This window comes from Hibiscus syriacus, unplaced genomic scaffold (genome assembly GCF_006381635.1).
Source record: "Hibiscus syriacus cultivar Baekdansim isolate YM2019G1 unplaced genomic scaffold, ASM638163v2 tig00002799_pilon, whole genome shotgun sequence".
In the NCBI taxonomy this organism is placed as follows: Eukaryota; Viridiplantae; Streptophyta; class Magnoliopsida; order Malvales; family Malvaceae; genus Hibiscus; species Hibiscus syriacus.
Window position 1 is genome coordinate 1217693 of NW_024061945.1, and position 72089 is coordinate 1289781.

General features: G+C 35.6%; 2 protein-coding genes and 1 pseudogene across 2 annotated transcripts; 2 read left to right on the plus strand and 1 right to left on the minus strand.

Annotated features, from left to right (window-relative positions):
• Positions 1–386: 386 nt before the first annotated feature.
• LOC120151510 (acylamino-acid-releasing enzyme-like) lies at positions 387–13145 on the plus strand. The gene is made up of 18 exons (XM_039163936.1): positions 387–495; positions 1462–1635; positions 1736–2045; positions 2203–2424; positions 2529–2747; positions 2866–2934; positions 3213–3351; positions 3704–3855; positions 3942–4024; positions 4114–4235; positions 4326–4404; positions 4533–4704; positions 4847–4907; positions 4996–5118; positions 5204–5401; positions 12434–12502; positions 12666–12742; positions 12872–13145. The coding sequence occupies exons 2-18, from the start codon at positions 1485–1487 to the stop codon at positions 12933–12935; spliced, it is 2310 nt and encodes a 769-aa protein (XP_039019867.1). The 5' UTR covers positions 387–495; positions 1462–1484; the 3' UTR covers positions 12936–13145.
• A 13547-nt stretch (positions 13146–26692) lies between these two features.
• Positions 26693–55429, plus strand: LOC120151217 (annotated as a pseudogene).
• Positions 55430–62067: 6638 nt separating this feature from the next.
• LOC120151227 (secreted RxLR effector protein 161-like) lies at positions 62068–62656 on the minus strand. Its single transcript, XM_039163747.1, has 2 exons — positions 62291–62656; positions 62068–62190 (listed from the first exon to the last, which is right to left on the minus strand). The coding sequence occupies exons 1-2, from the start codon at positions 62654–62656 to the stop codon at positions 62068–62070; spliced, it is 489 nt and encodes a 162-aa protein (XP_039019678.1).
• Between the last annotated feature and the right edge of the window lie 9433 nt (positions 62657–72089).

Here is a 72089-nt window from a genome sequence, read left to right on the forward strand (position 1 = left end):
AGATAATTTTATTTAATTTTTAAATAAAATACATAATAAATATATAAAATTTACTTTTCGTAAAATATTAGATCTAACCTTTTTCACATAACATAAAATCATCTTGCGTGAAAAGTTTGGAGGTACTTTTTGCTTGGGGTTGTTTTTTAATAAAATAATAAATGGGAGTTTTCATTTAATAATGCTCTTTTTTTAATAAAAAATATTTTTTTAATAATTTAATAAAAATAAATGTCAAGTTGAGAAATAAGGTTTTAAGATATTATTTAAATGTGAAAAGTCAGTCATCCATTTGCTTTTATTTAAAAATGGTAAAACCATAATAGTTACAGGTAGAATAATTAAAAAAAACCTGGGAATCTTGAAATGAATAGAACATTAGCAATTGCAGTTGCATCCTTTTCAATTTTAGCAGCTTCTCCTCGATTCCCTCTTTTGTTTTTCTCTTCTCAACGTCGCCCTCACTTTTAAGCTCAACTCCCATTTCTCATACATGTAAGCTCTCGCTTTCTCTACCCTTTTCATTTCCCCCCTAAAGAGATGGTTTTGTTCTTGTTTTGAGGTAAACTGCTTGATGGGTATTTTTTTTTCAGTCTCCTTTGTACCTGTTTGATATCGGTTGGATTCAAAAATCAAGTTTAAATTTTTAGTTTTGAGTAATCATCTGTTACTGACTCTGTTCGATAAAAACAAGTTGGATTTTTCATTTCTTGATTGATGGGATGATTATAATAAGTGAAAATATCTTAAAGTGATTGATTTTGGGTATTTGGATTTGGTTAAGAAATCTATTGTTTCTAGCCTGGAAGACCTGTGTTATTGAGAGTGTAGTTCAAATTTAATGCAAAGATGATTGCAAAAGGTGGAACTTGATCCATGTTCAGTGTGAGGAGCTTTATCAGCACCTTTTGAATTGAAATCATTTCAGTTTTGCTACCATATGCCTGTTTCTGGGATTTGTTTGGTATTTTTATCTGTAGTCAAGTAATAAAAGAAAATATGCATTTGTGGTAGTCTCTAGTTAATGTAAAGTAATAAGATGGCTCAAAATTGGAATTGAAATCATATCCGTTGTTCAAATGTTTCACATTCAATCTCTTGTGTCTTTTGATCACGATTCTTCATTGGATCTATTCTTCTGACTTAACGCTATCTTGGATATTATGTTGTATTACGTGCTTTTTGAAACCTGATTGATCAATTTCAAATTTAGTACCATATTCTATTTTTTCTCTTTGGATAAGAAGGTGTAGTCGAATAAAATGGGTGTTTCTTAATGTTATAACAGTGCCAGTTATTATTTACAGGTAATGGGTTTTTTTTTGTATAAAGGATTGTATTAATTGACAAATTTTTCTTTTTTTTACCTTTAATATGTAAAGCACATTACCATTGTCAACATTTCTGCTTAGTTTTCTGTAGGATGTTTCCTTATGATTTTCTTATCCATCCTACACGTAGAATATCTGCCACCTGTTTTGGCCATGGATTCTTCCAAAGCTGGTCTGTTGAAGGAATTGCCAATTGGGATAGATGAAACCACTGAAAAAGACTATGCTTCCCAGTCTAAATTACTAAAAGAGTTTACTAGTATCTCCAGCATTGACAAAGCATGGGTTTATAAGTCTGAAAGTGGTAGGAAAGCCAACGTTTCGTTATCTTTATCTTCTGTATCCTCTTTTCATTTGAAACGAAAAGGCTATCTTTGATCCATATGCTTATGAAATTATTGCAGGAATAGGGTCTCAGGCAATGTTTTCAATGAGCCAACCTAATCTTCTGGCAAACAAGAACCGAAAGTATATGCTGTCCTCTAGTATTTCGACAGATAGTAATAATAATGTCAACTTCCAGTGGGCCCCATTTCCTGTTGAGATGACAGGAGTGTCTATAACTGTTCCCTCACCATCAGGTTCGAAGCTTCTTGTTATTCGAAATCCTGAAAACGAATCTCCCACACAATTTGAAATATGGAGTTCATCTCAGTTGGAGAAGGAGTTCCAGGTTCCCCAGTCGACTCATGGCTCGGTGTATGCCGAGGGATGGTAAATGATTTAAGTACTGTCTCAAAAAAAATTTCTCGATAAGTTCTCGCTGATGGTGGTAGCATCTGAAGCAGCTGCAGTACTGTTATATGTAACTTTACTTGTAGTTATTATCCCTGCAAACTTAGCAAGGTTGAAATCTTTCTTAATGGTATAGGTTTGAGGGAATCTCTTGGAACTCCGATGAATCTCTGATCGCTTATGTTGCTGAGGTGCCATCTCCCTGCAAGCCTTCATTTGATTATCAAGGTTACAAGCAATGTGCTACAAAAGATAAGGACTGCACGAGCTGGAAAGGTCAAGGAGATTGGGAGGAAGAATGGGGAGAATGCTATGCAGGAAAAAGGCAGCCTGCTCTCTTCGTGATCAATCTTAGCAGGTTCCATTTTCATATATAGTTTTCTATTTTAATCAATGCTATGGCACAGTAAAGAGCTTATGTGCAGTGGAAGGACCCTCACTAAACTTCCCTGCATATCACAGTGGCAAGGTACATGCTGTTAAAGGAATTGAGAAGTCTTTGAGTGTAGGACAGGTGGTTTGGGCTCCACCAGTGGAAGGCATCGATCAACATTTAGTTTTTGTGGGGTGGTCAGCTGAACCGAGAAAGCTTGGTATAAAATACTGCTATAACAGGCCCTGCGCTTTGTATGCATTGAAGGTGCCACTTTATAAATCAGAAGCTGCTGAGACTAATCTCAAGTGGGTTACTCGCTTCATTAAATTGCTTTTGGTTATTCAAAGTTTATTTAGTCGTATTTTCTTGTTCGAACTTTTCCGTGCTACCTTTAATCACGACACATAATTTTTATGGGGACAGATCATTGGAGGAATTAACTGTAGTCAACTTAACACAAAGCATAAGTAGTGCATACTTTCCACGATTCAGGTATGAAGTTTAACTCTTACCCTTAATTTTTGGGCTTTTGCCTAAGGTGTAAGGGCTTTCTTAATCCTATTTGCCCCCTTTTTTAAATTTTGCATATGATACCTTGAGCCATCTACTAGGCCAATATTAATGTTCCATTACATCCATTTAAAACTGCTTAATTAATTAGAACCTTTATCTAGCAGCTGCCTAAATGTTTAAAAGGGGCCTCTCTTTACATGCAAGCTACATCTATGGAGTTTGCTGATTATATGTGAATTATGTTTCTTTTCTCTCAGCCCAGATGGAAAATTCCTCGTGTTTCTGTCTGCAAAAGCCTCAGTGGATTCCGGAGCGCACTCTGCAACTGATTCTCTTCACCGAATTGATTGGCCTACTGATGGCAAGCTGAACTCATCTACAAAGATCTTTGATGTGGTAAGCCTTCCAATTGTCTATGCTTAAGTTGAATGAGATGAGTTCGGTTTAGGGCATGTAGTTTATGAGAGTCTTTTGGATTATTTGTTTGGTTTTTTTGGGGTTGAGGGTGTGGGGGGTTGAGAAAAATCCCATCCAAAACCCCCAATTTCCATTCCCTCTAGTTGGTGCTTTCTTTCCTCTACGTTGACTCATTTACCATATTCCACTGATTTCTGTTTTAGAATATAACAAGCCAAAATTAGGTCACTGTGATGATTCTTTTTTGGGACTACTAGCATATCTTATTTATAGTCTCTGCATAGGTCCACATATGACAGGTTAATCTGTTCATTCTATCAAATCTTTGCAGATTCCTGTTGTTACCTGTGCTGAGGATGGTCAGTTTCCGGGGCTTTACTGTTCAAGCTTTCTTAGTAAGCCGTGGCTTTCTGATGGATGCACTATGATTTTATCATCCTATTGGCACAGCTGTCAAGTGGTACTTTCTGTTAATGTGTTAAGGTGACTGTTGATTAAGTCTGTTTCTCTTGCTCATAGACTTCTATTTTCTTGCTTCATTACTTGATGACATTATTGCCGTATTACAGTGGTGAAGTATCACGTATCAGCCCTGCTGACTCAGGATTTTCATGGAATATTCTTGAACTTGATGGGGACAATATCATTGCTGGTAAAATTCTTTTTCTTTCTTAACAAATACTCTCTTCTGCTTTTGAAACAAAGAGAAGTGAAATTCGTAGTTGTTTCCTCATTTCAAAGTGTGTAGCAGTCCGGTTGATGTTCCTCAAATCAAATATGGCTTCCTTGTGGACAAAGCGAATAATAAAGCTGGATGGCTTTGGTTAAATGTCTCAAGCCCCATTTTCAAATGTTCAGAGAAGGTTTATTTTTCTTGCTTTTGTTTTGTCTGATCTGCATTTCTTTTATATGAGTTTTTTTTTTTTGCTAAATGTTTACATCTGATGCTACAGGTTATGTCTCTCCTGTCTCATCTTCAGTTTGGTATTCTGCAAATTCTGGTGAAAGATGTTTCTGATAGCTCTACAAAAGGTACACAAATCAGTTTGGCTCGGTGCTTTTGATTTTTATGTTCGGTTGGCCAATAATTACAGTTGGAGGTACTGAAATTATGAAAAAGAAATAATGTTTTGATGATGGAATTTGTCCAATTCATTCAGGAGCTGCTAAGCCTTTTGAGGCAATATTTGTTTCTTCCAAAGTAAAGGATGTACCTGAACCTCTAATAGTGGTCCTTCATGGGGGGCCTCATTCCGTCTCCCTGTCGAGCTTCTCAAAGTCATTAGCATTTCTTTCTTCTATTGGTTTCAGCCTATTAATTATAAATTATAGGTAATATCTTTACTTCTTCGGAAAGTTTAACTTGAGATAGGAATCACACTCGAATTTTCTTCTATATTAGCTTTAATGATATATCAGCGTCGAATGGCTGGCATAACCTTTATCTAAACCCAACATTGCTAAATTATTTCAGAGGTTCATTGGGATTTGGCGAGGAAGCATTGCAATCTCTTCCTGGGAAAATCGGGACCCAGGTACTTATTCTTGACATGCATGTGTCCGTGTTATTAACATATTATCTCAGGTGTAACTCTTTGAATCATTGTATTGTAACATGGACAGGATGTCAATGATGTACTTACAGCCATAGATCATGTCATAGAGAAAGGACTCGTCGACCCGTCTAAAATAACTGTTCTTGGTGGTTCCCATGGTGGCTTTCTAACCACACACTTGATCGGTCAGGTTGGGGAAAATCTTCAGGTTTTTGATATTACCGTTATCTGTCTGTGATCAAGCAGTTGTGAAACATATTGCTTAATTTTTACAGGCACCGAATAAGTTTGTTGCAGCTGCCGCAAGGAATCCAGTTTGTAGTCTTTCATCCATGGTTGGCATAACAGATATCCCTGATTGGTGTTACGTGGAATCTTACGGAACCAATGGAAAAACTATCTTTACCGAAGCACCTTCAGCTGAACACTTGACTCACTTTTACAACAAGTCTCCTATATCGCATATCTCGAAGGTACATTAAATGAAAGACTAATTTTTTGGTATGATGCCAATAACCTTGATGCCAATTGAACTGATTAGCTTTGTGCACCGTGCTTCGGCTCTGGTGCAGGCCTAGCATTGAGGCAAAATCGATACATATAATCGTGGGAAAATGAAAGGGAGAGTATTTATGTGAGCTGCTAGTATAACATGCACGGTGTTCTATAACTTGCATTCCTTTCCCCTCGAAAGGGTCGTCATTTGTTGGATAAAAAAAGGGTTGTCATTTGAACAAACAGATGAGGTATAGAGACACAACTTTAACGCAAAAGTTGTTAAAATATGAGTGAGAGAGTCAAAAATTTAGAGAGAGAAGGAGCGAATGGTCAGTTTGCTGTGGGGGAGAAATGGACGATTTTCGTTGATAATCTTAGCAAGAGGGTTACAAGAGGTGAATTAAGGGAAATATTTCAGCATTACGATCAAGTTGTGAGGATTTTCATTCCAAATTTTACTCTGAAACCGAAATACAAGAACTACACTTTCGCGTTTGTTCAGTTTGCAAGTGAGGAAGGGAGGAGGAGGGCTATTCAGTGTGTTAACGGAACTTGGATCGACGGGAAAAGAGTTTCAGTCGGGTTAGAAAAATATCAGAACAACAGGAATAGAGAAGTTACTGAAGGCAGGTCTACGAGGGATGGGCCAATCCCAATAAGGGTGGAGAAAACAAATGGTGAGAAGCACGCTGGATCTTCGAGAAACCTGAGGGATAGTAGATCATACAAGGAGGTGGTGGAAACGACCAATAGAGAGGATTGCGGAAATGTCAATAAAGAGGATGGTCAAAGGTTAAGGAAGGCTGCTAATGGGATAAGGAATGTCTGGGAGATGCATATCTCCTCGGAGGATTCGACTTGGGTGAAAAGGTCTTTAACAGGGGTAATCAAGCATTCCTTCGAGCAAGAATTTGTTCAAAAAGCTTTGGCAAGTGAAGGAATTCAGGTAAAAATAGCGAGATGGGGCTACGCATGGAATGCCTGTGTTGTAACCTTTAAATCGATTAAAGACTACTCTGATATATGGGCAAGAAAACAGGAGGAGATCTGTTTTTGGTTTGATTGGCTGGAGCCATTGCTAAACGAGGAGGGAGTTCCATTGGCGTTTTGTCTCGTGGAATTAATGGGATTACCGTTATTATGCTGGAATGTAGAGTTCTTGGAGAAACTTGTTCAGAAATGGGGAAAGTTCATTGGCATCTTGGATTCTTCAAAGAACAGGTCAGATTTATCGTCGGCAAGAGTTTTGATCAGGGTCGCCAGTCCGTTTGATGTCCCTGAAATGGTCACAATAGGGTCTTACGGCAGATCATACAAGGTCAAAGCCATACTGGGATCGGTATTTTTAAAATCGGAGGAGTTTTCCAGGGGGATTGATGGTGAAAATTCAAATTACGGGTACAGTGAAAATCATTTTCCCGAGGAAGAGTGCGGCCGCCGTCTGACTTTGGAACAAGTTGAAAATTTTAAGTCTTCTGAAGACTCTATGCTGAAGAAAGACAACTGGCATGATCAGGAACAGAGGAGTAGGTTGCAAAAGGGGGATGGGGAGCAGCTTTTACCAAAAAAGTCAAATATGGATATTTTAGATGTCGGGTTGTCAGATTTGCGGGGAAAAGGAAAATATCCTGTTGGGGAGCATGCGGGACTTGGTTTCAGGGAAGAATTGGGCCTAGACTCTCAAGTCCAAGATTGTAACAGTTTGATTTCTGAATCAAGCATGAAGATTCTGTGTCCTCCAGGGCCTGCGTATAATCTGAAATGGATCGCCGAAGGGTCCAAAGGCAGATTTATTCCCCAATTAAACAGGGAATGGATCAAGTCCAATGATGAATCGATAAAGGACGTAGTGGTCTTGGACAACGAGGTTAGGAATGCAAAAGGAGTGGAGGAGGAAAAGGAAGATGTTTCAGTTAAAACTGTTGGAACTCAACCAATGGAATTACGTAAGGGAACGTTTTCTAATGGTCAGAGGAGCTGGAGTCCGTTGGTTCATTTGTCCAGAAGTTTGGCTTTGACGAGTGTTCCGGTGGGAAGATGGAATAGAGGAACTTGTAATAGAGTATATAGAAGATCAAAAGATAGAAATTCTGGTATGATCCGAAGATAGAAGAAAAGTTGTTGCGACCAGCTGAGGTACTGGACCAAAATAGAAAAGCTTCCAATCCTTTATTGACCACCCAACCGATCCCAATTTTAGAGGAAGATGGAATAATTAGCGACGATGAGGAAGGAGGTCCCTCTAAAATTGTAGTAGGAGACTTGGACCAACATTCAGGGAGTATAGAAGTGCCTCGATCAGATTGTCAGTCTCGAGCAGTTATAGGGAAAGAGAGTAGGCGACAGAGAAGGATTTTCACTAGGGAAGCTTTGGATGTGGCTAGTTTACACACAGTTTCTTCTCCCTCATTTTCGATGTTTTTGGAAGAAGCAGTGGCTACGTGGGAGGTTAGTACGATGCTGGGGATCTCATTTAAAGAAGGCAAGAAGGCATTTTTAGATAAAATTATTGATCTTGAGGAAGGATTGGGGGTTAGTAGGAATTGTTGAAATAAGGGGATTTGTTATTGTGCTTTTTTGATTTGAGGTGTTTGAGATATTTGTTATATTTATGAGTAACATTAATATTGTTTCGTGGAACATAAGGGGGTTGGGGAAGAAGGAAAAAACAAGAGCTGTAGCTAAGTTGGTCAGGAAGAATAAGCCGAGCATTCTACTTATTCAAGAAACAGAGCTAGAAAACTGTTCTATGGCTCTAAGGAGAAGGATAGGGGGTTGTCTTCTCGAGGGATGTATTTTTTCACCAGCTGTTGGGTCTGCAGGGGGTTTGCTGGTAATGTGGAATGATAATGAATTTAAAGTGTCCAGTAGTTACTTAAGTAGCAGGATTATTGCAATATTTGGGAAGTTTAAGAATGTTGTTGAAGAGTGTGTGATTATGAATATTTATGGTCCCTCCACTGAATCTGAAAAGGATGAATTCTACAGGGAATTATTGGAGTTTGTTTCAGCCCAATCGAATCTACTTTGTATTGGGGGGACTTTAATACGTATCTTGATCCGGCTGAGAAGATGGGAAGGTCTCAAAACTGGCATTCTGTTGATATCTTTAGGAATTTTCTGCAGCAAACAAATTTAATTGATTTTCTGTTGGTGGGAAGAACTTTTACTTGGTGTAACAACAGGGAAGAATCAACTTGGGTTAGACTCGACAGGTTCTTAATTTCTGGTAATTTTTTGACCCGTTTTCCGAACGTAGTTCAAAGGCTACTGCCTAGGTCCATATCAGATCATAATTCGGTGTCATTGGAGGATTCGTATGTAGACTGGGGTCCTAAACCATTTAGATTTTACAATTATTTATTAGAGGAAGAAGGCTTCGAGGAATTGGTTAAATCTTCAATGGTTGACTTAATGGAAAGGAATAATAGAAGGGGTATCTTCAGTATTTTACAGGGAACTAAAAAGTCAATCAGAAACTGGTCAAGGAGGAAATTTAATGGGATTTCAGACTCTATTGAAACTTTAGAAGGGCGAATTAATGAGTTAGAATTGAAGGCACAAGGTATTAATCTTTCTCCGCAGGAGAGGGACCAGGTGAAGCAGTTTAGATCGAATCTCTGGAGATTGTACAGGATTGAAGAAAGTGTTTGGTTTCAAAGAGCAAGAACGAGATGGATTAAAGGAGGGGACAGAAATACTAGATTTTTCCACTTGTGTGCTCTAAACAGAAACAGGAGAAATGCAATTACTAGTCTAAAGATTAATGGGACTGTAGTTTCAGACCCGTCTCTGATCAAGACCCACATTTCTGATTTTTTTAAGACAGCTTTTAATTCCATTTCTACAATGGAAGTGGAGAACTTATTTCTAGATTTCTCTAAACTGTCAAGAGAACAGTCTACAAAAATAAAGGAGAAGTTTTCAGAACAGGAAGTTTGGCAAGCTATAGCATCCTCGGACAGTTCTAAATCTCCTGGTCCGGATGGTTTCACAATGGGTTTCTTCAAGAAATGCTGGCCAGATTTAAAGGAGCAAGTATTGGAATTTTTTAACGATTTTTATTTCGGAAGGATGTGGGAGCATGGAGTAAATCACACCTTTATTACCCTAATTCCGAAAATTTTAAATCCGGAAAGTGTTGAAGACTATCGACCAATTAGCCTTGTAGGAAGTTTGTATAAGATCCTATCAAAAGTTCTATCCAAGAGACTTAGCAGCTGTGTTGGTGACATTATCAGCCCTTTCCAGTTTGTGTTTATACCAGGGAGACAATTGTTGGACTGTGCATTTGTTGCAAATGAAAGGACCGATTATTGGAGAAAACAAGGTCTACAAGGGGTTGTTTTCAAAGTTGACTTTCGCAGAGCATACGATTCTGTTGAATGGCCGATTTTGAACAAAGCAATGAAGGAGATGGGCTTTGGTATTAGATGGTGCTCGTGGATCTCACAGTGTCTCTCTTCTGCTTCAATTTCGGTTCTGGTGAACGGTTCCCCATCGGAAGAGTTTACTATGGCTAAAGGACTAAGACAAGGTTGTAGTCTCTCTCCGCTCCTATTCAATATTGTAGGTGAGTTGCTGCATTTGATGCTAGATAAAACAGTTGACAAAGGACTTTTCCAAGGTTTTGTGATTGGGAATTCTACAGATTCACTTCGGTTATCTCATCTTCAATTTGCCGACGATCTCATCATTTTTTGCCAAGCTTCACTTGCTCAGATTAAAAATGTCAAAAGGGTGTTGAGGATTTTTAGTATAATGGAGGGGTTGCATCTAAACTTAAAGAAGAGTAAACTTTTTGGTGTAAATGTTGATGAGGTTATTTTATCAGACTGGGCATTGGTAGTGGGCTGTTCTGTTGATCGTTTTCCCACAGATTATTTGGGTCTTCCAATCGGTGCTAAGAAGAATTCTGAAGCTTTATGGGATCCTGTCCTTAAAAATTTTAATTCAAAACTAGCTGGGTGGAAAGCTTCTTCTCTGTCCTTGGCTGGCAAGACAGTTCTATTAAAGTCAGTGTTGACTTCCCTGCCAATATTTTTCCTATCTTTCTTTAAAATGCCTTGCAAAGTTGGGAATAAATTAAATTCCTTAATGGCCAGATTTTTATGGGGTGACAGTGCGGATAAAAAGAAGATCCACTGGGTTAGTTGGGGTACAGTATGCAAACCAATGAACAGTGGTGGCCTTGGGGTTCTTGACTTGAATCTTTCTAATCGGGCATTATTGGGGAAATGGGTGTGGAAGTTCGCAAATGAAAAGGAATCCATATGGAAAAGAGTGTTATGTAGTAAGCAAAATATTAGTAGTAATACTATGTCTATTAGCAAGGTCATTTCTCCAAAATCTTCTTGGAATTTGAGAAGTATTGCTAATAATTTTTTGAAGAATGATTCGGCGGGTGAGTGTCTTAGATCATTTTCGAAGTTGCAAGTAGGCAATGGTAAGTCCATATCTTTTTGGATGATCCATGGGTGGATGAGGTTCCTTTAAAAATTCTTTTCCCTAGAATTTTTGCACTCTCTACTAACAAATGGGGTAAGGTTGCTGATTTTGGAAGCTTTGAGTTGAATGGTTGGCAGTGGAACATTATTACTAGGAGGAATTTGTCTGATTGGGAATTGGAACAATGGTTGGATTTGATGATGAAATTAAAGGAAATAAAACTCACTGATTCGATTGAAGATTTTCTCTCTTGGTCTGCAAGTGGTGATGGGTTATTCTCAGTAAAATCGTGAAGGAAAGCTGTTGATAAGGAAGTTGGGGGTATTGATTTGTGGTCAAAAGGGGTGTGGTTGGGTTTGTCTCCGCCTCGTGTAGAAGCTTTCCTATGGCAGTTAGCTCACCAAAAAGTTCCAGTTAAAATGGAGTTAGTGAAAAGAGGAATGTCCTTAGAAGAAGATATTCTCTGTCCTTTCTGCAAGGAACATGAGGAATCTGTGCAACACTTGTTCATTTCGTGTTTTGTAGTTTGGGAACTATGGAATAAACTGGCAAGCTTCTGGGACTTGTCTATTGTGCTACCACAGGACCCTCCTTCCTTACTTAATTCGTGGGGGGAGTTTGAGGTTGAATTCATTGATTTGGAAGTTTATCCCGAGAGTCGTTTTTTGGTCTATTTGGAAAGCAAGGAATGCGATTGTGTTTGAAGGTTTAAACCTTGATAGGCTGTCTCTCTTTTTCCTTGTGAGATTTAGGTTATCTAAATGGTTCCTAGCCAAGTATCCTAAATTCCCTATTCAGGAAGATCTGCTAATTGGGGATCCATCACTTGCTGATGGTATTTCTGTTCCTAAACCTAAGGATCATTCTGTTATTGGTTGGCTTCCTCCACCTGTTGATTTCTTAAAGATAAATGTTGATGGAGCTGTGAGGTTAAATGACTCGATTGGAGGTATTGGAGGCATTTTAAGGGACTGGAATTGCTGCACTCTTTTGACTTTTTCAGAGAATATTGGTCAAGGTCCCCCACCAGTTGCAGAGTTAAAGGGTATTAAAAGAGGCATCGAAATTTTTCTAGCTTCAAGTTGGTCTGCTGCCAGTAGATTGGTTGTTGAGAGTGATTGTAAGTCAGCAGTGGAGTGGATTCACACCCCGTCTATGGCACCAGTTTTCATGTTGCTTCTTGTTAAAGAAATTTTGTTGATCCTTTCTGAAAAGGTGGTTTTAATTAGGTTAATTTCAAGGTCTTGTAATGGGGAGGCATATAGTTTAGCAAAGCAGGGGATCGGTTGATTGTATGTTTTAGTTATAGTTTATTTTTCTATGGCTGTAGGTTTTTGAAGTAGCTAAAGTTGTTAAGTCTAATGTAAAATCATCTGTTGTATTGTTAAGTCTTATGTAATTCCGGTTTGGTAATAAAATGAGGCACTCTTTTCCTCCCTCCACTACTTGATCCTTTATGTTAGGAAAGGGTCAACTATGAGGGAGGTTTTTAATGAGGCTTCCTATTCCTATCAAAAAAACAAACAGATGAGGTAAAGTCATTTATTTTCTCTTCGCAGGTCAAAACTCCAACCATGTTTCTCTTAGGTGCTCAGGATCTTCGAGTCCCGGTCTCCAATGGATTGCAAGTACGATAAGTTTCCTTTCTATAGCATGAACTATGATGATTATGTGATGCATCTTTAATTACATTACTTGGAAACTTGTACACGAACACGTCTTTTTTCTGATCTGGAGTTCACATGATCCAAGTTCTGATAACATACGATAGTTTCTGTTTGAAATTCGTAGTATGCCCGAGCATTAAAGGAGAGAGGAGTTGAGACCAAGGTTATCCTGTTTCCCAATGACATCCATGGAATCGAGAGGTAATCACCTACACCGATGAAGAAACTTCTGGTTTTGCTTAATTTAAAGACGATGCCATACCCTTGATATCTATATATATATATATATATACACACACACACATATACACATATACTCGTATACTGCAGGCCGCAATCCGACTTCGAAAGCTATCTGAACATCGGTGTTTGGTTCAAGAAGTATTGCAAGTGAAATGAACTGGTAAGTTCTTGTTGTGTAGCATGGAATATGTTCTGGATTGTCTGAAACTGAAGTCCCAGATTGTTGGCTAATAGTATAGCAATCAAGAATTTATTGTCCCTTACAATGCATTCAATAATGTAATGATTTGTTGTTGAAACATGAGTTTGTAATATTTGATTTGGATCTATTAATTTTAAGAAGTACTTATTGTAGATTATAGATGCATGTATATTTGTTAGTTAGTAATTTAAATTCTTAGTGTTATTTACCTAAAGGATCAGATTCTAATATCTAAATTAGTTTTTTAAATGAAATTTACTTTGCTTAGGAAGAATTCTTCTTTTATATTCAAGTGAAATAAAAATCAGAGAAAACCCTTTTCTCTAAAATTCACATTTATAATTATTATTTGAAAAATTACATACATTTATTTCAAAATTAATTACTCATTATTAATTTATCATCACCTTTATTGAAATTAGGGTGGACTAAGGAAAAAAATTAATTTTTTCACTTAACGTAAAATAATTTAATTCGATTCAAAAAAAAAATTATACAGTTTAGATTAATAAGACATGAATAACTCAGGACTTAATTTTTTTTTATAATTAATGGATTGATTTTCAAGTTCAAGTTTGAGTCCCTCAATTCTGTATGATATACTCATTCTGTCCTATTAAATATGTCCATTATTGAATTTTGAAAAGTGAAAATTTTAAACTTTGAGATAAAATTTTATGAAATATATATTTGAAAACTACTTGATTTAAGGTTTTAAAAATATATATATATATTTTTCATATTTTTATCAATAATAAATATTAAATAATAATGAGTCAAAGTTAAAACGTTTGGCTAAAAAAGTCAACAGTTGACAGATTTAATGGCACAGAAGAAGTATGTATATTGTATATGGTTATAAAAAATTATTTAAATTAAAATCAATTAATATCATAACATTATGAATATTTACAATTAAATTTAAATATAAATTCAAAAAAATTAAGTAAAAAAAAATTTAAATAAATTTTGAGTTATAAAATAAGATTCGTCTACACGTTAACTCAATTTTTTTACCCAAAATCTCACCTCATTTGAAGCCACTAATGGAAAAACTAGAATTTAGGTATGGTTTACACACGTCAAACAGGAGTTGAGATGGCCGAGTTGGTCTAGGGGGCCAGATTAAGGTTCTGGTCCGAAAGGGCGTGGGTTCAAATCCCACACTCAACATAATAAGTTATAGTTATTGCTTTATTTTTGGATATTATGTTGTATTCTTAGCTTTCTAATATCTGATTGATGAATTCCAAGTTTATGTTTTTGGATAAGATGGTGGAGTGAAATAAAATGGGTGTTTTCTGTATGATGGGTTGTATCAAATAACATTTTTTTTTTTTGGATTTTACGTGTGAAGCATTGTCAATTTTCAGCACTTCCGTGTAGTTTTTTGTTGGATCTTAATGATTTTCCTTTCCATCCTACATATAGAAAAAGTCTTCCGGCTGTTTTGGCCTTGGATTCTTCTAAAGCCAGTCCAGTGAAGGATCTGCCAGTTGGATCAGATGAAGATACTGAAGAAGAACATGCTTCCCAGTCAATTACTTCAATAGTTTACTAGTATCTCCACTCCACCATTGAAAAAGCTTGGATTTTTAAGTCTGGAAGTGGTAGGAACCCCTCTAACGCTTCTTTCTCTTTCTCTTTCATATCCCACTTTTTATTTGAAACCGAAAAGCTATCGCTGATCCCGATGCCGTTTATGGAACCATGGCAGGAACAGGCTCTCAGGCAATGTGAATTTCCAATGGTCCCCATTTCCTGTTGAGACCACAGGAATGTCTATAGTTGTTCCCTCGCCGTCAGGTTCAATGCTTCTTGTGATTCGAAATCCCGAAAAACGAGTCCCCCATGCAATCTGAAATATGGGGTTCATCTCAGTTGGAGGAGTTCCAGATTCCCCAGTCGACTCATGGCTCAGTGTATGCCGACGGATGGTAAATGGTTTAAGTAGCATTTGCAACAGCTGCAGGATTGTTATATGTAAACTTGTAGTTATTATCCCTGAAAACTTGGCAAGGTTGAAATCTTTCTTAATGGTATAGGTTTGAGGGAATCTCTTGGAACTCTGATGAATCTCTGAATGCTTATACTGCTGAGGGACCATCTCCCTGCAAGCCTTCATTCAATTATCAGGGTTACAAGCGAGGTGCTACGAAAGATAAGGACTGCACGAGCTGGAAAGGTCGAGGAGATTGGGAGGAAGAATGGGGGGAATGCTGTGCAGGAAAAAGGCAGCCTGCCCTCTTTGTCATCAATCTTAACAGGTTCCATTTTCATATACAGTTTTCGATTTTAATCAATGCTATGGCACAGTAAAGGGCTTTCGTGCAGTGGAACAATCCTCACTAAACTGTCCTGCATATCACAGTTGCAAGGTACATGCTGTTGAAGGAATTGAGAAGTATTTGGAGTGTAGGACAGGTGATTTGGGCTCCACCGGTGCAAGGCATCGATCGCCATTTGGTTTTCTTAGGGTGGTAAGCTGATCCGAGTAAATACTGCTATAACAGGCCCTGTGCATTATATGTGGCGAAGGTTCCACTATATAAACCAGAAGCTACAGAGTCCGATCTCAAGTGGGTTACGTGCTTCATTAAGTTGCTTTTACTTTCTCCATTCATATATTTTCATGTTGGGAAATTGTTTGTCTGTGCTACCTTTAATCACAAAACATAATTTTCTGGATACAGATCATTTTTGAGGAATCGACTATAAATGGTGCATTCTTTCCACTATTCAGGTATGATATTTAACTCTTCCACCATCCGACAAAGCGTAAATTTTTGCCTTGTAGTCTTTGATGGCTGTCTGAAATCGCCTGCTTGTCATTGAAATGCCCAAACATTAATGTTCCATTACAGCTTTTTGACGCTGCCTAAGTGGAACCTTTATTCGGTAGTTGCATAACTTGTAAAAAAAAATGCATTGGTTAAATGTCTCAAGCCCCATTTTCAGATGTTCTGAGAAGGTTTATTTTGCTTGCTTTTTGTTTCACCTGATCTGCATTTCTTTTATACCAGGGTTGTTTTTCTTAGATGTTTACATCTGATACTGCAGGTTTTGTCTCTGCTTTCACGTCTTCAGTATGGTATTCTGCAAATCCCAGTGATTAGGGCCTAGGGGTAACACCACTAGACTTGACTCGAAAAGAAAATTCATCTTTTTTATTTTCAGTAATTCAAGTCAACTCGAGTTATTGAGTTTGAATTGAGTTGAAATTTGAAAATTTTGAGTTAATTGAAAAATTGAAATTTTAACCGATTCCTTCAAATTTTCCTTCATTTTAAGTACATTTTTTTACTAAATCTGAATCATATACTCCTAATCCATTGCAGAATACATATGCATCTTCAATTTCTTCTTTTGATATCAAATTATCTATTTTTTTTCAATTTAGTCTCTCAACTTTGCATGATATCTTCATTTCTTTAATTCATCTTTCATTTTAAGTCTATTTTGACCAAATTTGAATCACATGCTCCTTCGAATTGTAACTTCAGTTAGGGATGAACAAAACTTGACTCAAACTAACTTCAAATTGTAATTCATAAACTCAATTCGACTCGAAAATTTTCAAGTTCAAATTGAGTTGTAAAATACAACTCGAATAACTCAGAATTTTTAGTAATTAGTGGATTGATTTTCAAGTTTGAGTTGAGTCTCTCGACTCTATATGATATATGTATGTCACACACACATACATATATGGTTATAAAAAACCATTTAAATTGGAATCAAATAATATCGTAATATTATAAATATTTACAATTAAATTTAAACAGAAACTCAAAATTTCCTCTCGAAAAAATTTCAAGTCAATTTCGAGTTATAAAATAGGACTCTTCAACTCTAATAACTCGAATTTTTTTTGACTCGACTCGATAGAACGCTCACCCCTAACTTCAATTACAATTTTTAAAATACAAATTTACTCTTTTTTCAAATTTAGTTCCTTAACCTTGAATTTTATTCATTTTGGTATGTTTACTGCAGTTTTTTTTGTTGCAATTTATTTCTTTCAATCAATTCTTTGACTTATTTATACTTCCATCAATACTTTACTTTCAAAATATCTTCTTTGAAAAATAATTTTAGATTATATTTGATTTATTAAATAATATTTCAACGTGAAAAACATATATATATATATATATATCTTATATGGTTAGAAAAAGTCGATAAATTAGTACCATCATATTATAAATTATTACAATTAAATATGTTTTAGAAACTTGAATAACCCAACCTGACTTAACTCGATTAAAAATTATTCAAATAAAGTTTAAGTCATAAAACGTGATTCATCAACTCGAATCGACTCGATCGAATGCTCATCCCTATTAGTGATAATCAATGATGGGACTGCTGGAAAAGGTTCAATGAACACTTAAAAGTTAGGATTTTCCAACAAATCCAATAATTTGTTCTTTCTTTTTCAAGGATCAAGAGTAACCTTTACAACTCCCTAGTTTTTCACTTGGCTAAACTAGAACCAAAGTCCCTTTACAAAGGATAAGAAACGTGTAAACAGGAAGGCCTCTCTACGTTGGTGTTTACAAAGATTTAGCTCACAAAAACAAAACCCAAAGATATACAATTGAGCTCAAAACATAAAAATTTACAAGAGAAAGAAAATTAGGATTGAAAAACTTTTATCTTGTGCTTGAATGCTTGGATAAGTGTTAGTAACCTTCTTCAAGTGTCTTTAACTTAATTTTATATGTTGGGATGTGTTTTTGACCGTTACTAGCCGTTGGGATCAAAATAGCTTTTACCTACAACTTTTAAGGCACAAGGGATCGATCATTTTAGCAAAGGGATCGATCATTTTTCAAATATTTCGACCATTATACCAAAGGGATTGCTCTTTTTTGGGAAGGGATCGATCCTTTTTCTCGAGGGATCGATCCCAAACTCACTGTTGTCCAAGGGATCGATCCTTTTGCTAAGGGATCGATCCTTTGAGCCAGAGAATCTTGGAAACATGAATTTAAAGCGCGAAAACGATCGAGTAAGTTTTGAAAAGTTTCGACTAAATTTGAAAAACGTTTAAAAATATATTTTTAACTTTTATTTGGACTTTGAATTATTTTTGAAGACTTTGAATAAATTCAATTTAGTCCAAAAACATTTTGCCCTTATTTTTTTATATCAAAATATAAATTCTACAAAAAAAAATACTATTTATTTCATTTTAGTACCCCGTTCAAAATTTAACGTTAAGTTTTAAAAAAAAAAAATTGAAAGTTTAGGTACTAAAATGGACCAAAACTAATAGTTTAGGTACAAAACGCGTTAAGTTTTTTAACGGCGAAGTACTAAAATGAAATTAAAACTAAACATTAGGTATGATTTTGAAAAAATTTGAAAGTTTATGTATTAAAACAGACTAAAATTGATAACTTAAGTACTAAATGTGTAGTTTATCCTAAATTATGTTAGCAAATTATATTGGTCTAGTTGATATATTTTTCTAGATTCACTTTAAATATATATTTTAAATATTTTTAAATTAAAAAACATATATAAATTATGTTATATAAATTGTTAGGTATAATGTCAAAATTAATCCCTAACATTTGTCAAAATGATCATTTTGTTCTCTATTTTGGTTTTTTGAATATTTTAACTCCCAACGTTTCATTTAGGTCAAAAAAGCCTATAATGTTTGACTGAATAGTCATTTTGACTCTTATTTTTCCCTAAAGTATCTAGGCTTCTAATGTTTCATTTTAGGGTAAAAAGGAACCTTAGTTTAGAACGTTAATAATTTGTTAATTAACAGTTTCTATTTACGAAGGGATTTTTATCCTAAAATTAAAATTTTGAGGCTAATTTTAATATTATAGAAACTTTTTCTTATATTTATGTTGGCCCACCCAATAAAATTTTTCTCTATTTTCCATTGGATCCGGGTTCGTGTAGTTGCATCTGCAGAGCGTGTACACATTGTCAATAGACTAAAAAACTTTTAAATAAATACTACCTTATAATCAGCTCGGACTTTTTAGATCATTTGGGATGGCTAGCATAACTTCTGATATTTGCTTAATTTAATCACTCATCAAAGTGTAAAGCCGATATCATATGTTGATACATGCATGCATGCATACATTCTTGATACATAAATACATACATGATGCATACATTCATACATACTCGTTTTGCTGCAGACCGCAATCCGACTTGGAAAGCTTTCTTAGCGTTGGTGTTTGGTTCAAGAATTACTGCAAATGAACAGAACAGGTGAAGCTAATATTGTGTAGTGTCAAACATATAATTAGTTATAAAGTGCAATAAATTGTAGTTTCTAATGGACTTGGTGTCTATAAGAGATTTTAATATTAGTATTTATATTATATATAATTAAATTTTATCGTAAAAGAAAATATTTTATATAAATATATATTAAAAATTTGCTCAATAAATAATTTTATGAGATTATAATATAGTTAATTAAATATAAGTGATGCAAAGATAAAGAAAATATTAATAAAACATATTATTGTTAGAAAAAATGGTTAATCCGATATCAAAATAATAATAATAATATTATTATTATATAATCAAACGAAACAAAATAATTATAAAGAATTAAAATAGAATAATGAAACTTGTTACTCATGTGTAGACATGGAATCAGATTAGTAGAGTATGATAAACCGAAAAAGGATTTTTGTTGAGGTCTATATGAATAGTTTTCTTAAGACAGATTCGTCCTCTCCTAGGTGCTTTAAGTAACGTTGGACGTCAGTCTACTAGGATACAACAACAATCGGTCACAACAGTAAGCATAACAGTAATGACAGTCGAACACAATCTTGCCTTTCTCTATCATTGGAAAGAATGAATTTGGAAGGAATTTTCTAAGTGTTTTTCCTATTCCAAAGTTCTAAACTTGTGTAACGTATGTCTCATTGTGCCTAAACTAGTCTATATATAGGGAGAGGAAATTGATTGAAAGGTTAAGGCCTTCCGATGAAAGGACTTAACCTTTTGATTAAAAGACTTCTCCTTTTGATGAAAGGGCTTAACCTTTTCATGAAGAGAATTATTGAATATGCATGATTGAATGGATGCAACTTCAAACCAAAAATTAAGTTCATTCACTAAGTGACATGACTTATAATTAATTAGTTATAAATAGCATCAATTCATTCAATTTTTCTTACAATCCCCCACATGAATGAACTTGATGATTCAAACATTGACTCAATATGGTGATAGATTCTACGTTTGATAATTTTCATAGGATAGATATGCGTCCCCCTTTGAACCTTCCCTTGTGAAAATATATTTACCTTACTGGTTGTTAAGTAGACGTGATGACCTTGAACTATCACGCCGTTGGTGTAAGCGATGACATACCTCACATAAATATCTCACTCACAAGAATTTAGTTCTCATGGTCATGTCCATATAGCCGTGGACATCTCTTGGTTCTACAAGAGTTTAGAGAACTATACCCCAATAGTCTCTTTGAAGCTGCTCCACTTCACTCTCACATATGCTCCACTTCACTCTCACATAGGTGACTTATGTTGTTCGGCTCATCGAAACACATAGTGGTCATTAAAAGCGTTGCTTAACCTTTTCCACATTTTACCCACTGTTTTCATCATAGGAATGGACTTGGGATAAGGACCCCTACAGTGACCTCAAAAGGTCTATGCAAGTAGGTTGTCCCCTTGAACCTAGATCTTGGGATCTCCAGTAAACTAAGATGGGTTTTCCTTCACATAGCGCCTTAAATATAAATGGGCTTTAGTCACATTCCTTTAAATGTTTATCAACTTGATCTTGTTTAAACTCATTGTTTAGCGGATCCACGATGTTATCTTTTGATCTTACAAAATCAATATAGATAAATCTAGTTGAGATCAATTGTTTAATGATATTATGTCAATAGCGTATGTGTCTCGACTTACCATTATACTTATACAAGGCACCCCCACACTTTGATGTAGTTGTGCGAAAGTTTTTCTACATTTCCATAACTCATATGGTGTCTCGCCTATTTTCTTGTAAGTTACCTTATTTAAAGGTAATTTGTTGACAACTAGAACATGGCCAAATGTCATTCATAATTCTTTAACAATCTTATGGATACTACTTCATATGGTGTATCTGAAAATATATTCGAGATGTAATTTCGACATAGAAACTTAGAATGCTTTTAAGCTTTAATGACAACAATGTCTATCTCATCCTCTCTACGAATAGGAGGATCGTCCTATATTTGACCATATTAAGCATGCTTAAATATAATATATATGTCGCTATGTCTTGAAATTCTATTCATGAATTTCACATGCTTCTCGTTGTGACTCACAACCATTGACATCGTTGAATTTTATTCAAAGTCTAAATAGGAATCAACATTTCAAATCACGAGTTAGGTGAATCAGTGTGGTTACCATTGTTTCGTTTAAAACACGTAACCAAAATTTGTAAATATTCCAACAATAAATTGAAAGTTAATTCAATTTATTTTACCATTTGTTTCTGTTGAACAACAAAATTTAATTAGAAATTAAAATTCTAAAACAAAATTTGTAACAATTTTGTTACCTCCAAATGATTTATGTTATCAACAGTATATCAAATAAATTTTGTTGAACAACATGATTAAAATACTGAAATAGAATTATAGCCCGATTTTGTTCACAGACATATCATAATTTCGTTCGATACCTTATTTATCGTAACGAATTTTAGTCAAAACTAAAATCCAACAATTGATTAATTTCTGTTAAACGACTAGAATTTTGTAAAATTAAAATCCTGAAACAGAAATACACAATCAACAATATTTTTGTTGAATCTATTAAACCAGGATTTAGTAAAACTAAAATCCGAAAAAACCAACTTCTATTGGACAATAGGATTAAAACCCGAAACAGAACCAATTTCTGTTAAACGACGAGAATTTAATAAATTAAATCTCGAAACAAAACTAACTTCTGTTGAACGGTGAGAATTTAATAAAACTCAAAGCAATAGTATAATCTCAATGTATAAATACACATACCGTTTCGATTTCTTGATCGAAATTCACCATTTGTCAAACAAAAAAAATACGATCTTTATCACGTTACATCAAGGCTTGTAGACTGGATAAAAATAGAGATTCTTTTCTTTGAACTTTTGAAGTCATAACACAAAGTTAATTGGGCCTTACCCTATGCATCTATAATGCCTTCAACTTCTTTAAGGATTGAGCATGAAGATAACTATTTGTTAATATTCTAGGAGCCTTTTACACGTGCAATGTCCTTTCTATCCGGTCAATATGATTTCAACAACCACAATTATTAGCCATTAGAAATGACTCGTCAAGTTATTCATTTCCTCGTGTAATAACACCAAAAAGTAAATAAATCAATGAGTTTTAATATGACTTAAAACACAATAGATATGTAATCTTTTCCAAGGTTAAGATGATTTTACAAAAAAAAAATGTGTACTTGAAAAATCATTATAAATTTATGTGATAGAAATTTCTCACCATAAAAGCAATAAGTATTAAAGTGAAATTGCACCAAAATCAATGCTAAACGCATAATCAAATCTTTAATGCGCGAAAGGCAAGATGATTTTTAAGAACCTTTCTTTGGAGATAGAAATCTTTTTCAACGTCGATTCTTTCTTCACTCTAAATGAAAAATCAACATGCAACTTTGACTCACAAATTTCTTTGAATTTGCTTTGAACCACAAATTTTTTTACTTTGAATTTACAATCTGCATTGCAAGTCATCAGTAATCATCATTAGATAAGTTAAAGCAAGGTTACCTTATAGATAGACAATGCTTTTATCTTGCCCCATGTCATTTGAATATGTTTTCAATACCTCAATTTATTATTGAGGAATATGGACTTCATCGCATAAAGTACAATCTCCATATAAAAAGATAACTTTCGAATGCTCCTCCTATGACAATAATTCTTTTTGCTTCATTCGTACGACTAATATTAAACTTATAATCAAGTTCGTCTCGAATTTAAAATAAGAAAGAATATGTCTTAAGATTGTTAGACAAAATGATTAATCTGAGAAGATAATAATAATATATAATTGAACGAAACAAAATAATTATAAAGAATTAAAATAGAAGAATGAAACTTGTTACTCATGTGTAGACACAGAATCAGATGAGTAGAGTATGATAAACCGAGGAAGGATTTTTGTTGAGGCATGTATGAACAGTTTCCTCAAGACAAATTCGTCCTCTCCTATGTGATTTGAGTAACGTTAGACGTCAGTCTCCTATGATACAACAACAAACGATCACAATAGTAAGCACAACTGTAGTGATCATTCGAACACAATCTTGCCATTCTCTATCACCGGAAAGAACAAATTTGGAAGGAATTTTCTAAGTGTTTTTCCTATCCCAAAGTTCTAAACTTGTGTAACGTGTGTCTCATTGTGCCTAAACTAGTCTATATATAAGGAGAGGAAATTGTCTGAAAGGTTAAAACCTTTCAATGAAATGACTTAACATTTTGATTAAAAGACTTCTCCTTTTGATAAAAGGGCTTAACCTTTTCATAAAAGGATTTAATCTTTTCATTAAGAGAATTGTTCAATAGATATGATTGAATGGATGCAACTTTAAACCAAAAATTAAGTTCATTCACTAAGTGACATGACTTATAATTAATTAGTTATAAATAGCATCAATTCATTCAATTTTTCCAACAATTATAACACCAAATATAGTTAAGAGAATTTATGCAAATTAATTTAAGAATCGACTGAAACAATAATCTTTTTTAATATAAATAATTACGCTCTTTTATTTTAAAATTATAGTAAAACTTTTTACCTAATTTTGTTCAATGGTATGAGTATGATCAAAAATAGATGTTAATAAAACAATATATAATATATTGTTTGACCAATTAACAAAAGGTTTAGATGGCCTAGTTGGCCTAAGGCGCCAGATTAAGGTTCTGGTCCGAAAGGGAACTCTCAACAATTTTACCTTTTTATTATCAATTTTCATTTAAAATTATTCAATTTTTTGGTCTAATTCATAGTTTAGCCTTCCAACTATATATGTTTTCCCATTTTGCACCCATTATTTTCTGTCCATTTTGGCCCTCCAAATATGATTTATTTCTCCACATTGTCCCCCAAACTATGATTCTATTATATATGTTGGCCTATGAATGTAACAAACATTAAAAAAATGGATCAATTAATACATGCCACGCGACAACCTTCTTCTTTCATGGTGGTAGGGTCTTGTTGGAAAATTTCTAGCAATTGAAGGATTTTTAGATATGTTTTGACTAATTTGAACGACCAAATACATTTAAGTAAGTCATAATCAAAATTTCAAACTGATCTGACGGCTAAATTTAAAGATCGAAACATGTATATTCCAAACTTAAATCCTAATCTTATAGTTTCTGAAAAGTTTATTTAGAAGTATAATGATAAATTTAGGTGGAGAAATTGAGAACAAAAATTTTAAAGTAAGGATTGACTACGAAGAAACTGCGAACACGGTGAAATACAATAACTAGAAAATTAATTTTGTTTTGTTCTTGCCTTTTATCAAGTGACATGTTTTTCTTGGTCTAATTTGTAACGTATCTAAAAAAATAAACATCTTTTATGTCTAGAGCTCAAGGACCAAAAAAAGTAACAAAGCATACATTTAGGAACAAAATGGGAGAAAATTGTTTAGGGTCCAAAGTAGAAAAATGTTTATACTTAGTGGGCTAATTTATGAAGTAAGCCAAACCTTTTGGTGAATTAAAGAACTTGATATATATATATAAAGCATTTTTTCACATTTAAAGAAAAGGGTAAACTACATTTTGGCCACCCAACTATTTTTTCATTTCAAAATCATAACTAACATGACATTTTTGCCATCCACCATTAAAACATTGGGTAAACTATACCGGTGACTACCCAACTATAGCCTCTTTTTATTTTGACCACAATTTTTGAATTCTTATCAATCAGACCACCCAACTATTTGGCAGTTAATAAAATTGGTATAATTTACATTTAGTCCTTATTACTTCCACAATCTATCAAATTGATTACAATTATAAATTAATTTTAATATATTTAATCCTCTAATTATATGATGAAATGTGTCACGATATCATTGGAGGGCATTTATTAATTTAATTTATATTTAATTTAAATATTTTCCTCCAATCGGATGATGACACATTACACCATATGATGGAAGAAAAATAAATTTAAACAACATATTTTCCTAGAAGTGGGAGGATATTCGACCCTAAGCCTTCTTGGTTCATAAGAAATAGCCTCAACCACTACTCCAAGATAAGTTCTACTGCAATGCTTGCATAAACTAATATTTATCTTATAATATAATGAAGACAAGAACAATGAAAATAGAAGCAACACTAAAACACATGATTCAAATAAATTAATATTTTAAAATATATTGTTTATATTCAACCCGTCCCACTGAGAAAATATATTGTTTATATTCGACTCGCCCCGACTTGATTCGAATAAATTAATATTTTAATATAATATATTTATAATTATTTAGTATATTTTAAATGGTTAAAATAATATATTTTTACCTTAAAATTGATCCAATTTGAATATATAAAAAAGTAAACTAGTAATTTATACCGGTTTGGTCGATGATTTTTTACTTTAAACCCGATCCCACCCCGATTCATATATATTAATAATTTAAAATAGTTAAAATAATACATTTATAATTATGTATTATAATTTAAATATTAAAAATAATATACTTTTCCTTAAACCCGATCCTCAAATATGAATATAAAATAATAAACTAATAATATATATTGGGTTAGATCGAGTAGTTTTAGTGTTACTTTTATTTTTATTGCTATGGTCTTCATTATATTTTAAGATAAATATTAGTTGATGTATACATTATACCAAAAATTTATCTTGGAGCAGTGACTAAGGTTATTGTTTATGAACCATGGTGTCCCAGGTTCAAATTCACTCCCTACCCCTTAAGGAAAAATATTTAAATTAAATATAAATTAAATTAATAAAAGCCCTCTAATGATATCGTGACACGTGTCATCATATAATTAGAAGATTAAATATATTGATTTAATTAAAAATTATGAATAATATGATAGATTGTGTAAGTAATTAAGACTAAATGTAAATTATACCAATTTTATTAACTACCACATCATCACTTCCGTTAACTGTTAACGACTAGTGACTTGATTGAATGCATTAAAATATAGTTGGGTAGTCTGATTAACAAGAATTAAAAAATGGTGATCAAAATGAAAAGGGGCTAAAGTTTGGTGGTCATTGGCATAGTTTACCCAAAAATTAATAGTGATGATGGCGTGTCATCATAAGGTAATGCCACATTATCATTGAATTATTTTTTTAAAAATGTCATGTTATCAATTTTATTAACTTCTTAACGAAGAGCGACTAAAATGAAACCAAAACGTAATATTATATATGATTTTAAAATGACAAAAAAGCATCATAAGTCCCTACACTTTTTGAAAAAAATCAATGTGGCCCTCTAACTCAAAAATAAACCTAATGTGGCGCTTTGACCAATTTTTCTGTCGATGATAGTACTAATGTGGCTATCTACGATGTTGATGTAGCAGTCTATTTGCTATGATTTACTTATCAATTTAGTCCATCTACCATGTTGTCAGCCACGTTATCAACTACTATGGATTGCCACGTCAGCATAGTGTTCGACGAGACTTGTTTGACGAAATGGGCCTTTTACGGAGGTTGTATTCGAGCGATTTTGGGAGCTTTGGATAGCGTTAAGGATTTGGACGAGGCATTAAAGCCTTGGGCTGACAAGTTGAGTAATAAAGAAAGGCGTATAATTTTGAAGGAGCAATCAAGTAGGGAAAGGGCTTTAGAGATTTTTGAGTGGTTCAAGAGAAAACAATGTTATGAGTTGAATGTAATTCATTATAACATCATGTTCAGAATTCTTGGTAAAGCTCATAAATGGGCTATGTTGAGAGGTTATGGAATGAGATGAGCTTTAAAGGGATTGAGCCGATTAATTCTACTTACAGTACTCTTATTGATGTTTATAGTAAAGGTGGGATGAAGCAACAAGCTCTTTGTTGGCTTGGCAAGATGAATAAAAAAGAGATGGAGCCCGACGAGGTAACTATGGGGATCGTCGTACAGTTGTATAAGAAAGTCGGCGAGTTTCAAAAAGCAAATGAGTTTTTCAAGAAATGGTCATTCAATGGATCTTTGAGGTATGACGGAAGTCAAACATCCAGTGCTGTGGGAAGTGATTCGCATTTGAGCTCATATACCTATAATACTTTGATAGAAACATATGGTAAGGCAGGGCAGGTTCGAGAGGCTTCTGACACATTTGAACTCATGCTTAGAGAAGGGATTGTTCCGACTACTGTTAATTTTAATACCATGATTGACATTTGCGGTAACCATGGACGGTTAAACCAAGTGGCTTCACTGATGAAGAAGATGGAGGAGATAAAGTGTTTTCCCAACACGAGGACATATAATATTCTCATATCCCTTCATGTGAAGTACGATGATATAAAGATGGCAGCAGACTACTTTGCAAAGATGAAGGAGGCCAGCCTTGAACCGGATCCTGTGAGTTATCACACCCTCTTGTATGCATATTCGATAAGGCAAATGGATAGCGAATCGGAAGACTTCATACACGAGATGTTGCAGAATACGACTATTGGATAGAGTAAAATCGCAACTGATAATTTGAAAAAATAAAAATGAAAGAAGACACAAATTTTACGTGGATGTCGAAACGATTTTTAACCGGAGGGGGGAAGATTTAGAAAACCGCGTCATTTTTAATTATTCTCTTTCAATTGAATTTTAATTAAAATCAATGCAGATTTAGAAAATAAAAACATATGGTTTGAGGAGTCGCCACCAATATTTAATTAGGGTGTGATTGGGCACCCAAAAAAACGTTGTCATTTTAAATAAAATTTAATTTTAATTAAAACGAAAAATTTGCGGTAAACATTACCAAAATCTGGGTTCGGGAGTCGGTTACGTGTGAGGAAGGATTAGCACCCCCAAAACGCCCTAAAATCGGTACCTAGTCGATTAATTAATGTCTTTACAATGAATTTCACAAGTTCGAATTTAATTTGATTTATGATCCCTTTAAACAACAAAAATGAAAATTTGTAACATTGAAAAGAAACAAAATATGTTAATTTAAAAATTACCAAGTCATTAGAAAAATAAAGGATATTCGATTATTTAAAAATATCGAGACCAGATCTTTAGGTGAGTTCTAACGATCTTTTCTCAAATAATTTAAATAGCCGGAAATTTCTTTTTCTTTCATTCCCAAATTTTAAAATGATTAATCAATTCTTTTGGTGACACTGTTGGGATACACTTTTAATTTAAAATCGTCAAAACAACCCTCTAGTAAGTTAAGAGAAGTCATTTCAATAGTTTTAAATTAAAAGAGTATTACCCTTAATCCAATTATGTGATTAGGTTAGGTCAAGAAAATGAGGCTAACATGCTTTAAAAATTATCAGATATAATCATCCAATTAGCAAAAAATATATACAAAATATTCCAACAATGCAGCACTTTAATATAAAAATTATATACATATTTTATAACTAAAAATTACATACTATGTTCATAATAATATTTAAAGAACAAATATGACTATAACAAATAAAAACACAACAAATTATAAGTTTAAGATAATAATCATGCTTACTAAAACGAGGACTAAATAATATTAAATAAAACTTTACAAACTTAATTACAAATAGACTAAAAACTAAAACATCAATACTATACAAAAATAAACGACGCAGCAAAAATAAAACAAATCACCATCTTGAAGGATTAAAATTATAATAAACATTAAACATACATAGAACCAAAAGAAACATGCAAAGAATGTAAAGGTCGAACGTCTAAATAATAAAAGTTTAATAAGATAACATTTGGGACCAAAATAGGATGCACATAAACTTAAGAACCATATCAAAACACCACAGAAACTCGAAGCAATGACCAAAATAAAAACTTTTAAAAATACACGTCCAAAGTAAAAACAACGCTAAAATAGCCATAATATGATACTGGACCAAAATGAAACAAACTAAAAATTATGAGGCAAAATCAAAAGATAATAAAGTTCAGTACATGGACCAATACAGAATGGATCGAAGTTACAATGGCCTAAATAGCTATTACACCATTACTCCTAAAACGCGCAGTTTCCCCCAGCTGATCGATACGCTGCCGTTTTGGGGGGCATCCAACGACGCCGTTTTGGCGTCTTAATATATGTAATATTAGGGTAAAACTTTAAGCCCCAACTCATTTTCTAAACCTAACACTCCCCAGCGCCGTTCTCTCCCTCACTCTCAACTCTCCATCTCTCCTTTTATATCCCCCAACTAAACCAGAGCCTCCATGGCCGCCATTCACGACGCAACTTGCTCCAAAAAGCCGTGGCCAACGCTTGGCCAACCAACCATCAACAACGACGCAAGCAAAATCTAAACTTAAGCCCCTCGAATCCCCCTGTTTTACCTCCTAAAACCCAGAGACCGACTCCGAAACCTACATGCAAGCACTTGGTTGGCCTAAGGACACGACCCCCGACAGCCCTAGCCTTGACTAACGACTCCAACTCACGGTAATCAAACACTCCTCTTCCTGTTTCCTTAGTTTCTTTTTTAGATCAAAAAAATGCATGTAAAAAAAAAAACCAAAGGAAAAGTTGAGATACCTCAGATTTAAATTGTTTCTATTGCTTTCTCATTTTTTAATACAATCATCAAATGAGAGTGCTGTTACAAAGGCTATCTTTCCTTGAAGAGTTGAGGGAACCGTACAAAATGACCTCCGTCCCCTATTTTGCTTCGATTCTTCCTTTCTTTGATGGATTTTTGCTCAACTGCCCCCTCTGTTCTTGATTGCTAGCCGAGAACCCCCTCCTTCCTCTATGTTCGTTTCTTTTTTAGCTCTCTCGTGTCTGTCCCTTTTTTTTGGTCCCCCCCTGTTGTTGATGATTTATATTTCGAAGGACTACTTTGTTTTATGTATGTTGGTGAATTTTTGTGTTGGTTTTTGCTTCCTCAACCGAGAGCCCCTCCCCTTTGTTCGTTGTTGAAAAATGGTTATATCCCCTGCTTGGTTCAGTCCTCCTCTTTTCGTGTGTCTGCAGGGTGTCGTCTCAAGCACGGGCGAGCATGGAAAATAAGCTGGGGAGTTGAGCATGTCTCCTCGGGCATAGTGTTGTGGAGCAGTGTGTTTTCTCGGTTGGGGTGCTACATTGGAGCATGGGCACAGGGTCTTAACGTGGGCAGCATGGGGCTGCTGCAACGCATGGGTCTCCTGTTGTGGATTCACGGGTGGTCGACAGGGGCTGATGTTGGGCATGGTGCTCAAGACTGCTATTTGATCTGCACAACTGGTGACCGAGTGACGTGGAGGCAGAACAAAGCCTTCAAGTGGGAGCTAGCTGCCAAAACCGGGTCTTGTCTTGAAGCCTGGGTTTGAATGTAATTACTGTTGGGCTTTGTAATTGGATCTATTATTTTGTAATTTGGTTTGCGCTTGTGAGATGGACTCTAGATGATTAATTCGGGGTTGAATTTTAATTTGCCTCTCAATCTCCAAAATGAAACATATACGATCAATCCAATTAAGCACTTCAATCTTTCAAACGTAAATGCCCATGATTTATCACTTGAATTAATTCATCATCGAACACAAAACCTCCAAATTAATTCTCAAGCATCTTCAAATTAATTAAATTGCCCGGACAAAATTAGGGTATTATAGCTGCCCTTCTTTGCTCGTTGTTGTGAACACAAGAACGTAGCAAAGATAAAAAATGACCTAATTTTGTCTGATCGCAACGTCTTTTCCTTTCTTCAATCTTCTTCTTGACTTTCGCCTCCATATCACGTGCATAAACCCTTTTAATCGATTATTCCGCTTCTTCGTACTCGAGAATCTTTAGTTTCCGTCCACATCTGATGATCTGATGGTTTGCTCCGACATTCTTCTGAAAAGGCTAAAAACAGCTCGAATGACTTATTATCTTGGTGAAAAACATCCTGCCCGAAGGTCTTATGGATGACCCGAAGGATTTATTCATCACGCTCGAAAGACATACTGATGAATTTGCTTCACTACTCTTCTGTGAAGGCTTAAAAACTACCCGAAGGATTTAATCATCATGGTATGAAAACATTCTACCCGAAGGTCTTATGGATGACCCGAAAGATTTAAGCACCATGCTCGAAAGACTTACTGATGGCCCGAAGGACTTATAAATTGTGAAATTTTAAAAATCACATTCTTCGTTTTCAAAAATTCCATCTTCTTAAAACATCATTTTTCATTTTCAAATTCATGTGAAAACATCCTACCCGAAGATTTTATGGATGGCCCGAAGGACTTATCATCGTGCTCTAAAGGCTTACAGATGACCCGAAGGATTTAAGCATCATGCTCGAAAGACTTACTGATGGCCCGAAGGACTTATAAATCGTGAAATTTTGAAAATCGCATTCTTCGTTTTCAAAAATTCCATCTTCTTAAAACATCATTTTTCATTTTCAAATTCATATGAAAACATCCTACCCGAAGGTTTTATGGATGGCCCGAAGGACTTATCATCTTGCTCTAAAGGCTTATAGATGACCCAAAGGATTTAAGCATCATGCTCGAAAGACTTACTGATGGCCCGAAGGACTTATAAATCGTGAAATTTTAAAAATTGCATTCTTCGTTTTCAAAAATTTCATCTTCTTAAAACATCATTTTTTCATTCTCAAATTCATTTGAAAACATCCTACCCGAAGGTTTTATGGATGGCCCGAATGACTTATCATCTTGCTCTAAAGGCTTAAGATGACCCGAAGGATTTAAGCATCATCCTCGAAAGACTTACTGATGGCCCGAAGGACTTATAAATCGTGAAATTTTGAAAATCACATTCTTCGTTTCAAAAATTTCATCTTCTTAAAACATCATTTTTCACTTTCAAATTCATGAGAAAACATCCTACCCGAAGGTTTTATGGATGGCCCGAAGGACTTATCATCTTGCTCTAAAGGCTTACAGATGACCCAAATGATTTAAGCATCATGCTCGAAAGACTTACTGATGGCCCGAAAGACTTATAAATGGTGAAATTTTGAAAATCGCATTCTTCGTTTTCAAAAATTTAATCTTCTTAAAACATCATTTTGTTTTCATTTTCAAATTCATGTGAAAATATCATACCCGAAGGTTTTATTAATGGATTTGCTTCACTACTCTTCGGTGAAGGCTTAAGGTGGTGCTTCACTACTCTTTGGTGAAGGCTTAAGATTGATTTGCTTCACTACTATTTGGTGAAGGCTTAAGATGAATTGCTTCACTACTCTTCGGTGAAGGCTGAAGATTGTTTGCTTCACTATTCTCCGGTGAAGGCTTCAGATTGATCTACTTCACTCCTCTTTGGTGAAGGCTTAAGATTAACTTTGCTCCAATCTCATGTGTGCAAGTCTTTCTTCATACACGAAAATCTTTGTTTTTCTTCTACAGCTGATGGTCTTCACTTCAAAGCAATACTTATTCTGTGGATTAGACCTCTATGTTCTTCAGGGTATGTCTCTTAAAATGCAATTCTTGGCATTTGAGGTTTGAAATCTCCCTTTCAATCATCGGGATTTTAACATTCTGCATCTTCTCTTTTCGCCGGAAGATCTGTCAAAATCATGTATTTATGCAAGAAACACAAATGCAATTCAATGTATCACTGTTATGCATTTTCTTTTATGCAAATGATGTTAACATGAATGCATAAATGTTAAATCAATCTTCACTTGGCTCCAGAGTGGTGAGCTTGATCTTCTTCTATCTGATCATTCTTTCAAGGGTCCACTTCATATGCTCGTGTAGCAACTCATAGTTTCCAACTCGCATCTTTGACGAGCCCTCTGATCTTCTTCTATCTTCTTGTCGTTTTCGTTCTCTATCTTCATTTCGGAGAAAATGTTTTTCTCTCTCAAGTTCTTGCTATGGTTAGAAGTATAACTGTGTTACCCCATTCTCGGAGACCATGTATATGAATATGCGAAACTCCGCCAAGATCAAAGGGAGAGTTGCGACTATTCTGATTTGACTCTTGAAATATGATGCCAAGAGAACCTATCCCAATTTTCTTTTCACCACATTTAATCAAACATCAAATAAGGCTTGTTTATATCATTTCATACCGAGAGGTTAACAACAACCCATCATTCAACCTTAGTTGGTTCCTCTAGTCTCTAGCTGAAACAGGTCTTCACTAGTGCCCCAACATCATCTTGTACTGGTACGGATCTTCAAAATGCCCCAACACCTCAAATTGTAAGGCTCATTCTCCATGTCTTTTGGTCTGGATCTTGTCATCTCCACATTATGGGGGTTCAATCATGCCCCAACATTATCTTATACAGGTACGGGCCTTCAAAATGTCCCAACACCACAATTTGTAAGGCTCATTCTTCATGCCTCCTTGGTCTGAATATTGTCATATCAACATGATCTGGGCTCAGTCGTGCCCTGACATTATCTCATACTAGTACGGGCCTTCAAAATGCCCCATCACCTCAATTTGTAAGGCTCATTCTTCATGCCTCCTTGGTCTGAATCTCGTCATCTCAACATGATGTGGGTTCAGTCGTGTCCCAGAGTGGGTATTCATGGATCTCTTCGTGCCCAAAATATCCTAACTTGGATATTCTTATTTTGGTGTCACTACACAGTAGTGTTGTCAAATAGTATGAGGGCTTCTTTTCATTCTACCTAAGAAGTGATCAATTCTTCTCTTCATACAAGCTAGGGTATGTGCCCCTTTCAAATATGGCGATCATCTACTTCTTGATGGGTTACTGATAGCGTCACAAGGAAATCCTGCCAGTTCTATCCTTCATCCATTCTGATTTCTCGGACCATCTGCTTCAAGATTATGGAATGCTTCATGTTCTGACATTGTTTATTCTTCTTCTCCCATAGAGGCACAATGAGACTCACCAGCTTCAAGGGCCTTTCACATTTGAACTGTCCTGTTTGAAAATGTTTTCCCCTTTCTCTTATTTTAGGGATAAAAGAATGAAAGAATTTTATAAAATATTGCCCCTTAATTCAGGCTCACAATCGAATCAAATCATAAACATGAGTTCACAGAATATCAAAAGAATCAATAGCTCTTTAATATTTTCAGGGTTATAGCTCTTTGACAAGTGTCAAAATTGAGGGGTTGGCTTCAGGTTGGCTTCCTATTTTCTAAGGTTTCAACCACCAAAATATCACTTCTTTCTTGATCATTGTGAACATCGCAACATGCCCTTATTTCTTTGCTTGGTATTTTAATCGGATGCAGACAAAATGACGCAACTAGCACAATCAATTACTAGACTTTCTAGAACACTTCCATTTCACTTCTTTGAAATCTTCCGTTTGTTCAAGCTTCGTAGACTCCTCTAACCAAGGCAGTGCAGAAATATCGATCTAAAAATGAAATTTCTGAGTGCACGTATGAAATTGACTATAACAGATGTTCCTTAACTCCCTTAGTCCATTTTTGCCGCAACTCCTTATTTAGATAAACTTGATTTAATTTTCCATTGTCTGGCTAGCTGAAATCAACTTTATTGTAATTTGCCTTTATCGGGCTAGCTGAAGGATTCATCTCATCACAAAGTCTTTGACTTGAGAATCACAGTGGAGCATACACCGAATTGCCGAGTACCCGATCAAGGTCATGGTTTGAATATAATCTATTCATAAAGCCAGGGCTTTCGAGTTTCCTCTATAACCAATTTCCTTAGTGGAATAGCTCAGCTTTATTTTAATTTGCGTTTATCGGGCTAACTAAAGGATTCATCTCATCACAAAGTCTTTGACTTGACAATCACAGTGGAGCATACACCAAATTGCCAAGTACCCGATCAAGGTCATGGTTTGAATATAATCTATTCATAAAGCCAGGGCTTTCGAGTTTCCTCTATAACCAATTGCCTTAGTGGAATAGCTCAGCTTTATTGTATATACATATTATAAATTTATATATATTTATATTTGGGTATACGGATTCCGTTTCTTAAGCTTGTCAAGGAGAACCTGTTATAGTCTAGGTGTTGTTGAAAGTCAGAAAATCTCACCGTTAGAGTTTAGTTTCCAAGCAACTGACCTAAACTAGATTCACCTACTCGACTATTCCATCCGTAAAGATCATAGTCATCATCGAACGTCATTAACAAAAATGGTCTAGACAGTTTTGTAATGTCATACACAAAAGATGCCCCATGTTGTCCGCTCATATGCATACCTGAATACCAATCCTATGGTTCATTACATTATGATAGAAGAAGGCTATATCGGTCCCTGCAAATAAAAAAAGGTATGGTGTTCGATTGTATTTTCTGGGGATAAGGTCAAGGTCCTTGTTTTATCAGGTTTCAACCTTGCCATTTTGTCAAAGATTTATAACTCTAATCATTAAAGAGCTTTTAATTCAATTGATATTCAAAGAATTTCAAATCATGAATTTGATTCAATGCTCACCATTCTTAAAGTAACATGAATTCATTTAAATATCATTACAAAAAACTGATGAGAAAGCCCCAAAAAACATGTTCAAACAAGATGTTGCAAATGACAAAAAGTTTCATGATGAATAAAATGATTTATGTGCAGTCAGAACGTCCCATTACTCTTCTGATGCAGTGGTGTTTGATTCGATCGGGTACTACACATTGTGCTCTGGTACTCCACTCGAGCTCGTCATCCATTGTTTCACCAATTCCTGAGTCAATGTCCCCTTTTCCACAAGCATATCTATCTCCTTTAACAGTGACCTGCAATTTCCCGTAGAATGCCCCAATGCCCCCAAGTGAAAATCACAAACACTATCTTGATCATAGCTATGAGCAGAAGGGTCTGTTTGCACTTTCACTGGCCTTGGTGTGAGGTATTGACCTTTAACCAAATGGGGATACATATCTGAAATAGAAATTTGAAATACTTTCAAATTATTTTTCGATCTTGGGACTTTCTTCGGACGACTAGAGTACACTACTGCCCCTTTTCTTTTGCGGGTGTGGGAGCTCTGGATGTGACATTCATTCACCTCATCAGCTTTTCGCTCTTGATCAGTTGGACGTTTGGAAGTGACTTTCAAGTTTCCTTTGATGATTGCATCTTCAATTACCTCACCAGCCATCATAAGATCCTTGAAGTCATTCATCGAATTTACCATCATTAACTCAAAGAAAGGAGCTGGAAGAGAATCGTGAAACATATATGATATTTCTTCTTCTAACAAAGGAGGCTGAACTTGTGCTGCCATTCCTCTCCATCTTAGGGCATATTCTTTGAAGCTCTTGGTAGCTTTCATCCTTATCTTTTGAAGGTGATGACGTTTTGGGGACAAGCCTGTAACATATTGATATTGCCCTAGAAAAGCATCAGCTAGGTTGACCCATGTCTTGATCTGCTCTTTGTTTAGATGATTGTACCATACCACAACTGGCCCTGCAAGACTGTCATGGAAGTAATGAATCAAAATATTATCATCATCTAAGTACCCTTCCATCTTTCTGCAAAACATTTTCAGATGATTTAGGGGGCAACTGGTGCCATCATATTTTTCAAAGTTAGGCACCCTAAATTCATATGGGATGACCAAATCAGGGACCAAACTGAGTTCTCTAGCTTCTAACTCCTTGTTAGTGGCATTAACAATCTTCATATCTTTAATGGCTTCATTCAACCACTTGAACTCATTCTCAAACTGCCCATAATTGACGAGGCTCTTCCCTTGGTTTGAGTTAGATGCTCCGGGGCAAAGTATCACTCTTGATGCACTAATCTGATGAGACTGGTGTCCTTTATCAGTGATTTCCTTTCTACCAATAGCCTTGGTTGCCAGAACCTGGATCATTTGATTCGATGTGCCTTGCAGAGACCCTGATGTTTGATTCCTCGTATCTTATTGTAACCTGACCAACTGATCTTGTAATTTCTCATTAGATTGTTCCATTGCTTCTATTTGTTTGTTCATGATGATGATGAAGTGGTATGAATGAATGATCTGGTTATTACTGTCACATAACCTCTCATAAGTTATTTTCATGTTTTCATAATTAATGCATGTAAAAATGCTTAAATAAAAACATGCAATGCAAATGCAAATGCTAAATGCAAATACAAAAGGTGTCATTTTAGAGTGACCATCTTAAAACAACTTTCATTGAACACCAAGGTTTTGGTACATCAAACAAACTTTTACAGATAATGGACAGCTTTCGCTCCTAGCTTTTTTATCTCCTTCAAAAGCCAATTTAACTTCCACTCATGCTCGGGGGTCGATTTGTCTATCTATTTCAATTCTCTTGCAAAGCCAGCTAAACCAACCCATTTGTTAGCCACATTGCTTGCTTGGGTCATAACCTGTTTCATGACATTGTCCCTCTTCTCTATCTTGAGTGCCGATTCTCGAAACTGCAAACACTGCTGTTGATTTTTCCTTGTAAGAAAGTCGTTGTGGTTATGAAACTCTTGCATAAGATTACTACAATCATCCACCATCTTCATCAACTTCTTGTTCTTGGCTTTAGTGGCTTCTAGCTCAGCTTCACTCTCCTGCTTGTGGTGTTGATGTGAGATTTCCATGTTAGCTATGGCCAAATTCAATGTCTGATTTTCGGCTTGATATCTACCCAAATCATTGATAGTTGTATCGCGCCTTTTCTCTGTAATCTGTAATTCATAAGAAAACTTATCCGCTCAGCCTTCATGCACCTAGTAATTCTTTCTCCACTGCACAACATCATTCTTTAATTTAGCGACCCCTGCTATCCACTCCTCTAGGACATTTCTTATGCCGGCAAATTTAAAGGCGTGGCTGATCCTTTGAAAACTATCACACATAACGTCTATCTCTCTACTCAATCTATCATTCTCGCTTCTTAAATGAAGAATCTGGGCTTCATATCTTGGCAAACTATCTTCTTCTTGGATGTCCTCACTGATACCTTTACCTTTGAACACTTTTGGCTCCACTTTAATTAGATAATCAGTCACCAAACCCAGTCGACCTTTCATTTCGAATTCTAAAACTTCACGATTCAAAAGATGTTAGACTCGATGTTTGAAGACAGTGTAATTCTCAATAGAATGTCCTTGAACCCCGACATGATATTCACAACGAACATTAACGTCATACCATTTTGGATATGGAGGTTGCAAAGGCTTCACATAATGCGAAGCTACTTCTCGGGCTTCTAACAGTGCATCATACAACTCCTTATATGATATAGGGATAGAATCAAAATGAGAGCTACCTCTCCACTTGGGTTAGACTGGAATTTTAAGTTTTACTCCCACTGATGTCTGGAGTGGACTATCAAATACCACCGATTTCTGACTACATGGCTTCTTTTCATCCTTCTGAATTTATGTAGTTGCCACTATTTCTATGGCGTTTCCAAACAGCTCGTTGATACGAACAATGATTGTGTGTGGCCTTTCATACTGGCTAGAATCAGTAGGTTCTAAAGTAGTCTCTTGCATATTTGACACCTCAAGGTTGCTTCTGTCGAGCTCTGTTGTAGAAGTCTCTATTCTTTTGGACAAAGCATCTATCATATCCATCATCCTGTACATATGCTCTTTTATCTCTCTAATCTCCTTTTGCTCTTTCTCAGCCACGCGATCTTCAGGTGCATATCTTTCCACTATTCTCGAAGCTTTCTTAGGATGCCATTTCTCATCTGTGTTATAGTCTACTTGATCATGAAACCCCTTGTCCATCATAAAAACCTTTTACTATACTGACCACTCATAAATCGACACCTTTTGATTATGTCATGATCATGCAATACAGATAACGCAAAAACAAGTCAGTACAAATAAGGTAACAAAATGACAAAAAACAAACAATAGCAAAATAAATTAATGAGCAAGTACGAAAATAAGAATGCAAATGTAGATGCAAATGCACGAGGTGTTAATTCCGAAAGTGACCACTTATAGAACAATCGTTCACTTAGGCAACAAGAATTCAGTAAATACACCACGTAGTCAAAATACAACTGTGATTCTTCATCTCTTCATTTCCTTAAGTCGTACTCTTCATGTGATCTGGTATTGCACCCAAAGTTGTAGGAGTATTTCATCACCTTTGATGACGTCATATGTCCTTAAATTGAATCATGAAATCTTCTTTCTTTCCTCCAATGTGAAGTAGTCTTCATGTCATTATGAATGATCTTCTCGTCCTTGGTATGGCCGTCTCTATCCCTTGAGTCAACATCTTGGCCTTTGCACCTTCAAAGGAATTCTTCTATCAATTTCAGATCTCTTCATTCATCGAGTTCCCTTCTTAATGGATCATTTGAACATCTATGGATCTCCCGGTTTTGACTACATGGTAGAGAATTTCTTGCCTCAATATGGTCAGCCTTCTTGTTAGTCAATCACTTGTGAATTAACACCCCTCGATGACATGAGGATGTAAATGCAATAAAATCAAAATAAAAAGGATAAAGAATAAAAATGGGTTAGTACACAATAAGATAATAAGCATTATAAACATCAAATAAAACCTACCTTCACATGCTAGTTACCCGATCATGCTTTAGTAGATTCTACCCGACATGATATCTACCCTTATGCTTTGTAGTTCACAATAAATCCTAACCGTATGGTATATAATTCACATGCTTCGTACGGAAATATAAAACCTAACCGTATGCTTTTCTAGTTCTCATACTTATTGCAAAAATAAATTCGAGGAACAGGTTAGAATGAGTTTCCCCTTTGTGTCTGCGTACAAAGATTCAACATAAAATGGGTAGAGTTTTGATATCACTAAAGGGTCCTCGAATCGTCCTTTGCTGGTGCCCCCTTGGGCTTGCCAAACCCTCGATCCTCACCCATTATAGGTTTAAAACGGATCAAGTTCATTTCGAGAGGATACATTTCCCTATGTCCATGCGAGGAAACTCAATGTTTCACTCGTAAACATAAGGTATGTACCCCAGAGGTTACTTGCTAAAGCCCATGCGGAGAAAAATAATTTTTCTCACGTAAGCGTAGCGTTCACCTCTACCTAACGGGACAGAGCACAGTAAGAATGCTCTAATTATCAAAAGGTTATAGCGACAGTGAAGGGAAATTCATAATCCTTTGCCTCGATCCAAGGAAATCAACAAACTAAAGTCAGAAAACTGAAACACGCAAATCACACGTTAGTACAACTATTTATTCGTTAACCAAATAACCAATTAAATGTAAACAAGAAATTTAAAACAAACAAGGGATCAAAAACCAAATTAAAATGAACTTATAAATTTCGTTTGCAAAGACAATTAATTAATCGACTATCGGCCTGACTCTCTAAAAAGTACCCAGCGGAGTCGCCAAGCTGTCGAAACGATTTTTAACGGAGGGGGGCGAGTTTTAAAAACCCGCGTCATTTTTAATTATTCTCTTTTCAATTGAATTTTAATTAAAAACAATGCAAATTTAGAAAACCTATCATTTCGAAAATTTGGAAATCCTTTTACGATAAAAATATATGGTTCGAGGAGTCGCCACCAATCTTTGATTAGGGTGTGATTGGGCACCCAAAAAAACGTTGTCATTTTAAATAAAAATTAATTTTAATTAAAACGACAAATTTGCGGTCAGCATTACCAAAATCCGGGTTCGGGAGTCGGTTACGTGTGGGGAAGGATTAGCACCCCCACAACGCCCTAAAATCGGTACCTAGTCGATTAATTAATGTCTTTGCAATGAATTTCACATGTTCGAATTTAATTTGATTTATGATCCCTTTAAACAACAAAAAATGAAAATTTGTAACATTGAAAAGCAACAAAATATGTTAATTTAAAAATTACCAAGTCATTAGAAAGATAAAGGATATTCGATTATTTAAAAATATCGAGACCAGATCTTTAGGTGAGTTCTAACGATCTTTTCTCAAATAATTTAAATAGCCGAAATTTTTTTTTCTTTCATTCCCAAATTTTAAAATGATTAATCAATTCTTTTGGTGACACTGTTGGGATACACTTTTAATTTAAAATCGTCAAAACAACCCTCTAGTAAGTTAAGAGAAGTCGTTTCAATAGTTTTAAATTAAAAGAGTATTACCCTTAATCCAATTATGTGATTAGGTTAGGTCAAGAAAATGAGGCTAACATGCTTTAAAAATTATCATATATAATCATCCAATTAGAAAAAAATATATACAAAATATTCCAACAATGCAGCACTTTAATATAAAAATTATATACATATTTTATAACTAAAAATTACATACTATGTTCATAATAATATTTAAAGAACAAATATGACTATAACAAATAAAAACACAACAAATTATAAGTTTAAGATAATAATCATGTTTACTAAAACGAGGACTAAATAATATTAAATAAAACTTTACAAACTTAATTACAAGTAGACTAAAAACTAAAACATCAATACTATACAAAAATAAACGACGCAGCTAAAATAAAACAAATCACCATCTTGAAGGATTAAAATTCTAATAAACATTAAACATACATAGAACCAAAAGAAACATGCAAAGAATGTAAAGGTCGAACGTCTAAACAGTAAAAGTTTAATAAGATAACATTTGGGACCAAAATAGGATGCGCATAAACTTAAGAACCATATCAAATAGACTAAAAAAAAACCAAAGGAAAAGTTGATTGCTAGCCGAGAACCCCCTCCTTCCTCTGTATTCATTTCTTTTCTAGCTCTCTCGTGTCTGTCCCTTTTTTTGGCCCCCCCTGTTGTTGATGATTTCTATTTCGAAGGGCTACTTTGTTTTATGTCTGTTGGTGAATTTTTGTGTTGGTTTTTGCTTCCTCAACCGAGATCCCCTCCCTTTTGTTTGTTGTTGAAAAATGGTTATATCCCCTGCTTGGTTCTATCATCCTCTTTTCGTGTGTCTGTAGGGCGTCGTCTCAAGCACGAGCGAGCATGGAAAATAAGCTGGGGAGTTGAGCCTGTCTGCTCGGGCATAGTGTTGTTTTCTCGGTTGGGGTGCTACATTGGAGCATGGGCACAGGGTCTTCACGTGGGCAGCATGGGGCTGCTGTAACGCATGGGTCTCCTGTTGTGGATTCACGGGTGGTCGACAGGGGCTGCTGTTGGGCGTGGTGCTCAAGACTGCTGTTTGATCTACACAACTGGTGACCGAGTGACGTGGAGCAGAAAAAAGCCTTCAAGTGGGAGCTATCTGCCAAAACCGGGTCTTGTCTTGAAGCCTGGGCTTGAATGTAATTACTGTTGGGCTTTGTAATTGGATCTATTATTTTGTAATTTGGTTTGAGCTTGTGAGATGGACTCTAGATGATTAATTTGGGGTTGAATTTTAATTTGCCTCTCAATCTCCAAAATGAAACATATACGATCAATCAAATTAAGCACTCCAAGCTTTCAAACGTAAATGCCCATGATTTATCACTTGAATTAATTCATCATCGAACAGAAAACCTCCAAATTAATTCTCAAGCATCTTCAAATTAATTAAATTGCCCGGACAAAATTATGGTATTACAGTGGAAAACCCCTAAATAATATAGGATAAAAACAACGTGCAAAGATAGAAGAATTTCACTATGAGAAAATAAGAATTACAACTTCTCTTGATCTAACAAGGAGAAAACAATAACAATTCTCTCTTGATAAAAAGAAGAAAACAACTCTCAAGAAAACTCTCTAAATTCTTTAGTATTGGGAGAAAGCTATAATGATTTGGGATGATTTTGAAGCTAAATGGATTAGGGTATTTATAGTTGAAGATTAAGGATTAATCTTGTAAATACCCTAAAGTACAATAACTAAATTGTGATTTACCATTGTCTAAATTTTCAACAAAATAGGTGGAAATTTGTTTCCACTTTCGGTGCATTAATTGTACTTTCGGTGCACCCCATATTTTTGGCTTTCTACAATCTCTCACTTGAAGATTTTATTGGAACAATCATATCTTCACACCATTCTTTATACCTTGTACCATCATGTTGCTTACGTCTCTGACAGGCCACAAGACAATCGACACCAGGTAAATTTATCAACATTGATTGCCTTCGTCATGAAATCTGCTATGTTGTTTTTGGTATGGATCTTCTGCATATCTATCATTCTTTCTTCCACCTTTTCATGAATGAAATGGTACTGAACTTGTATGTGTTTTGTCCTTGAATGAAATGTTGGATCCCTTGCTAGATGCAAGGCACTTTGACTGTCACAAAACAGAGAGACATACTCTTGATTGTGCCCAAGCTTCTCCAATAGCATCTTCAACCAAATTGCTTCTTTACTGGCTTGTTTAGCTGCTACATATTCTGCCTCTGTTGTGGATGTAGCCACAACTGGCTGCAATTTTGAAACCCAGCTTACAGCTCCACCAACAATTTTGAACACATATCCTATAGTAGATTTGCTTTTATCCAAATCCTCTGCATAGTCAGAATCGACATACCCATTGATAAGTAAATTTTATCCTCCGTAATATAATGCAACATTTGAGGTCCCTTTGATGTACTCAAGATCCTCTTTACTATATTCCAATGCTATTTGCCTGGATTCGCCATGTACCGACTAACCACTCTCACTGCTTGTGCAAATGTCTGGTCTTGTATATATCATAGAGAACATTAAACTTCCCACTGCTGATGCATATGGTACTCGAGACATCTCCATCCTCTCTTCTTCACTGCTAGGACTCATACTAGAGGATAATTTGAAGTTAATAGGAATAGGGGTAGAAATTGGCTTACAATCTTGCATGTTGAATCTTGACAAGATCTTCTTCAAGCAATTATTTTGTGAAAGCCAAATCTTCCTATTACTTCTGACTCGGTGAATTTGCATCCCTAGAATCTTGTTTGCTGATCCCAAGTCCTTCATTTCAAATTCCCAAGCCAGTTGTGCCTTCAATTCTTCAATACGATCTTTGTTGGGTCCTGTAATCAACATGTCATCCACATACAACAACAATATAACAAAATCGTTATCACCAGACCTCTTGAAATAAGCACAAGGGTCTGCATTAAGTCTGTTGTATCCAAGGCACATAATGAAGGAATCAAATCTCTTATACCAACACCTCAATACATGCTTTAGACCGTACAGAGATTTTTTCAACCTGTAAACCAAGTTCTTCTTTTCTTTTTCTTCAAAACCTTTAGGATGGAGCATGTAAATCCCTTCTTCAAGATTTCCATGAAGAAAAGCTGTTTTAACATCTAGCTGCTCTAGATGTAAGTTCAATTTAGCACACATTGCCAAAACTACTTGAATTGTTGTTAGTGGAACCACATGAGAAAATATTTCATTGAAATCAATACTTTCTTTTTGAGCATATCCTTTGACCACCAGTCTTGTACGATACCTCTTCACTTGATCATCACCATTTCGCTTGATTTTGAAGACCCATTTGTTACCAATTGGCTTCCTTCCTTGTGGTAGTGACACAAGGTCTCATGTATTATTTTTATGAAGGGATTCAATTTCTTCTTCCATTGCCATCTTCCATAGTGAAGCATCTGAGCTGTTTATTACCTATTGGTATGTTGATGGCTCACCGTCCTCTGTTCAAAGACAGTATGCAATATTTCCTTCTATAATATAATATGAGTGCCAATTGGGACGTCTTCTCACATGATCTAATTAACGAGTTATTGGAGCTTCATAACTCTCTGGTTCTTGTTCATCATGTGCTGGTTTTGCTTCAGAAGAATCTCCTTGTTCAAACTCTTTTTCCTCATGCATCTGTGTAGTCTCTGACTTTTCAGCGCTATCATTGTCTTCTTTTCTTTGTAGTTTATCTTCTACAAATATAACATCTCTGCTAATGATCACTTTGAGGGCAGTGGGATCCCACAAGCGATACCCTTTTACTCCATCAACATACCCCAAGAATTTGCATTTCTTGGATTTTGGATCCAACTTTGAAATTTTTTGGGAGTTGTACATCACATACACAATACTTCCAAATACATGGAGGTTTGAATAATCAACTGGTTTCCTAGTCCACATCTCCATTGGTGTCTTCAACTCTATTGCATTTGATGGAGCTCGTGTAACATCCTCAATACCGGGTTAGTGATCAAATTGTAAAATTTCAAAATTTGGTGATTAAAGTAGAATAATTGAATAGTTTAATGATTTATGTGGAGATATTTCCTGAAAGTTTTTGGTAATTATTAATGATTGAAGAGATAAGTCTCCAGACAATTCTCTTCTTCATCTTCTTTTCTTCTCCAACGTGCCCAAGCTAGAGCAAAGGTGAGTTTTCTATTTTTTTGATTATTTGTTAATTTTAAGAGTGGGTTTTGATCATTAGATGATAACTAAGCTTAAGGAAAGCTTAAGTTATCTTAAAATCAAAAGATGAAGAAGTTATGAAAGATTAAAGAAAATTAGTTTTTAAGTGAATTCTTGGAAAAGAGTTGATAAGTTGAATTTGAAACTAAATTTGACTTGTCATAGGTGTGAATAAGAAGTCATAAGTGTAAAATCAAAGTTTGGATAACATGGAAAATTTGGTATGATTCTTAGCTTTAAGAATTTGGATGAAATATGGAAGATTATAAGATGTTGGAATGATAGAAATTTGTTAAAGTTGTTATAGATGAATTTAGTAGCATAATAAGGATTTTATACATGAAATTTGGGTGACGTGTGAGATTTTCGGATGAATAGACTATTTTAGGCAGGTGCATCGATGCACTATGAGTATGTACCGATGCACTGAGATAATTTTTGAAGGTGCATCGATGCATTAAGGGGTGCATCGATGGATGGATATTTTGAAGCTATTTTGTGTACCGATGCACTGTAGCAATGTATCGATGCACTATAGCAATGTATCGATGCACTGTAGCACTGTTCATGATACTATTCATGGTATTGTTCATTACTGTCCATGGTACTGTTCATACCGTATAGTACTATTCATAAATACGTATCTTTTCAAATTTTTATAATGAAGCATAATTTAGTAGTATTTATTATATTTTCTTAATATAAGTTTAAAAGTTTAATTATTTTATAAGAATAATGTTTTAAAAGTCAATGTGACATCTTGAACTCGTATCCGGGTCAGGTACGGGATAGGGTGTTACAGCTTTTCCTGTAAAAGTCATCAAATTCTTCACTTGTGTATTATCCTCCATTATATGTTCTGAAACTCTTGATCTTATTTCCAGAATCAAGTTCCACCCGCGCTTTGAAGTTTTTGAAAATTGAAAACACGTCTGACTTTTTCTTAATAGGGTGCACCCAACATCTCCTAGAGTAGTCATCAATAAATGAGACAAAGTATTTTTCTCCGCCTAGGGATGTAACTGGTGCTTGCCATACGTCAAAATGAACCAATTCTAGAACACTTTTGCCTCTAGAATTGGACATGTTGAATTTCAACCGGTGCTGCTTACTTATTATGCAATGCTCACACAAAGTAAGTGATACCTTTGTTAAGCCTGGAAGTAGCTTTTGTTCCACAAGGACTTTCATTCCTTGTTCTGTCATGTGTCCAAGTTTCTGATGCCATAACATTGCAGAATCTAAACTACATGAGGCAACTGAGGCTTCTGCTTCTAGCAAAGTTTCTCCCTTCAGCATGCATAAGTTTACAGCTATCTTTTCGCCTTTCAGCACCACAAGCGCTCCATGGAACACCTTCATAATTCCTTTCTGTGTTTCAATCTTGCTTGCATTATTATCCAACAATCCGTAGGATAATAAATTTTTCTTCAGGCCTTTCACGTGCCGCACATCTCGAACAACTTTAATTGTTCCATCATACATCTTCAATTTGATGGTTCACACGCCAATGATCTCTAAGGCATGATCATCGCAACTATAAACAGATCCTCCTGAGAATTGTTCAAAATGATGGAACCATTCTATTCTTGAGGTCATGTGATATGTTGCTCCCGAATTAATGAGCCATATATTTGCAAATCTTTTTCTGCCTTCCACGGTGGTTGACGCTTCACAACATAGAGCATCTTAATCATCTGAAGTGTTTGCGGTATTGCCTTGTGGATTGGAGTTTTTATTTAGACTCAAACAATTCTTCTTCAAGTGACCATTCTTTTCACAGTTGTAGCACTTTAAATTCTTCTTGCTTCTCGACTTTGATCTACCATGTTTGTGAATGCTGCTTTGACCACGTTCTGTTGATCTCCCTCTCATCGTTGTCAACGCTTCTTCTTGTTACAGATTTACTTGTCTCTCTTCCTTGTTCTTGCGCCGATTTTCTTCTCGTAGAACAACAGCTACAACGTCATCGAAGACTAGACTAGTAACATTATTGTTTGTCAAGTTGATGATGAGTTGATCATATGAATCATGTAGACTTTGAAGTAGAAGTTCAACACGTTCTTGTTCTCCTATTGTACATCTTAAGGATGTAAGCTGAGAAAATAAAGTGTTCAGCGTGTTTAAGTGCTCCGTCACTGAAGTAGATTCTGGCATACGGAGAGTGTACAATTTCCTCTTAAGGAAACTTTTATTGTGCAACGATGTGGCCACATACAATTTGGTGAGATGATCCCATATCTCCTTAGCTGTCTTCTTCTCCTCGATGCTTGATAATACTTCATCTGCTAATGCTAGATGAAATTTTGCCATAACATTCCTGTCCATTTCGATCCATTTGTTGTCATCTGTAAAATCTACCGGCCTTTCACTGATAGCTGCTAGACATCCGTCTTTCCTCAGGATGGCCTTCATCTTCAATTTCCACAATGAGAAATTTCTCCCATTGAATTTTTCAATATCAAATTTCGTTGCCATAGCATCTTTTACGGATAGCTCCCACTATTTCACTATCGTGAATAGTTCTCTAGAACCTTCAAAGAATGGGTAATATCGTGAATAGTTCTCTAGAACCTTCAAAGAATGGGTAATACCTTCTTACTTTCTTATGTTGGAGGATCTACCTTTTAGTGGAAACCACAAAGACAATAAGTAGATATTACACACTCAAACCTGGCTCTGATGCCAATTGTTACGGAATACGGCTATCGGATAGAGCAAAATCGCAACTGATAATTTGAGAAAATAAAAAAGAAGATAAAGAAGACAGAAATTTTACGTGGAAAACCCCTAAATAATATAAAGTAAAAATCATGGGTAAAGATAGAAGAATTTCACCATGAGAAAATAGGAATTACAACTTCTCTCGATTTAACAAGGAGAAAACAATAACAATTCTCTCTTGATAAAAAAGAGAAAACAACTCTCAAGAAAACTATCTAAATTCTCTAGTATCTAGTATAGAGATTTTTGAGTGGTTCAAGAGAAAACAATGTTATGAGTTGAATGTAATTCATTATAACATCATGTTCAGAATTCTTGGTAAAGCTCATAAATGGGGCTATGTTGAGAGGTTATGGAATGAGATGAGCTTTAGAGGGATTGATTCAATTAATTCTACTTACAGTACTCTGATTGATGTTTATAGTAAAGGTGGGATGAAGTAACAAGCTCTTTATTGGCTTGGCAAGATGAAAAAGAAAGAGATGGAGCCTGATGAGGTAACTATGGGGATCGTCGTACAGTTGTATAAGAAAGTCGGCGAGTTTCGAAAAGCGGAGGAGTTTTTCAAGAAATGGTCATTCAATGGATCTTTGAGGTATGATGGAGGTGAAACATCCAGTGCTGTGGGAAGTGATTCGCATTTGAGCTCATATACCAATAATTCTTTGATAGAAACATATGGTAAGGCAGGGCAGGTTCGAGAGGCTTCTGACACATTTGAACTCATGCTTAGAGAAGGGATTGTTCCGACTACTATTAGTTTTAATACCATGATTGACATTTGCGGTAACCATGGACGGTTAAACGAAGTGGCTTCACTGATAAAGAAGATGGAGGAGTTAAAGTGCCTTCCCGACACGAGGACGTATAATATTCTCATATCCCTTCATGTGAAGTACGATGATATAAAGATGGCAGCAGACTACTTTGCAAAGATGAAGGAGGCCAGGCTTGAATCGGATCCTGTGAGTTATCGCACCCTCTTGTATGCATACTCGATAAGGCAAATGGTTAGCGAATCGGAAGACTTCATACACGAGATTGATGAAAGACATCTTGAAATCGAAGAATATACACAATCTTCTCTGACCAGAATGTACATAGAAGTTGGGATTCTAGAGAAATCGTGGTTATGGTTCAGGAGGTTTCACCTTGCAGGGAATGAGTCCAGACGGCTACTCTGCCAACATTGATGCCTTTGGGGAGAGGGGACATGTTTCTGAAGTCAAAAATATTTTTCTCTGTTGCCAAGAAAGGAAGAGGCTTACTGTCATTGAGTTTAATGTAATGATCAAAGCTTACAGGATAGCGAAGAGCTACGATAAAGCATGTTGGCTATTTGATAGCATGCAGAGTCATGGTGTAGTTCCGGATAAATGCGGTTATAGTTCTCTTATACAGATTTTAGCTACTGTGGACTTGCCACACGTGGCGAAATGCTACCTGAAGGAGATGCAGGAAGCCGGACTTGTGAGTGATTGCATTTCGTATTGTGCTGTGATCTCAGGCTTAGTGAAATTAGGAGAATTGGGAATAGCTGAAGGACAATACAATGTGATGATTCAGTCGAATGTGGAGCTGGATGTTGTCGTCTATGGTGTATTGATAAATGCTTTTGCTTTTGTTGGAAGTGTTAAAGAAGCTACCAAGTATGTGAATGAAATGAAGAATACTGGGTTGCATGGAAATACTGTTATATACAACTCATTGATTAAGCTTTATACAAAAGTTGGTTATCTAAAAGTGTTACGGAAGACGGCTATCGGATATAACAAAATCGCAACTGATAATTTGAGAAAATAAAAAAGAAGATAAAAGAGACACAAAATTTACATGGAAAACCCCTAAAAATTTAGGGTAAAAACCACGGGCAACGGTAGAAGAATTTCACTATGAGAAAATAGGAATTACAACCTCTCTCGATCTACCAAGGAGAAAACAATGATAATTCTTTCTTGATAAAAAGGAGAAAACAACTCTCAAGAAACTCTCTAAATTCTCTCTAGTATTGGAAGAAAGCTAGAATGCTTTGGGATGGTTTTGAAGCTAAATGAGCTAGGGTATTTATAGTTGAAGTTTAAGGACTAATCTTATAAATACCCTAAAGTTCAATGACTAAAAGTTTCATTTTTACCATTTTATTTTTCAAACAACTTTGCAACCAACTTTGAATTAAATCAAAGTAGCCGGCTGCCATCTAGAAAATTAGCAGCCCCATGCTATTTTCTTTTGACTTTCAACAATCTCCCACTTGAAGATTTGATTGGAGCAATCATATATTCAAACCATTCTTTCTACCTTGTACCATCATGTTGCTTACATCTCTGACAGGCCACAGGAGGATCGACACCAGGTAAATTTATCAGCATTGATCGCCTTTGTCATGAAATCTGCTATGTTGTCTTTGGTATGGATCTTCTGTATATCTACTGTCCCTTCTTCCACCTTTTCACGAATGAAATGGTACTGAACTCGTATGTGCTTTGTCCTTGAATGAAATGCTGGATTCTTTGCTAAATGCAATGCACTTTGACTGTTACAAAACAGAGAGACATACTCTTGATTGTGCTCAAGCTCCTCCAATAGCATATTCAACCAAATAGCTTCTTTACTGGCTTGTGTAGCTGCTACATATTCTGCCTCTGTTTTGGATGTAGCCACAACTGACTGCAATTTTGAAACCCAGCTTACAACTCCACCAGTAATTTTGAACACATATCCTGTAGTAGATTTGCTTTTATCCAAATCCTCTATAGAGTCAGAATCTACATACCCATTGATTAGTAAGTTTGATCCTCCGTAACATAATGCAACATTTGAGGTTCCTTTGATGTATCTCAGGATCCTCTTTACTGTATTCCAATGCTATTTGCCTGGATTCGCCATGTAACGACTAACCACTCCCACTGCTTGTGCAATGTCTGGTCTTGTGCATATCATAGCGAACATCAAACTTCCCACTGCCGATGCATACGGTACTTGAGACATCTCCATCCTCTCTTCTTCACTGCTAGGACTCATACTGGAGGATAATTTGAAGTTAATAGGAAGAGGGGTAGAAATTGGCTTATAATCTTGCATGCTGAATCGTGACAAGATCTTCTTTAAGTAATTCTTTTGTGAAAGCCAAATCTTCCTATTACTTCTGTCTCGGTGAATTTGCATCCCTAGAATCTTGTTTGCTGATCCCAAGTCCTTCATTTCAAATTCCCTAGCCAGTTGTGCCTTCAATTCTTAAATATGATCTTTGTTGGGTCCTGCAACTAACATGTCATCCACATACAACAATAATATAACAAAATCGTTATCACCAGACCTCTTGAAATAAGCACAAGGGTCTACATTAAGTCTGTTATATCCAAGACACATAATGAAGGAATCAAATCTCTTATACCAACACCTCGGCGCCTGCTTTAGACCGTACAGAAATTTGTTCAACCTGCGAACCAAGTTCTTCTTTTCTTTTTCTTCAAAACCTTCAAGCTGGAGCATATAAATCTCTTCTTCAAGATTTCCATGAAGAAAAGCTGTTTTAACATCTAGTTGCTCTAGATGTAAGTTCAATGTAGCACACATTGCCAAAACTACTCAAACTGTTGTTGTCGAACCACAGGAGAAAATATTTCATTGAAATCAATACCTTCTTTTTGAGCATATCCTTTGACCACCAGTCTTGCACGATACCTCTCAACTTGATCGTCACCATTTCACTTGATTTTGAAGATCCATTTGTTACCAATTAGCTTCCTTCCTTGTGGTAGTGGCACAAGGTCCCATGTATTATTTTTATGAAGGGCTTCAATTTCTTCTTGCATCGCCATCATCCACAGTGAAGCATCTGAGTTGTTTATTGCCTCCTGGTATGTTGATGGCTCACCGTCCTCTGTTAAAAGGCAGTATGCAATATTACCTTCTATAACATAATCTAAGTGCCAATTGGGATGTCTTCTCACACGATCTGATTGACGAGTTGTTGGTGCTTCAGAACACTCTGGTTCTTGTTCATCATGTGCTGATTCTGCTTTAGAAGAATCTCCTTGTTCAAACTCTTTTTCCACATGTATCTGAGTAGTCTCTGATTTTTCAGCGCTATCATCGTCTTCTTTTCTTTGTAGTTTATCTTCTATAAAGATAACATCTCTACTGATGATCACTTTGCGGGCAGTGGGATCCCACAAGCAATACCCCTTTACTCCATCAGCATACCCCAAGAATTTGCATTTCCTGGATTTTGGATTCAACTTTGAAATTTCTTGGGAGTTATATATCACGTACACTATACTTCCAAATACATGGAGGTTTGAATAATCAGCTGGTTTCCAGTCCACATCTCCATTGGTGTCTTCAGCTCTATTGCAGTTGATGGAGCTCGATTGACCAAATAACAGGCGGTATTGACTGCTTCTGCCCAAAATGATTTTTCTAGGCCTGCATCTCTCAACATTGCTCTTGTTCTTTCTAACAAGGTTTTGTTCATCCGCTCTGCCACTTCATTTTGTTGAGGAGTGTTTGCTACTATGAATTGTCTTTTGATGCCTTCTTTCCTGCAAAAATCATCAAATTCTTCGCTTGTGTATTCTCCTCCATTATCTGTTCTGAAACACTTGATCTTATTTCCAGAATCAAGTTCCACCCGTGCTTTGAAGTTTTTGAAAGTTAAAAACATATCTGACTTCTTCTTAATAGGGTACACCCAACATCTCCTGGAATAGTCATCAATAAATGAGACAAAGTATTTTGCTCCGCCTAGGGATGTAACTGGTGCTTGCCATACGTCAGAGTGAACCAATTCTAGAACACTTTTTTCTCTAGAATTTGATGTGTTGAATTTCAACCGGTGCTGCTTACTTGTTATGCAATGCTCACACAAAGTAAGTGATACCTTCGTTAAACCTGGAAGTAGCTTTTTATCCACAAGGACTTTCATTCCTTGTTCTGACATGTGTCCAAGTTTCTGATGCCATAACATTGTAGAATCTGAACTACATGAGGCAACAGAGGCTTCTGCTTCTAGCAAAGTCTCTCCCTTCAGCATGTACAAGTTTGCTGCTATCTTTTCGCCTTTCAGCACCACAAGCGCTCCATGGAACACCTTCATGATTCCTTTCTTTGTTTCAATCTTGCTTGCATTATTATCCAACAATCCGTAGGATAATAAATTTTTCTTCAGGCCTTTCACGTGCCGCACATCTCGAATAACTTTGATTGTTCCATCGTACATCTTTAATTTGATGGTTCACACGCCAATGATCTCTAAGGCATGATCATTGCAACTATACACAGATCCTCCTAAGACAGGTTCATACTGATGGAACCATTCTCTTCTTAAGGTCATGTGATATATTGCTCCCAAATCAATGAGCCATATATCTGCAAATTGTTTTCTACCTTCCACGGTGGTTGACGCTTCACAGCATAGAGCATCTCCATCATCTGAAGTGTTTGCGGTATTGCCTTGTGGATTGGAGTTTTTATTTAGACTCCAACAATCCTTCTTCAAGTGACCTTTCTTTCCACAGTGGTAGCACTTCAAATTCTTTTTGCTTCTTGACTTCGATCTACCATGTTTGTGACTGCTGCTTTGGCCACGTTCTGTTGATCTCCCTCTCATCGTTGTCAACGCTTCTGCTTGTTGCAGATTTACTTGTCTGTCTTCCTTGTTCTTGCGCCGATTTTCTTCTTGTAAAACAGCAGCTGCAACGTCATCGAAGACTAGACTGGTGACATTACTGTTTGTCAAGTTGATGATGAGTTGATCGTACGAATCCGATAGACTTTGAAGTAGAAGTTCAACACGTTCTTGTTCTCCTATTTTATAGCTTAAGTATGTAAGCTGAGAAAATAAGGTGTTCAGTGTATTTAAGTGCTCCGTCACTGAAGTAGATTCTGGCATACGGAGAGTGTACAATTTCCTCTTAAGGAAAATTTTATTGTGCAGCGATGTGGCCTCGTACAATTTGGTGAGATGATCCCATATCTCCTTAGCTGTCTTCTTCTCCTCGATGCTTGACAATACTTCATCTTCAATTTCCACAATGAGAAATTTCTCCCATTGAATTTTCAATATCAAATTTCATTGTCATAGCTTCTTTTACAGATAGCTCCCACTATTTCACTATCGTGAATAGTTCTCTAGAACCTTCAAAGAATGGGTAATAACTTCTTATTTTCTTATGTTGGAGGATCCACCTTTTGGTGGCAACCACAAAGACAATAAGCAGATATTACACACTCTAATCTAGCTCGGATACCAATTGTTGCGGAAGACGGCTATCAGATAGAACAAAATCGCAACTGATAATTTGAGAAAATAAAAATGAAGATAAAAGAGAAACAAAATTTACGTGGAAAACCCCTAAAAATTTAGGGTAAAAACCACGAGCAACTGTAGAAGAATTTCACTATGAGAAAATAGGAATTACAACCTCTCTCGATCTACCAAGGAGAAAACAATGATAATTCTCTCTTGATAAAAAGGAGAAAACAACTCTCAAGAAACTCTCTAAATTCTCTCTAGTATTGGAAGAAAGCTAGAATGCTTTGGGATGGTTTTGAAGCTAAATGAGCTAGGGTATTTATAGTTGAAGTTTAAGGACTAATCTTATAAATACCTTAAAGTGCAATGACTAAAAGTTGCATTTTTACCATTTTATTTTTCAAACAACTTTGCAACCAACTTTGAATTAAATCAAAGCAGCCGGCAGCCATCTAGAAAATTAGCCGCCCCATGCTATTTGCTTTTGACTTTCAACAGAAAGAAGCGCAAGAAGTTTACGGACTACTTCAGTCATCAGGCTTCCGACCGGAAGAGTATTCTTCAAATTGTATGATCGATCTATACAGCGAGCGCTCTATGGTTATTCAAGCAGAAGCGATTTTCGACAACTTAAAGCAAAGCGGAGATGCCAATGAATTTACATAAGCTATGATGCTATGTATGTATAAAAGGAACGGGAGGTTCGAGGAAGCCACTCATATCGCAAGACGGATGAGAGAACTGGGACTTGTAACTGATTCGTTGAGTTACAATAATGTGCTCGGATTGTACGCCATGGATGGAAGATTGAGGGAGGTAGTTAGCATTTTTAAAGAAATGGTGAGTGCATGCGTTCAACCCGATGACAGTACATTTAAATCACTAGGATCTATCCTCGTGAAATGCGGAGTTCCGAAACTCTCTGTTAACAAGCTGTAACTTACACGGAAGAAAGATGCTCAGAGTGGTTAGCAAGCATGGATGGCCACCCTCTCCTTGGTGGTCGGAATGTGCGAGGATGAAGATGAAAATGTAAATTATGATGATTATGCTAGATTGTCTCTTAGTAACTGAATTTTTTTTGACTGAGTTCATGGGTTTTAGGATATTTTCTGGTGAAACAACCACCATATCTGAACTAAGGGGTCGAGACGAACTGACCCATCATATTTTAGAACCAAAAGACCACTATCTACGACGGTCGGAATGAAAATGATGTGGTGGCTAGCAGAAAGAAAATGAAGAAGAGAAGGAAAAAGGGTAATATACACCATGAGTCATTTAACTTTACTCTATCTTATATTTTACCCACCAAAACGACGTCGCTTTAGCATATATTTAAAATTTTCAAAACGACGTCGTTTTGATTCTTTTGCCACGTCATAACGATGTTAAGAGTGAGCAAAATGATTCAATCTGTAAAGTTCAGTGAGCAATTTAGAAAAATTGAAAGTTTGATAAGCAAAATAAGAGAGAGTCAAATAGAGTGAGGAATCGTGTAATTTACCCAAATTTTTAAGAAAATAATATTTCTTAACTATTAACAATATATATATATATACACTATATAAATATAATTGTTAAAATTTAAAATTTTAAAGAAAATTAATATTTTTCTATTATGAAAATCAGTCAATAAATTGGTACAATCGAATTCTGAAAAGGAAACAAAACACTTTTGGCTATCTACTCCCCCCCCCCCCCCCCACATAAACAAATAAAACTGAACTTGTTTTATTGGAAAGACATTGTTATTTAATTCAACAGACAAAAGTAATTATTGAAATTTTAACTTATTGGTTCATATTTATTATTATTCTAATGTCTTCAAAAGAGACTTTTATTTCTTTCAATGACTGTTATAAGCCTCGGATCCAAAATTTTATCACTCATTGTGACCATCATTACTTTGTCACTTAACAATCGTAATAATAATTAGTTTAAAACTCACCACCCGTCCATATATTTTAATGAAAATTGTATGTATTTAATAAATTATTAATTTTAATTTATTTTTTAACATTAATTTAATTAAAAATAATTAAATTTAACTGACTAATTTTAAATCGATCTACTTCTAATAACATAATGTTTTTTATTAAATACACGTAGAATGAATCCCCCCGAATAGTGAGTATAGACTAATTATAGATTTGACAACATTCATCTAAACTTAATATAGTCATTAGGTTAAAAATTAGATGATATCTATCATCGGGTTGGTCATATATTGGTTTGAAAAATACATATATATTAAGATAAGGATGGTAGTAGGTAGGGGTTCTTAACGAGTTAAGCAACTCGTGAGCATTTTGAACTCAACTCGTTCAAAACTCGGTAAATGCTCGACTCGAGTTAGTTTGACTCGAACTCGGCTCGAGACCTTAACAAGTTGAGCCGAGCAAAGTCTAACTCGACTAGATAAGTTCGCGAACAACTTGTTAATTTTTTAAAATATATTTTTAATAATTGCTTCAAAATTATTTCATTCAAAAAATAAATCTAAATAATAATTATTAATTTATTAATAAAAAATGAAAAATAATAAGTTAACTAATCTATTATTTTTAATAAATAATAAATTATTATTAATTAATAATTGTTAAACTATATTTTGATATAACAATTTATGGAAAAATGTTTTTGGACTTGAATTGAATTTATTCAAAGTTTTCAAAAATAATTCAAAATCCATTTTACTTAGAATTGAGCACAAAATACTTTTCTGAACAAGAAGTACCGATACTGTTCTTACAGTAAGAACAGTATCGATACCTCATGAACATTACTGATACTGTTCATATTGTATCGGTACCTTAGGTAAGGGAAGTATCGATACTTACTAGGAAGTATCGATACTACCAACATTGTTCAAATTCCAGAATGCAAAATGGTATTGATACCCAAAGGGATACCGATACTACTTCACGTAGTAGTATTGATACCATAATCTTAGTATCGATACCGCCAAACCCAACGGCTAGTTTTATTTACAAATAAAAAAGGTAGTACCGATACTCCCTATAGGAGTACTGATACCCTCTGTACTAGGCAATTTTATTTTCAGAGAAAATCATCCCCAACAGCTTTAAAAGACTCCCAAAGGCTAGAAACAACTACAACTTCATTCTAACATATAAATACAAGTTCAAGAAACTTGAAGAAGAGTTAGAACACCTATCCAAGCAATCAAACACAAGAGAAATTTTTTTCATTCCTATTTTACTTTCTCTTGTAAATATTTGTTCTTGTGAGCTTTAATTTGTAAACACCCTACCTTTGAGAAGTTTTATTTGTTTACTTCTCTTAACCTTTTGTAAAAGGGATTGGTTATAGTTTAGCCAACTGAAAAATTAGGGAGTTTGTAAAGGTTACTCTTGATCCTTGAAAAAGAAAGAACAAATTAGTGGATTTGTTGGAAAATCTTTAGTGAGGAGCTAAGGTAGTGGAGGTAGACTTAGTTGAGAAGTCGAACCACTGTAAATCGATGCGCAAAACTCTCTATATTTTATTTCTCCTTACTCTCTAAACAATTTTTGCCAATTCACCTCTCTTACACATTTTTTGGTTGTTCAATTGAGCCTCTTCGATCCTAATAATTGGTATCAGAGCTTGACTCGTTAGAAGGCTTCACATCCTTGTGACGATCCTCGAAGAAGCTTTACCGATTCACGATACAACCGATAAAGAGATGGCTTCTACCTCCGGTGCTTATTACATGGAAGATTCACAGCCGGTCAACAAGCCACCATACTTCAATGAAGAAAATTATGCCTATTGGAAGAATAGGATGATGCTATTCATTCAAGCAAATGATCTAGGAGCTTGGAACTCAATCATGAAGGGTTATTGCACTCCTCCCGGTGAGATGTATAATTGGAGTGATGGAGAGAATAAGAAGTTCCAACTCAATGCTAAGGCTATGCACATCCTCTTTTGTGCATTAGGCTCAGATGAATATGGAAGAGTCTCCTCTTGTTCCAATGCCAAGGAGATATGAGATAAGCTCCAAGTCACTCATGAAAGAACCGATGAAGTGAGGGAAACTAAGATAAACCTTCTCAACCATAGCTACGAGAATTTCAAGATGAAACCAGATGAAGACATCAAAGCTATGATGGGTAGATTTTTCGTGATTGTCAACGGTCTAAAAGGATTTGGAGAAGTAATCCCTAATGAGAAACTTATGAGGAATATGATATACTCTCTTCCAAAGTATTGGTAATCGAAGAAGACGTCGATCATTGAGGCTAAAAATCTCAAGTCTCTCACTCTCAATGAGCTTATTGGTTCTCTTCTCACTCATGAGTTGCTGGTGAAGGAAGATGAAGAAGATGAAGAGAAGCAAAACTAGAAGAAGAATGAGGTAGGCAATGCCCTCAAATCCACCAGTGAGAGCAATCAAGATTAAAATGAAGAGGTGGATGAAGACGATTATGAAAAAGAAGAGATAACCAAGCTCTTCAAAAGATTCAAGATATTCATGACTTATAAGGAAGTGGAGCATGAATCGAACAAGAAGAAGAGTCCCCCAGTGTGCTTCAATTGTCAAAGAATGGGGCATGTCAAGTATAAATATCATCTCCTAAAGAAGAAGGGATCAAGCAAGAAAAAGGCATTTGAGGCCGCTTGGAGTGATGAAGATGAAGTAGCCAACCTATGCCTCATGGCCATCGGAGAAGATTTAATGGTATCTTCTAACTCAAATTAATTAAATTCACATTCTTTTGATGAGTTGCAAGATGCTTATAATGAGTTGTATTTGGAATTCGAGTCCACGAATTCCAAAAATAAGAAATTATTTTCAAAACTTAAAGTTGAAAATGATTTGGTTTTGAAAGCAAAAGTTGATTTTGAAAATCAAAATGAAAATTTGAAAAACGATTTAGAGCTTTCAAAAGTCAAAATTAATGATTTAGAAAAAGAAAATTTTGATTTGAATGTTAAGCTTGAGACCTTAACAAAAGAAAAAGAAATAATTTCTAAAAACAACTCATTATGTTTAAAAATGACAAAATGCTCACATTGCCATTTTCATGGTCATTTGGAACATACTTGTCCTTTGAAGAAAGAAAAACGTTTTAAAATTAGACAAGTATGGGTTCCCAAGGGAACAAGAGGCATTGAAACTAACGTCCAAGGATCCAAAGCAATTTGGATACCAAAATCCAAATAAATGTCTCATATAGTTGTGTGAGAGCAATGGTGATGAAAATGGCGATACTCAAATCCTCTAGCCACACTTGAAAAGGAATGGTTAACCTCTAAGCTTAATGATTTTGTTTTTGATTATTTGGTTGCTCATCTAGGTTTATGCATGCATGAGTTTTGATTTTAAATGATTTTATATTTTCTATCTCATGTATGTTAAAAGGTGTTATGATGAACATTTTAAAGCTTTTAATGATTTTTCATAATTTTTTAGTTCATCATAATGAATTTTGGTCAAAATTGGGTTTAAATGAAAATGATATCTCTCTAACAATTGATATCAATTTTTCAAATGCTTTGATTTTTAAATTTGTTTTAATTTTTGACCTAAAATTTAAATGTTTATGCATGTGATTTAAAATGTAAATGTTATCTCTCTAACAATTGATATCAAAATTTTCAAACGCATAACATTTTCTAAAAGCTTTATGTACATGCACTTAATTTCAACAATTGGTATTGTATAAAGTATTTTAGACTTGGATATATTGAATTTCATGTGCTACTAACATGTTTGTTATTCTCTGTTGAAATTCAATTTTGTTTAAGTGTCAAGCTTTTAAAGTCAAATTTTTGTTTGGAATGCACCTTTTGAGGGGAACTTTTAATTTTTCAAATGATTTTATGATAAAATTTATCAATTACTCTCCAATGTTATTTTTAGAACTTCAAAGTTGAATTATTTTTGATATAACAAAAAGGGGGAGAAGTATGGTTTGAAAAATTAATTTCTCATTTTCATAATTTTTCCAACAATTGAGATCTTTTTCATTAAATATTTTATTAAGGGGGAGTTTTGCCAAAAACAAATTTTCAAATGTTTTGTTATATAAAAAGGGGAAGATTGTTGAACTATATTTTGATATAACAATTTATGGCAAAATGTTTTTGGACTTGAATTGATTTTATTCAAAGTTTTCAAAAATAATTCAAAGTCCATTTTACTTGGAATTGAGCACAAAATACTTTTCTGAACAAGAAGTACCGATATTATTCTTACAGTATCGATACCTCATGAATAATACCAATATTGTTCATATGATACTGATACCTTAGGTAAGGGAAGTATCGATACTCACTAGGTAGTATCAATACTACCAGCATTGCTCAAATTCCAAAATGCAAAAATGGTATCGATACCCAAAGGGGTACCAATACTACTTCGCGTAGTAGTATCGATACCATAGTCTTAGTAGCGATACCCAAAGGGCCAATGGCTAGTACCGGCTAGTTTTATTTAAAAATAAAAAAGGTAGTACCGATACTCCCTATAGGAGTACCGATACTCCCTATAGGAGTACCGATACCCTCTGTACTAGGCATTTTTATTTTGCATATAAAATCATCCTCAACAGCTCTAAAAGACTCCCAACGGCTAGAAACGACCACAACTTCTTTCCAACATATAAATACAAGTTCAAGACACTTGAAGAAGAGTTAGAAAACCTATCCAAGCAATCAAACACAAAAGAAGAGTTTTTCATTCCTATTTTACTTTCTCTTGTAAATATTTGTTCTGAACTTTAATTTGTAAACACCCTACCTTTGAGAGGTTTTATTTGTTTACTTCTGTAAAGAGGATTGGTTCTAGTTTAGGCAAGTGAAAAACTAGGGAGTTTGTAAATGTTACTCTTGATCCTTGAAAAAGAAAGAACAAATTAGTGGATTTGTTGGAAAATCCTTAGTGAGGAGCTAAAGTAGTGGAGATAGACTTAGTTGAGAAGTCTAACCACTGTAAATTGCTGTGCAAAACTCTCTATATTTTATTTCTCCTTACTCCCTAAACAATTTTTGTCAATTCATCCATTTTGCACACTTTTCGGTTGTTCAATTTGGCCTCTTCGATCCTAACAATAATATTATTTTAATACAAAAAAAAACCCAACCCTAATATCCTTATATAGTATTAGTAAAATTTATTTTTGGTTAAAAAGATAAGGTATTTTTTTAGTGAGCAACGAGTCGAGCAACAAATTTTTTTAACGAGCACGATTCAAGCACAGTTTTAACGAGCTTAACGAGCAACGAGTCGAGCAGCAAAAGTTTTTAACGAGCACGAGTAGAGCGCAACCACCTCACAATCGACTCGCTCAATAAATACCTATAATAGTACGGTTTTATGTTAATGGGTGTAAATATTTAATAAATTATATTGGAAATTAGAGATGTTAAATTAATATCACATAAGGTGTGAAATTATATAAATGTAAAATTCAACAAATACTTTTAATTATATGAGAATTTAAAATTTTTAGGAATATAATTACTGACATTCCCTCAATTTATCTTTGTGCTTAAACATATTTTAATGAGAAAACCTAATCTTCTTGAAACCAAGAATCAATAATATTATTGATCTGAAAAGACTCACTTTACAAGACTACTCAACCACTAATATATATACAACACAATTTAGTAAATTGACACAAAATGACTCAACAATAATCAGTTTTAAAGTCTTAACCGACAAAACTGCTCAACGGCCACGCTGAGTTGGCAAGCTAGCTTTCTTGGCTATATTCAACATGCTCCTCACTTCTTTCACTCTCAACTTCTTCTAAAGAGACCGCCCCCAGTCTTTGTCTGAACATTCGAAAATAGTCTTTGGTCAACCCATCTGCTACCTGATGTGTAGAAGGATCAAAGTTTATTTTCAGCTTCTTTGCAGCCATTTTTTCCCAAACAAAGTGCACATCCTACGTGTTTCAGTTTTTAATGGTACACCGGTTTGTCGCTCCAGATGGCTGATGCTTCTAGAAGCTCAATCCCCATGTCATCTAACAGTGCACTCAACCATGTAACATCAGAGGCTACATCGGCTAAGCATCGATACTCGGCTTCTGTTGTAGACTTCAAGACAATTTTCTTCTTTTTAGAACTCCACATCACTAAGTTGTCACCTAGGTAAACACAGTTACCTGAGATGAATCTCCTGTCATCCATGCTTCCTCCCCAGTCGGCGTCTACAAATGCCACAAGCCGCTGCGAATAAGCTTCTTCTGATATAAACAACCCATAATCTAAAGTCTTATTTAAGTATTGCAGAACCCTCTTCACAGTACCCAAATGTTTCTCACATGGAGCATGCATAAATTGCTCCAGCTTGTTTAACACTATATGCTATGTCGGGACTCGTGTGACATGCATATAAGAGCGACCCAACCAGACTTCGATATTCCTATGGATCGACCATAGCACTGCCAGCTTCTTTGGAGAGTTTGAGAGAAGATATCATTGGTGTAGGTGTAGGAGTTGCACCACGCATATATACTTTGTCTAATAGCTCCAACACATATTTCTTTTGACTAATAAACTTGAAATCTCCTATATTTTTTACTTCAATAACCAAGAAAAAGTTAAGATGTCCCAAGTCCTTCAGTGAGAATTTTTCTCCAAGCAAACTCACTACATCCTCCACTTTGACATTCATACTTCCAGTAACGATTATATCGTCTACATATGCTAGAATATATATGGTACAACATCCTTCTCGCTTAATTAACAACGAACAATCAGCTCGAGAGCTCTCAAACTCAATATTTATAAACAGATGCTCACACAACTTTGCATACCAGTTGCATGGGCTTGTCTCAGGCCATACAATGCCTTATTCAGCTTACAAACTAACGTTGTGCCATCAGGAGCAGTCCTCTCAAAACCTTGTGGTTGTTGCATGTACACGTCTTTGTGCAAGTCACCGTTCAAGAAGGTGTTGTTTACATCCACTTGCCTCAAACACCATTGTTATGGGTTGTAACTGCAAGAATCACGTTGATTGTGGAAGACTTAACTGCAGGGCTAAATGTATCTTGAAAGTGTTACCTAGGAATTTGTGAAAAACCTTTAGCCAGAAACTTGGCTTTGTATATCTACAGAGAGCCATCAGCATTCCTCTTTATCCTAAACAACCACTTACATCCTATTGTAGACCTCCCATCGCAACCGGCTCCTGGGGGAAAGGTCGACAAGTTACAACAACGGGGTTTTTGAAATGATTTTGAAATAGTTTTAGGAAATGTTGGGAGTCACCAAAAATCATTTTAAAGTGCTATTGTAACACCATAAAATCCGAGTAATTTTATTAAATATTTTTTTATTAAAATACCAAGTTTGAGGTATGCAAAAACCAGAAAATAGGTTCGTGAGTCGGTTATGCGTGAGGAAGGGTTTAAACCCCCACAACGCCTAGAAATTAGTACCTAGCTAATTACCTACTTTAAGAAATTTTAAGTTTGAAATTTTATTTAATTTTGAAATCATTATGGATGCAAAATTTGAAAAGGATGTTCGTTTATTAAAATCAATAATTTTCACCCCCTAGCATGAATTGTGGGAGATCAATTATTGTGTCCTATAATCGGACATTACCTTAAAATTTAAAAGATGATGAATTTTTAAAAGGATGTTGACTTATTTCGGGAATCACCAGTTGTAGCCCCCAGAGCATGATAGCGGGGACTATACTATTTGATCCCATAATAAGTGAACATAGCCTTGGTTTTGAAAACAAATGATATCAATCAACTTGTTTAAGAACCTAATTATGCTAGGTGCTTTTATTAAATGATTATACCTAAAAAGTGTCAGATTATGAAATTAAAGAACCTAATGGACTAATGAAGTCTCTAATATTAACCGTATTATTTTTATCAAATTATTGAATCAGATAATCAATTTGAGCAAACGAGCATTTTCAAGTGAAAACCCAAATCGAATCACCCCTAATTAAAGGAATAATATGAAATTAAACTTAATGTCAAGGCTCTAATTGTTTAACTACTTTAATTATATCAATTGGGAAAACTAATTAAAGTTCAGGGGCTAAGATGTGAAAAGTCTAAAGTCAAGGGATTAAACCTAAACTAAGGCTCTAATTAACCCTAAGTATTCAAACTAAAGTAAATCTAACTAAAAAGTCTAAAGCACTAAGCTAAACTAGGGTTTTATAAATTAAGGAGATAAATTAACCAATTATTGATTCGAACAACCAACTTGAGTATTTGTACATGTTTATGCAAAAACTCAAGTCGAATTGTTCCCTAATTACAACTAAGGTGAAAACCTATTATCTAGTTCAAATTATTTAATAGAGAACCTATCTATCCTAGGGATAAATTCTAAAGTCTAATAACAAAAAAAAAAAAAAAAAAAACGGATAGAAACATGCATAAATACATTTTATTAAAACAATCTAAAAAAACTAATCTAATTAAATACCGGGCCATAAAAATAATTAATTCTAATTAATATTCAATCAAATTAAACAATCAAGGGACTAAATTAGGAAACACTAATCCAACCAGGGATTAAATTCAAATTATTCGCAAGCTCAACTAAGGACTAAATTACATAAAGCGAAAATTAAACATGCACATCAATAACTAAGGCAGGGATTAAAATGAAAAAAAGCGTGCTTAAATATGAGGGATTTAAACATAAATAAACCAAAAATTATAACTGAGATACAGAATCAAAAAATAACAATAATGGGACAAATAAAAAACCAAATTAAAAAACGATCCCTACTGGTGACCATTTTGTAAAAACGAGCCAAAAACAGAGCACCGAAATCGAAATAACCCAAATTTCATTACATAAAACCTCCTAATAAAATTTTTAACAAAAAAGGCCGCCCAAACTGAGAGAGTTCTCTCAACTTTCTCAGGCTCTCTTCTTCGTGTCTCTCTTCTCCCTTGCTCCAGCCACCGTACGTGGTGGCCGGTCGGGAAAACCAAACGTTACCCCAAAAACAAACCAATAGACCTAGCCCTCTCAGATTCCTTCCATATCGCTCGAAATCAGACCCAAAAACAACCACAAAATGCTTAAACCCATAAATCTTATCTTCCTTCCTCGAATTTCTCTATTTTTTTAGCCTCCGACGAAAAACCCAAACAACCTTTGAAAACCTTACGCCAAAAAAACCCACCATTAAAAAAAACAAAAACAAACCATTGCCCCTTTTATGCAACTCGTCATTCCTCAGTGATTGTGTATCTCCTGGCGTAAGTAGAAAAGAAAAGAGAAGGTATACCTCTGAAAAACTTGTATTTTCTGTTGCAAAAATTGATCCTTACAAATGATTCATCTCTCTGGTTTTTATAACCACTTGAGAGGAGGATTACAATGGTCTTAGCATCTAAATACAATGGGTATTTTTGTATTTTTGGGATCCTGATTTTTATCTTCATGTGACCTTTGCCATAAACAACCTCCTCGTCCACCTCTACCACTGTTGGGCGTTCGTGCTATCTGGAAAATGACTCCTGATTTTTTGTGTTGATTTGTCTTAGAGCGTAGAAACGTCGCGATCTAGTTTGTATGTTCATCAGATGCGTGTGTGATTCGACCATTTGATTTTCTCTAGCCATGCCAACCATCGGATTGGGTCAGATCCAATGGTTGGGCTTCCATGCATGTTCTATCTTTTGCGTGGATCTGACGGTCGTGATACAAAGATGCTTTCTGATGCCTGGGATCTCTGATTTGTCTTTAATTCAGACTATTGGATTGGATCAGATCCAACGGTCATGACTCGGCTGTACACATTTGCTTCATCTTAGGGCTATAAACCCTAATCTGCTCTTTGATCAGGACCATTAGATTGGGTCAGATCCAATGGTCCCAGATGATGAGGCGCTGGGACTAAGGGTAAAACCCTAGCTGCTTCCTGGACCTCACAGAACTTGCATTCCTTTGGGCTTTGACCTAGACCATTCGCGGGCTTGGTTATTTGACCCTGACTTGGACTCATACTGGACCCTTGTTGGACTTGAACCAAATGACCTGCAAAATTAAAACAAGTAATAAAGATAAAGATAAAAGTAAAATAAGAAATAAAAAGGGAATTAAAAGTAAAAAATAAACTATAAACCGAAATAAATTATACTATTTATCAAAATTATTTCCAAAATTATGTTCTTTTCAAAATGTTTTCAAAACTTATTATATAGTATTTTCAAAATGGTTTTCAAACTATTTACTAAACTATATAATATAATATTTTTCAAAAATGGATTTCAAAACATTTTTCACAAACTATATGATATATATATAATGATTCTATACTATTATTTTACCTTTGAAATATATATATATATACACACGTTAAAAACAATAATATAAGATAAAAATGAAACAAAGTGAAGGCGAAAATGAGTTTCAACACCTCTCTTCAGGCAGCTTAATTAGAGTTCAGGTATTATTTTTTTCCAACACTTCATACTCATCTTGAATTGATGCTATTCATTTGGCAGATTGTAGGGCATTTTGTATTGAGCTAGGTTCTTCTTCTTCTTCAATTTCATGTGTTACAGAGTATATCTTGGGCTTAAACACATCCCTTTTACTTCGAGTAATTATGTGATGCCTTGAAACATTGACAAATGGTATTGCAGTTGACCCAGAAGGTATCTCTGGAACAGTCAACGTTGTTGTGAAATTGTGCTCATCATTCCTGCAATCTTCCATCTCAACAGGTTGTCTATCATGTTTAACATTTTCCTCATCAACATTCATTTGATCAACATTTGAACTCTCCAAACTGAAATCATTACCTTGTATGTGTGCACCAACTTCTTGTTGAAGGCTAGTAGCGCAATCACAGGAACACGATGCCACCGCATCATTATGTCCTCCAGCTTGAACACCTCACGTAGAGTCACGATTCACATACAGTCTTTGAGCCCCACAAATAATTGGTAATTCTGCTAACCACTTGTGTTTAGATTGTCAAGTAGCATGAACCAACCCTTTATATCCTGCAGAAGGAAAACATTGTTCATGAAAATGACCATGTCGAGAGATGTATATTTTACCATCTGGGGCTAGACATTGGTAGCTTTTGTGTTGAACACTGTACCCAAGAAACGTGCACGGTTTTGACCGATAATCCAACTTTTGATGTTGAAAAACCCGAAGCTGTGAAAAACACCTACACCCAAACATACGGGTGAAATTATAGTTTGGGAGCCTGTTGTATAGGGCTTCAAACGGTGATTTCCCTTGCAGAACTTGTGTAGGTAGTCGATTGATAAGAAAAATGGTTGAACACACAACATACAATCAGAAGCGAAACGGAAGAGATGTTTGTGCCATTAACACAAGTGCCAACTCGATGATGTGACGATGTTTCCTCTCACAACAACATTTTACTCAGAGGTGTGAGGACATGACAACCGATAATTAACTCCCAAGGTTGCCAATAACACTGACAATGCTCTATACTCACCTCCCTAATCTGACTGAACCTCCTTTATTTCAGTATCAAACTGAGTTTTAACCATATTATGAAATAGTTGAAAACCTGAAGCGTTTGATCCTTCGTTTTGAGTAAATACGCCCAACAGTGCCCGGTATAAACATCAACAAAAAAATATAGTATTGATACCCATTCGATATTATGTGTGCAGGCCCCCACAGATCAGAAAAAATAAGTTGAAACGGCTTGGCATAAACAGTTGTAAACTCATGAAACAATATTTTATGACTTTTCCCTACTCTGCAAGCTACACAAATTGTATTTTCTGTTTATATTAATTTAGAGGAAAAATAAACTCCAATCTGTTTACATGCTAGCACCAATTAGGCATGAGCAGGGTGCGTCAGCATCTTTTGCCACAACTCATATGATTCAATACTACTAGTTACATTTTCTTCTACATTGTTTATATTACAATATTTCTTATTGGCTTCAGCAAACTGGTATAAGCCTCCATACTCACGTCATTGCAACACCACCTTTGCAGTACCTTCATCTCTCACCAGGCAGTGATTCGCATGGAACTTAAAAAATACCGAATTTTCTCTAGAAAACTTTGAGACAGATAATAGATTTTTAGTCACGGTTGGAACATGAAATAGATCATTAATGAAAAGAGCTCGCGACTTGGTTTCAAACTTAGAAAAACAATACATGCAAATATCTAAACAATGCCCATTACCCACAACTAACTTATCTGGGCCTTGTAATCTGAACCATTAACCAATTTTGTTGCATCATGAGTGACATGGTGAGTAGCCCCTGAGTCAACCACCCACTTGTCTGAGTTTGATGAAAAAACGTGTGCCTGAGCGTGCACATTATTGTTGAAGGTGTAGATCTCACTATCAAGCACAACAACATAAACGTTGCAAGACTCATCTTTATTAGCCAAAACACCAAGAAAAGACTGGTCAAAACGGTGCCATCAACGGCCAACTGAGTGGCCATTTTTTTCACATAACTGGCACTACAACTTTGCTTTTCCACGACCCCGAGCACCAGCTTTTCCTCCAGCATACCCAGCATACTGCTGTTGACTTGGATATTTATTTCCTCGACCATTGTTCTGCATATGAACCACCACATGAGCATTTATAGGAAGCTGGGATTGAGCATGAAACCCCTTTATTTGAGCTTCTGAATTCGTCAAAATAGATTTTACTCCATCTAGCGTAAATGCATCTTTACTCGTTGTAATGACTGCCATGATTGGCTGGTATTCAAATGGTAGTCTATTCAGGATGGTCACAATTTGTTCAATATCAGATATTGTAGTCCCACACGTTGACAATGAATCACAAACTTCTTGATGGATCTCAGCTTGCAGTGTAAACTCATCACACTAGTAGCCGAGCGGTTGGAGAAGAATTGTAACACAGTTGCCCAAACCTCAACAGCCGTCTCACTCTCATCCCCAAAAAATTGAGGTAAAAGAGGATCACTAATAGTAGACAGTAACCAAGATGCCAAAGCATTGTCCTCTGCTATGTAAATCTCAAAATCTTTATTAAGAACCAGATTACCTTCATTATCTAGAATCTTCTCCGGTCGAGGTCGAAGCTCACCAGTGAGCAACCTCTTCAAACAGTCAGGAGCACCTGTTGTTTCCACAGGAGAAAATTCTTCTCATCAATCATAATGTTTGTTATAAATCAAACTTAATTCTGAAAAAGTCAACAAAGACAACTATAAAACAAATGAAATATACAAGTTGCATGGATACACAAATAACCACGTGGATAATAAAGTGGCAGCAGCTTGAATTGCAAAGAAATACTTAATTATTAAGCTTAAGTGAGGAGGCAACAAAGTCAAAAATTACGGCTATGGAAAATTGAAGAATATTGTAGAAAATGAGGCATCAAACAAAGGTTTATCACAGCAAGAAAGAAGCAATGGCGGCTAGAAGAATGTAGAGCATAGAAATAGGCGGTTTATTATGCTTATAAATATATGCAATGTATGAGATGTAATACAAGAGAAGGAATATGAGGAAAAGCTTAGAAAAACAAGAATGAAAGATAGCTTAGTAAAGATATTAGAGAGAATTGAGTAAAGTTTAGCAAAGCTTAAAATAGCGAGGTTGAGTTTGTAAACAAGTCACATCTAGTGTTATAGTGTTGTAGCATTAGGGTAACGTCGTTGTAACGTATTTTGCCTCTTATCAATAATAGTTCAAATTATATAAAATTACCAAGAGCCCATCTACGCTTCCAACAATGTTGATCCTTTTGTTTGTAAACAGTTTGCCATTCTTGGAGCCTTCTGCAAGATAAAGATTCCGCCCAGTACCATCGATGGCCATTGAGAGAAACAAAACAAGAGCGAACAATAACGATGAAAAAAGATAAGCAGCGAAGCAAAAAGAAATGGCTCCAAGATTAGATGGCGATTGATACCATAATGAGAACCTAATTTTGTTGAAACCAATAATCAATGATATTATTGTTGGTAATGCTCAATCCCACATAGTATTGGAAACACTATTGGGAATGAGTATTTATGGTTTGGAATTCCCACTTCCTTGTTGAGTGAAAGAGAACAAGGGGGACTCTCGCGCACCGCCGCCATCGCCGTCCGTCTCGTCTCGGCTCGGCACAACACGGCAAGGCACGGCACGACACGACTCGGCTCGGCTCGGCTCGTGGTCGTGGTCATGGTCGTGGTCGGCTATTTATGAGAGTTATCAGAAATTAAACAGCTTTTCCTAAATTAAATAAAAAACGTTAAGATGTATCTGGACTGATTTCCAGCTTTGTACAGAGGAGACAAGCTGTTAATATCAGGAGTTATAGGAGTTATTTGATTTAATTCTAGGGGTTACATGATATAATTTTGGGAGTTATAACAACTGAATAATGATGCAATGAACCTGGACTATTTTTGAGTCAGGTTCATCTAGACGTTTCAGCTGTTACAAAAGAAGAGATTTAATCCTGAAATTTTATGGACGTTTTAACCCTATTTCTAGCCTATAAATAGAGGGATATATTCAGCTTCTCAACTCACTCTCAACATTCAGAATTCACTCTCCAAGTGTTTTCTAAATATTCTCTCTGTGTGCTTTTCGATAAGAAGAGTAATACCACCGGCAGTCCACTCCGATTTCGGGTGTACGGAATTCGGAGCGACCGTGTTAACCTCGGGGGACGGTCCGCCTACTGCAGTGATTACACACATCGGGGCGAATTCGTTTCTAAGGCAGTGGTTATACCACGACACGGTTTACGAATCTATTCCTTTTAATTACTGTTTATATTTTCAGTAAGTGCTAACGGTGTAGTTTTGCGGTTCATATATCCAACAATTTAGAAACGAATTCTATATACTGCAATCATGTCAACACCTTTGAGCAAACTGATACCTGATCTTTTCAAGCTTGATGCACTTGATGGAAAGAATTATAGAAGGTGGTCCCAAAGAATCCTGATATTCTTCGAGCAACTTGATCTTGACTACGTCCTGCTCAAGCCACCACCTACCATGCCGCCAACCCCAGCTACCGGTAATGATGCTGATGCGGTCCTCAATGATGATGCCTTAGCAACTACCGCTGTTGCACTCACTACCTACGAGAAGTACGAGAAAGACAACAAAACGGTGCGAGGACATCTGCTCAGTCACATGTCAAATAAATTATTTGATATGTTCCTTAGAGAAAGGAGTGCCAAGATAATATGGGATACTCTCGATAAAAAGTATGGTGCGGACGATACTGGAATCAAAAAGTACGTTGTCGGCGAATGGCTCAAATTCTAGATGACTGATGACAAGCCGATAATGGATCAAGTCCATGACTATGAGAACCTAGTCGCTGATATCATCGCCGAAGGGATGCAAATGTGTGAGGTGCTGCAAGCCAATGTTCTCATTGAGAAGCTGCCCAAGTCCTGGTCCGACTACCGCAACTCTCTTAAGCATAAGAAGAGAGAAATTTCGCTTGAAGAGCTCGTGGGCTATATGAAGATTGAAGAAGCCAACCGTTTAAAAGATAAGCTTACTAATTCTATGAGTAATTTATCTTTTAGAGCTAACTTGGTTGAGTCTAAATTTAAGAAGATCATGAAACGTGGGAATCAAGACAAGAAGACGAAACCTCAGAAGGCTACCAACTTCAAGAAGTCAGGAAAAGCCAAACCTGAAGGAAATACGCTCAAGTGTTATGTCTGCGGTTTACCCGACCACAAAGCTTACCAATGCCAACACTACTCAGACTGTCAGAATGACAACAAGCCACAGATGCACGTTGTAGAAGAAGAT

Bases quoted from the DNA above. Each gene is read 5' to 3' on its own strand.
- LOC120151510 (XM_039163936.1), top strand. From the start codon at position 1,485: ATGGATTCTTCCAAAGCTGGTCTGTTGAAGGAATTGCCAATTGGGATA. The intron at 3,352-3,703 runs GTAAGCCTTCCA...AAATCTTTGCAG, and splicing joins CTACAAAGATCTTTGATGTG to ATTCCTGTTGTTACCTGTGC. The intron at 12,503-12,665 runs GTACGATAAGTT...TGAAATTCGTAG, and splicing joins CGGTCTCCAATGGATTGCAA to TATGCCCGAGCATTAAAGGA.
- LOC120151227 (XM_039163747.1), bottom strand. From the start codon at position 62,656: ATGCATGCTCCATGTGAGAAACATTTGGGTACTGTGAAGAGGGTTCTG. The intron at 62,191-62,290 runs GTGTACCATTAA...TCTACACATCAG, and splicing joins CCATCTGGAGCGACAAACCG to GTAGCAGATGGGTTGACCAA.